This window comes from Rattus rattus, chromosome 7, assembly GCF_011064425.1.
Source record: "Rattus rattus isolate New Zealand chromosome 7, Rrattus_CSIRO_v1, whole genome shotgun sequence".
NCBI lineage: Eukaryota > Metazoa > Chordata > Mammalia > Rodentia > Muridae > Rattus > Rattus rattus.
The window spans coordinates 20,269,192-20,341,280 of NC_046160.1; the positions used below are offsets into that span (position 1 = coordinate 20,269,192).

Below are 72,089 nucleotides of genomic sequence, written 5' to 3' on the forward strand. Positions count from 1 at the left end.
CATAACTGTAATTTTGCTACTGTTAATGGCATAATGTAAATATCTGTTTTCCAATAGTCTTAGACAATCCCAGTGAAAGGGGGTTCACACCCCTCACCCCCCAAAGGAGCCACTGTGGCCGAGAACCACTTCTGTGGAGGTCGTCTCCTTCCTCGGTGAACCGCTGTGGAATGTTGGAGGCAATCCCAGACACTCACTGTGACCAGACAATGGGAAAGTAGAGAAGAAAGGACCTCCAGGCGAGACTCAGGTATTCTGCTCACATGGGGGCGAGAAATAGGACAAACTGTTAGGAAAATTCAGGCAGGGAGACCTATTGGTTGAATGACTGGGAAAGGGGCCAGATCATAGTGGTTCCCAAGCCAGAAGGGCATGGGAACAGAGTTCAGGGCAGGGCCGCCTTGAGGAACTAATGAGTTGGCATTGTTTCCTATTAATGAAACCTTATAAAAACGCCATAAGGTGCTGAATGTGAGCAATTTAGGGGGGGCTGCAGGTTTTGCTCAGTAGGTTCTAGACATAAGCTCAGGCCTAGAATATAAATCTACCTACTTCTCTATCTTTCTTCCAAAGTGTAGCCACATGGAGACTGCCAAAGTCTACCTCCCTGGAACTTCCTGCCGTGTTGCTAGAGATCACCCTGTTCTAACAGGGGCCATCTTGACTGTGAGGGAGTCCCACAGTTCTTCCTGATAGACACATGAATGGAGTACGAACCAAGGAGAAGCAGGAAAGCTGAACCATTGAGAGTTGATATCAGGAGGAGGAGAGAGGAGGACTGGACCAGGGAAAGGAGGGAAGAAAGGACCAGTGCCCAGCTAATAGGTGGTGCCATGAGACGATCCCCCTTTGACAATGATCACAAGAGCTACGTGCAACATTTTCAAAACCTGCAGACATCGTAGGCCATATTCCCCCCAGAAATGACTACCAGCTCCGTTAGAGAAGCTTCAAGGCTCTGCACTTGACAAAACAGAAATCTGTAGGCAAGTGAGTAATGGTGGGTCTCAAGGGGACCAGAAGAATGTCCCCAGGAAGAACAGAAGTGCAGGGGATGAGGTGTCACAGCTGAGGGAGAGAGAACTCTCCCTACCCACTATTTCAGAAAAGATCAGCTAAACCCTAAACCCAGTAGACTAGTCCCCCAAAGTTGCCCGAGCAGTCCCCGTTCTACCCAAACCAGTGCCTTGAGCCACCACCCAGACCCTCTGCTGTGACTCAAGACTTTCTGCCTTGAGCTTGTGTCTTCTCCTCTACCCTCTGCCCAGCCAGGAATGGGATCCTATCCCAGCTGCCCTGAGTCGCAGAACAAAATCCATACTCTTCAGCCTTAACGCAAATGGCATGTTCGTGTTCCACGAGGCACATGCTGCTAACATGCCACTTTTTTACTCAGGTTCGATCACGGGAAGCAAGATCAGAGGATGAAATGAGGGAGGCAGGAAGCCAGGAGAGTCAACCGGCATGGGAGGCCGAACAGGTACAACGTACATCGACTGTTCTGATAGCTTGATTCTCTAGAACCATCTTCCAAGATGCTGTATGGGCCGCTGACTCTCAGATCAGTTCAAGCCTCAGAGGCTGCAGGAGAGCCTGAAAGAGGAAGTGGGTTTGTGGGTGGGTCTAGACCGGTGGTTTTCAACCTTCCTAATGCTGTGACCCTTCGATACAGTTCCTCATGTAGTGGTGACCCCCAACTATAAGATTATTTTTGGCTACTTCATAATCATAATGTAAATATCTGTGCTTCCGGATGCTCTTAGACGACCCCTGTGAAAGGGTCATTTGGCACCCCCTAAAGAATTATCAAATACAGGTTGTGAACTGATGGTCTGGAGTGACAGCCTGTGTCCAATGCGATCAGAGAGGGTTTCTGTCTTTAAGTGTCTGGGACACAGCCAGTAGCCAATGGTCTCTAAAACATGGGACTGAAAGGAGGGTCTAGAAGGCACTAAGTGAGATCTCACCTATAAGCCAGCTCTACATTCTCTCCCAGCAGTGGGCATCTCAATGCCCATGATGCCACCTGGGCTATGTCTTTCTAAACTAGAAAATAGTTTTTGTCTGTCCCCTGGCCCTTCCCCTAACAGAATCTTTTTCAGTGGATGTTCCCAACCGTCCCCCTCTACCCCTCTTGAAGTACAGGTAATGGGGTTGGTCATGGCACGAGAAAGTGGACCTGACGGCAGAGTGAGGCTGTGCCTAGGGTACCCTTCACTCACACACACCCATGAAGGTTTCCCCTGCCCATCCTCACCCACCTGCCCACCCTGCTGCTCTCCACTTGGTCAGTAGAGATGAATGGACACAGTGGGTCTTCTCCTCCCCTGCATCAGGTGGGCCCTTCTGGTGCATTGCAGTAGTTCTGGGCTGAGCACCATAGGGCTGGCAGGCTTCGTGGCCAACCTGAATGAGGTATGGAAAATGCTGGGAGCTCCCACTTGAGGTCCTCTACAGTAAGCATCCCTTTCTCTATGCCTCACCTGCAATCCAGACCTCCTCACACGATCTCGGTAGCATTCTCTACCTATGACCCCAGGTCTGCAAGGGAGGCCTGGGGCTTGAGCAAGTACTTGCTTGCAATTGGGGCTTCAAAGTAGTCAGGCTGCTCCAGACAGAAGATACAACTGTGGTACCAGGGAATCAGCATGAATATAACTTCCTTCCTTTGAGAGCAGAGGATCCCATAGCTTCCCTACATAAATCCTTTTCTGGGACCTGCCTTGGACTGCTCCAGAACTGACTGGAAGGTTCTGAGGTAAAAAATTCAAATGTTGCAGCCAGAGGGAACTTGGGGGCTCTTTCACAGGGGTCACATATCCTGCATGCCATATATTTACATTCAATTCATAACACTAGCAAAAAACACAGTTTCAAAGTAGCAACAAAATAATGGTTTTACGGTTGGGAGTCACCAACCTGGGGAGCTGTATTAAAGGGCTGCAGCACGAGGAAAGTTGAGAACCACTGCTGTAGAGTGATCTCTGTGTGTGTTCCTCACTGCAGAGGCACGATTAAGCACTGCAGTCCTCATAAGCCAGTTCATGTGTTCATTCATCCAGCAAGTAAGTTACTAACTCAAGGAGATTATTGGTCATGAAGTCCAGCAGCAACAAAGGGTCCAAAAGCAAGCCACTAAAAGGCCAGAAGGAAACCGCTATCTGCTTACCAATGAGAAAGCTAGCACTGCCTTAAAGGAATTTATGGAGAGGAGCTTTTTAAACTGGGTCGTGAAGAATCAGTAAGACTTCGGGGGCAGGGCAGGTGGTGGTGAAGCAGTAAAGAGACTCTAGGCCGAGTTGATAGATTCCAGGTAGGGAAGGAAATGTGTGCCAAGCTATGGGGTACGAGGGCAAAGCAGATGATTTCTCTTCCTCTCTATTAGAAAAATAGCACCCAGGTGAACAAACGCCTATGACTTTCCACGACTATTCATTCTTAGTCCAGCAGTCTGGGGAGGAGAAGGGGGTATGAGCATGAGTGGAGGAGAGAGGAACACTAATATTGAGGCCAGGAAAAACCTGTGTGAGCTTACTCCCAAGGCTGTGAGACACTAAGGTGGTAAGGCATTCAGGAGACAGGAAAGCACATGTGAGGGTTCTGAGGCAGGAACGCAGCTTCCAGGTCATGAGGGAGGAATCTGAGATGGAGAGGACCCTGGGTCTGCAGGAGATGGGCAGAGTAAGGCAGGAGAGATGGGAAGCTGAGGGAGCTTTATGCTAGCAACCAGGAAGTGAGGTGTGTGTTAGGAAATGCCTCTTGCTGTTGTAGAGACAAAGGAGCAGCACATAGGCCGGGAGACCAGTTAGACCTAGGGTCCCAGCCGTGGATGCAGGTTGCAGTTGCCTGTGGAGATTTAGTAAGGCTGTCTGGAGCCCACTCCCAGAAGTCCTGTATGTCTGGGGCATGGCTTGCGGAGCGGGAATCACTTGAAGATCTATATAAGTGCACAGCACAAAGTACAAACCTTGAGTCAGAAGGGTATTGGTAAGAAGGAGGGGGAGATAGAAGAGGTTGGGGAGAGGAGGAAGGGGTGAGGAGGAAAATGATGATGAGGAAATAGAAAGGGGAGAAGAGGTCACAGAGAATGTCTGTACCCTGGACGATATCTCGACCTAGAGTAACGCACTAGAGGAGAGGAAAAGATGGGAGGTTTGAGGAGCTAGAATGGAACCAAGAAGAGCTCTGCTGGACACACACACACTCCACATACACACTCATTATATACACTAAAACACACACTCACACACATTCATACACACTCACACACACACTCACACATATACACTCACTCACACACATACACACACACTCATACACATTCATACACACACACTCACACACATTCATATACACTAACATACACTCTCACACACTCATACACACTTACACACTCCTACATACTCACACACATATACACTCATACATATATACTCACACACACTCATATACACTAACATATATACTCATACACACATGCTCACACATACTCATACATGTGCTCACACATACTCACACACATATACACTCATACATATATACTCACACACACTCATATACACTAACATATATACTCATACACACATGCTCACACATACTCATACATGTGCTCACACATACTCACACTCATACACACACTCACATACACTCATATACATTCTGACACACCTATACTCACATACACACACACACACACACACACACACACACTTAGTTTGGGTACAGACAAAACCCTGAAGAAATAGCACTTGTGGAGTCCATGACACGAATTTAAATTTGGTCATATTGAGTCTTTGGTACCTGTAACCCATGTAAGTGGTCAGCTGACACCTGGATACACAGATCTAAAAGCTCGGGGAGTCTGTGTTTGGGGCACCCAGGACCCTGGAGCAGGAGGGTCCCCCAGAAGTGATCAATCTTCCTCTACTTTACTTCTACTTCTAGCTATAGTTTTATATCTAGTTACTGTATGGTTCAATAACTCTGTTCTATAAGAGGCAGAGTCACCCATGGCACTTGACTATGGATACTTGTGCTGAGTTTGGAAATTAAAAGCAGGGATGGAATTAAAAGCAAGGTTTAACCTGATTCAACCAGTACACTAACATTCATGTCTATCAGTGTCTTTGAAGGAGAAAATAAAGTATTAAATATCCATACAATGGGATATTACTCAACAACAAAAATGAATGAGCCTGAGTTGGAACACAACACAAAAGAACCAAAACACATTATCCTAAGTGACAATAAATCATCAATAGAAAGACAGAAGGAATGTGACTTTACTTGTCCAGGCCCCAAGAATAGGCAAGTTCACAGAGACCCACAGTAACTGTGATTCTGTTTCTAATAATAAGAATGTTGTAGAAATAGGTGGGTGTGGAGTCTGCACAATATTATCAACGCACTTGAAGCCACTGAATCATACCCTAAAACAGTTAAGCTTTATGTATGTTTTCCACAATAAAAAGGTATCTGCGTAAGTATTTTATATGGGGTAAGAAGGCAGGCCAATCATCATTGATAATTACCATATTGCTATGGTAGACAAGTGTTCCAAAGTTCACAGGCAGATTGGCAGGAATAAAGGTGCTGTGTAAACACAGCCTGTACTGGCCCAGACCTGTTGCTCACCGCCCTGGGCTCCAGCCAACGACTCGATGACCAAGTTAAAGAATGAATGGATGATGGCATCACAGAGCCATGACCATGTTCACCCTGGAGGCCTGTTGCTCCTTGCTCTCTGAAAGAATTCCCTTTGGGGACCAGGGATTATGGCGTTGGCTGAGAGATCTAAGATAGTTGTGCCATTGATGAAAAAATCCACTCACAAGAGGCCATGTCCTGCCAAGCCCCATCCATGGGCACTTGTTCTTGGTTTGCCTGCTCAGTTTTCTGGACCAGTAAAGAGAGGCTCCAGGGAAGGTGCGTGATACCTCCAACCTGGGAAAGAACCCTGGCTTGGGTATGTGAACTGCTTCTTGTTTTCCAAGCAAACCAATTTTCAAAGATCAAATTTTAGAGACACTCAGAAAGTGTGAGGTGGGACCAAAGTGCCCAGGAACCAAAGGTCTTCTCAGACAGCAAGTGTGTCTAGTGTAACTGGAGTTCACTGTATGTTCCGCCCTCTCAGCCCATGATTCTCCTGAAATCTGTAATCAGCCTATTGGCATAGAGGTACCATTGGATTCTCTAGTGGCTGCGTGGCCAACCCTCAAATGCTTTAAAATGCTTTGTGCACTTCCAATGTGAACTTATCGATCAGATTTTAGCATCTGCCTAGCGTTCGGGTGCCTGGGGCCTTGTGGACTGCCTCAGATGATAGAGTGGCTACCCTGGGAGGGAGGGTACCCTGTATCTTCCCATATTATTCTTCTTGTTAAAACAGTGTGTGTGTGTGTGTGTGTGTGTGTGTGTGTGTGTGTGTGTGTGTGTGTTATGCGTGTGGAGGTGGAGAGATCAATATCTGGCATTGTTGTTTGTTTTGCCTCAGAGTTTCTCACTGAACCTGGAGTTCACTAGCAGCTCTACTAACCAACTCTTCCGGCAGGTTCTAGTTCGCTAGCTCCAGGGATCCTCTTGGCTCAACCTTTTCGGCCTGGGGTACCTAGTCTTTTGTGTATGGGCTCTGCAGGTATCAGGTAAAACTCTTCATGTTTACATAACAAGGACTCTTATCACCTCAGCCACATCTCTAGCCCAAGAGACTCGTTTTTCAACAGGCATACAACAGTGACGGTGCCATTCCATATGACAGCAGTGTTTCCTTGTTGACCTCTAGGCCCTCACATTCTGCAGGGCTTTCAGGTATGCATGAATGGTACACCCATGTCTCCAATTCATCCCTGAATATAGAGTAACTGGCTATAAAAGGGTGGTCCTCCAGGCCCCTCGGGTCCCTCCCACAGTTCTGTATGGGGTCTTTTAAGCTGCAAAATAAGTCTTGTGTGGTCTGCATTGGGTAGCCTGCCAGACTGGCCAGGCTGGTAAGCAGCAGACACATGACCCTGCCCTTCCCCCTGCAGGGCAAGGATACAGGAAGGAGAGGCCATGATGAATGTAATTTCAAGACTCCAAAGAGTGACTCAGACATTCCACTGGAGCTTTTCTTTTCCCTCTGTGTTGATGTGTGCAATGTAATTGTAGTCATTTTTTCCAGCATTGATAAACAATGATTATCCATGGCAGATTATGAACTGGGGATGGTGAGAACAGCCCGTGTTGCCAGCAATTCTCCCTCCCACCAGCAACACCTAAGACAACTGCCCAAGCCTGGGATTTCTCGTTTCTTGATTCTAGGGGTTTTAGGAAGGGTTCAGGCTGAGGGTATCGAGAGGGATCTGTTGAAAAGAATGGGAAAGAAAGCAGTTGGGAGCTTGAGAATTCTGGCCTGACCCTGGCCCTATCCCACACTCCTTTGTTGCCTGGATTGAGGATAAATACAGACATGGTTGGGTTGGCATAGCAAGGTAGCTATCAGGAAAGAGACAGAAGGCAGTACTTGGCGAGAACCTTGCACAGGCCAGCAGCCCTGCTAAAAACCTCCTCCAGTGGGCTCCATTTCCTATTCTCTCCACAATAACAGGGATGTACCTAACACCGCCTGCACACTCATACCTGATGAGATTCAGCAACGAACAGTTCACCCTTCACATTTATTTCTAAGTGCCACATCCTCAGATCCTCACACTCTGGATTGAAACCACTTTTAAAATTACTTCCGTACTAAACCTGCACACATGGTTGCTTCCTGTCATTATCCAGTAAATAATATAGTATAGCAATTCTCTACGTAGCATGTGCATCACGTGAAGTGTTGTAAGTAGTCTAGAGTTGACTTAAAGAGTACAGAAGGACTCGTATAGAGTCTGTGCAAATACTTCACCATGGTATGTGTGAGACCGGAGCATCTTCAGATGTTGCCGTGTGGCGGGAGAGGGTGTTAGAAACTGATTCACTGCCTTCTTCCAATTTAGAGATGAGGAGTTTGGAGCAGAGAGGATTGCATCACATGGCTGCTCAGTGATGAGGGAGGGAATCAGGTTTGGAACCAAGGTCACATAATTCCAAACTCTGTTTTCTCACCCCAGCAATGGGTGCTTCCCACCAGGAGCTGGCCTTGCTGTACCACTGTGAGGACAATCTTCTGTCTGTAGCTCTGGCAATGTGGGAGAACTCTGGGTAGTAACTCTACCAGCTACTAAAATGCTGGCTGCTAGCAAAAAGCCGCTCTACCCATGAACTGGTCACTGGGGAACAGATGTTCTAGAGTGACCAGAGGCAAAATTGGCTGGAAAGCCAGACCAGCTGTGTGTCACCAATATCTGTTTTCTCTGTTGTCCCAGAGGCAATGAGACACAAGGGCTTCTTAGAGGGGCAACATAATTGCTTTACTTGATGTTCTCCAGAGAAACAGAACACACACACAGACACACAGACACACAGACACACAGACACACACATACACACACAGGCACACACACACTCACACGTACATACACACATACATACACACACAGCACTCACACACACACACAGATACACACACACACACACACATACAGACACATACACACACACACAGACACAAACACACACACACACACACACACAGGCACACACACACACACACACACAGACACACACACACACATGCACACATACAGGCACACACACACAGGCACACACACACACAGGCACACACACAGATACACACACACACACACACACACACACACACACACACACACATATGGAGATTATTATAGGAATTCCATCACCTGGTTATGGGGGTTGAGACGTCCCACCAGCCACTATGTGCAGACTGGAGGACAAGGGAGATGTAATTCGGACCTTCTGTTTCTACTCAGGCCCTTAATGAAGAGCATGATGCCACCCGCATGCAGAAGGCTGTGTGTAACTTATCCATCCAAATGCTGATCGCTTCCAGAAACACCCGCCCGGATGCACCTAAGAATCATATGTCACCCACCATCCGAATGTCCCTCAGCCCAGTCAGGTTGGTATACAGCGTTAGCCATTACAATATTCCTGAGGTATAGCCTTTGCCTTTGTGGGGTAAATTCTCTAGAAACCGGAACACAGGGGACTCCTGGAGGACCCCTTAGGCTAGGCCCAAATGTCAGTGCTGGTGTTGGATAAAGGATGAAAAAGCCAACAGGCCTGGGGTCCTTGGGGATTAGTCTGGCTAGGTTTCTCTCCATGCTTCTTGGTCCTCGGTCTCAAAGGATTATAAGGTGCTGGCAGTGAGGGCTGGACGTGCCGTTGAGGATGAACATTTGGGTGGATATCAATCACACTGAGCCGAGTAATTATGGGAATCAGGAAACTAGTGGCTTGGATAGACGGAAACACCTTTTCTAGTCCAACTTAAACTACAGGCCGGCTGGGGCCTGGACTTCCAAGATTAAATCTCAAACTTTTAAAAGACTTGTTTTTATGTACGCACACGTATGTGCCTGTTTCTCTGTTTGTATACTGTGTGCGCATAGGTGCACCTCTGCTCCCCAAGTTCCCACACGAGCTTACGTTTTAATTAGACCCAAGAGCTTTTTCAAGGGGTTGAATAAGGAGGAGCAGGTAATTTAGTCAAATGAGCCTTGGGAGGCAGAGATAATGTGGAGGCTTGGAATTAGAACCACACTGACGCCCCAGGGTTCTGAGCTGCTGTTTCTCACCATGTAGATGGGGTCCCAAATTCCTCAGTCATCGGGGATGAGATTTGACACACAGAAAGTATGTGATTGGTCCTTGTGTCCTTTTAAGTATAAGTTGGTATACTAGTCAGGGGCCTCCAGAGGAGCAGCAGTAAGACCTGGATTCCTGGAGAGACACTGGTCTTCAGTCCACGTTGGAAAGTCACAGAATCTAGATTCTGACAGGAGTGAAGGACCCCGGCAACAATATATGCTCTCACCGGAAAGAAGCCGGTTCTATACACCCGACCTGTCTGTCACTGGAAGAGGCTGCCCATTCGGAACTCTCCCTTGATCCTTTCTGAGAATACGCTCACGAACCCAACCAGACATGTCTCTTTGTTGCTCTGAGGTCCAGCTTAAAAAGGGTCAGGGGAGTTTGCGCTGATCCAGACCACAAGGACTGGCCCCTTTAAAGATGGAGAGATGGGGCTGGCTGAAAGGAGATGGTCATATAAAACATTTAACCCAGAGTCCTCCAGGTTCTTCTGCTTCCGGGGCTCCTCCCATAATCCCAATGGAAGCTGCCCCACTGTTTAAATGAAGTGCATCATTTCTGTACTTTCTCCTCTCAGTGACTTCTGTGTGTCCTTTGTCTCTGCCTTCCTTCTTTCTGCCTGTCAGCCCACTGTCCTGTGGAGCCCACCCCTGCATCCTCTGCCTCAGTGACCAGCCTTTCCCCTCCTGTCACATTTGCTTTTTCTATGAGGAGCTTCATTCCCAGAGATGCAATTCTTTGTCCATCACGGGCCTAAACTTGGTGGCTCCCCTAGAGGGCCATCCTTCACCCAAGATACCCGAAGCACAATCAAGTTGACAATTAAAATGAGCCGTCAAGGGATAAAACAATAATTAATTATCTGGCTGGGCTGGGAGCCTTATACTCACCTCTAAATCTGCAAATTGTTGTAAAATATATTTCTGTGATGCCAGTGGGATGAAGGGAGGAGCGTGATGCTCTCCCGGGTCTTTTCTATTCAAAAGTCGGTTTGCAAACCACTCCAACCAGTGGTATTAGCATCACCTGGGAGCTTAAAACTGCAGCTCCTCCAGCCCCACCTGGCCCTACTGAACCAAATTTATATTGGAGCAAGAACTCCAGAAGGTTCATATGCACTTTGCCTTCCAGTCTTGGGTGGGAGTCATCTAAATCATTTTAAAGGCACCAGAGCATGGGCTCACCCAGAGAGGTAGCAGTTTTCTTGGTCTGCAATGAGGCCTGGACATCTGAGTAGTTTTTCAAGCTCCCCAGCAATTCTGACATGTGTCAGGGGTTGAGAAGTTTCTCCCCTTAACATATCCCAGGTATCATGGCACCTGGCAAAGGCAAGCTAGGGGAAGTGAGGTGTATTCCCAGGTTATCCCATGCAGGCCCTCCTGTCCAGCAAAAGCCAGTCTTGGCATTCCTGAGAGTAGCCCAGGACTGAAAAGGAAGAAGACTGTCCTAGAAATCTGAGCTCTAACCTGGGCTCTGCCTCACCAACTGCCTGTATGTCCCTCAAACCAGGCCATGCTGGCCAAACAGGGCTAAGCTCTCTGTCCTATCTAAATCTTTGCTTGCAAAGTAGCCTGGTGGTTTTCTCCAACCATGAGATCTTAATGCTTCCCCACCCACTCTGCCCTTTCCTGTCTCATGGTGCTGAAGAAGTGGCAGTTTATACCAGCTGTGCTCCTGAAGGTCATAGAGGGCCTGACTCCTTAGGGGTGTGGAGGCCATTCTCAGACAGAGTGACAAGAATCAGTCCAGCAGTGCCCCCCTTGGCGGTGCCATTGACTAGATGCCGAGGAACCTTGGGTATAGCATTCTTTATCTGTCCCTTGTGGTAGTTTCACGGTGAATGGATGCTGGCTGTGATAGTCAGTCAGGAACCAAGGGCTTTATGTAAATTATACTTCAATTATAAAGAGTGAGCGGAGCTCAACGGGCCCCCAGGGAAAGATGAGTCTTCTGTGCAGTTGCAGGGGACTTAGGCAAACTTGAGCATTAAAGCCAAGTTGAGAGGAGGGAATGTGAGAGCCCGAGAGAGACCCAGACAAGTGTGGACAGAGATGAAGAGACACCTGGAGAAGCAAAAATTTCTCTCCGGTTCTAGCCAACCAAATGAGTCCTAGGCAAAAGATGGGTTTGGCTTCCAAGTAGAGTGAGAGCCATACTGGCCTGCTCTGGGACTATCCACACTTCATCGGTGAAAGTTCTGTGTCTCAGGGAGCCTCTCAGACCAAGATAAATGGGTTACCAGTTCATCACCCTATTCCCAAGTCTGGGGCTGTGCAGCAGATAAACTGACTCACCCCAGAAAGGGAACTCACAACACACCAAAGGAGCCACCTCACCAGATACCAACTTGTCGAATCAATGGTGTTGTTGTTGTTGTTGTTGTTGTTGTTGTTGTTGCTGTTGTTGTTGGGATTACCAACAGAGTATGCATGCAGGGTTACTTCCAGGAGCAGAAATGACTCAAAAGCAGCAGCACCACCAAAACCCCCAGCCCATCACAGGAGACAACTCACAAAGGCTGCTATCGGAGCTCTCTCTACAACTCAGAAGCATCTCTACAGGTCTGGGAGTCTCCTCTCCACAGTGCCGCTGCCCAGCTGGTCAGCATCTCTTTTCCCAGCAGCCAATTGCTCCTTCTATAAAGCTGGGGAGGGGGCTCAAATCTTGCATGTTTTATTTGCCTCCTGGGATGGTTTGTATGTTTGGCTCAGGGAATGGTTATTATTAGGAGGTGTGGCCCTACTGATGTAGGTGTGGCCCTGTTGGAGTAGGTGTGTCACCATGGGTGTAGGATTTAAGACCCTCATCCTAGCTGCCTAGAAGCCAGTATTCTGATAGCAGCCTTCAAATGAAGATGTAGAACTCTCAGCTCCAGCTGCACCATGCCTGCCTGGATGCTGCCATGCTCCTGCCTGGATGACAATGGACTGACCTTCTGAACCTGTAAGCCAGCCCCAATTAAATGCTGTCCTTATAAGAGTTGCTTTGGTCGTGGTGTCTGTTCACAGCAGTAAAACCCTAAGACACCTCCCCTGGGTCTCTTCTTCTCTCTCTCTCTCTTCTCTCTCTCTCTCTCTCTCTCTCTCTCTCTCTCTCTCTCTCTCCTGACCTCAATTCTAAAGATCACCAGCTATATATCAGGTGCATGCCTACGAAGGCGCTGGTCCATTAGCAGTTTCCTTTGGTTTGGTAGATGGACTCTGTCATCTCAATTAGAAGTGGACTAGGCATTCAGAGAAAGAAACAAAGTGGTGCCCACGAGTTCCTCCCCACCCCAGGTCCAACATGCTCTCCCAGGCTTGCCCAGCCAAGCTTCTAGTGCAACCTCCACCCATGGATGACCTCCAGGTTCCTGCACGATTGCCTGTTTGCTTGTATTTCCTTGGATCTTAAGCCTCTTGGGATAGGAATACAACCTTCTTGCCTTCAGCTATGGCTCTGCTCAGGGCCACAGACCACCAGGGAGGGAGGGAGGGAGGGATTCTTTTTGCGCCGTGAATCGTTTCAGAAACTCGAGGGAGTTTTGATTCTCTTTTCAGAATAATGCTTTAAATATAAGATGCAGGAAGTTGCAAAGAGCATCAGTTCTGCTAAGACGCAGCTATTGAAAGAGATTTAGAAACACATAGACTCGTGGGAAAGTCTTCAATCTCCTTCTTTCTTAAAGCACCGCACAGTGTGATCCAGCAGCCGGTGTGTTTTGAGGTCGCCATGACGACAAGTGTTATTTCACGATACCTGCAACAAGGGTGGTATGAAAAACAGAAAACACTCGTGACTTCTGCTAGTGAAAAATGGGTCCCGCTGACATTGCTGTAGCTTGTCCCCTATACCTCTGATGGCAGGAAATGCTAAACTTCGCTTAGTTCTGTTTGACAGCACACATGCCATTTTCTTCTTTCACTCAAACTCCTGAATTGCGTAGACAACTATCCAAGAAATGCTACAGAAACTAATGAAAAGTAAGAAAATACACCTTGCAAACCATCAAACACAATGTCCTCCTGAGTCCTCTTAGTCTCTGAGGGATGCGGCAGTTTCTAAGATGGCCAAGAGGGGTTGGAAACAAGGCTCAAACCAGATCATTCATGAGCCCCGGTACTCTGAGACCAGATGGAAATGGAAACTCTAGCTCTTTGTTTTCTGAGCTGAGAGTAGAGTCTTCTAGGTAAGTTGTCTGCTAACGCAGTGAGTCTTGGGGTTAAAGTGTGAGCTGGCATTAGCTAAGGAGAGGGCTTCTCACTGTACCCTTTGGAGGGACGATTCTTTGAGCACAATCTGTGAGGCCTTGCTTGCCCCAACCACAACATCTTAAAATGAGTGATTTTTAAATGTTATTCTTATTTTTAGTGTGTGTGTGTGTGTGTGTGTGTGTGTGTGTGTGTGTGTGTGTGTGTGTGTGTGTAGAGTACTGGGTGATCTTTTCTTCACTATACCTTCTGGATCAGGGTCTCTCACTGAACCTGGAGTTCATCAGTACACCTAGACCAGCTGGCCAAGGAGTCTCAGGGACCCTCCTGTTTCCATCTCCCCAGCACTGGGATTACAATGTCATGCCTAGCTTTTTAGGTAAGTCCTGCTAATCCAAAATCAAGTCCTCCTTCTGAGACAAACACTTTACCATCCAAACCATTCACCCGGTCCACAGCATGAGTCATTTTTTTAAAAAAAAAAAAAATACCATCCTATGCAAAGGAACAGGGAAGCAGAGACTGTGAAGACTTGGGGGATCCCATTCATGGTTCTCGGTCTTGATGACCTTGGGCAGGAAAACTGACCTTCAATTGTAGAATAAGAAATTGTGGCCCCACATAATGTCAACTGCATGATCCTAACCCCAGCCCCTTGACATTAAAGCCCCCTGTATAGCATGCTCTTCCTCGCCCCGACCTAGCAGGGCTGAAGCTATTTTTATCTTGCGGTGCTGGTTGTCTGGTAAAGGTTGTGGTGGGCTCCAGAGACAGCTAGCTTGCAGCGAGCTTCCGGTGTAGCTTTCTCCTTCCTCATGCATGCTGTCTCTCTCCCGGTAGCACTTGCTTCCTGTAGCTCACCCTTGACCTTGGAGGTCTGCTGAGCCTTAAACCTGTACCCTGTCTGCCCACACCCTGCCTTGGATGCCCAGGTCCGTTTCCTCTGTAGAGAGGGTTCTCAAGGTACTTATCCCCATTTCCCCCTCCCACTCGTGATTCTGTTATGTAAAAAGTACAGCTTTCTAGAAAGTCAGATTCACCAGGTTGGTGCTTAAACATCTGACTGGGAGACACAGCAAGAAACATCTTTTGTCTGTGACCCAGCACAGATCTCTACCCATAACTATGGAGAAACACAAGCATTCCTCTAAAAAAAATGTGGTTGCCCTTCCTCCTTCTGTTGCCCTCTGACCCCCTTTTATTCTTTCTTGAAAAAAATGTTGGTTTCCACCCACAAACAAGCAAGTCGATTTTACAACTGTTTTGAATCATAATTCAGTTTGAAAAATATTTGTTTTGCAGTAGTTTTTCTTCCCTGACCTGGGGATGGCGCTAGCTTTCGAGATAGTCTCATTTCCTTAGAAAAGGAAGCTAGTTCCGTGTTCTCATGACTTAGACGGTGAGTATTTGGGATTCTGCATATTGCGCTCAGTGGAGTCAAATTTGGTCCCATGCCAGTCTTAATGAAATTGGCCACAGAGAAAGCATTTATGCCGTGGTGATGGGACATTAAGCTAGAGTGGCTGCTTTTCTTACCTGGTTTTTCTCTCAGCTAGCTGACTGCTAACTTATTTTCTAATACATATTTGATTCTAGTACTGCTCTTGTTCTGGTTGCAAACAGTGTATTGTGATGCTCTCTGGCATCAGCTTCCTCAATGATGAAATACGTTGAAAATGCCCTCTTCAACGGGGGGTGGGGGGGCAAAATGCAAATAATCAATTTGCTACCCAATGGGACTTGAAAGATGAAGTCCCTGAATTCCAGTGCTGTTTGTCGTCTCCACCCTTGCTAGTTACACAAAAGGATCGTTTCCTATATGAAAAGCCACAATTTGTAGAAGTGTGGTCAGGGACGGGAGAAATGGAAGGAGGCCAGAGCTCTGTAAACCGGAGACAGACAGAGAGAAGCGTAAGTCCGTTTTGTTAGCTTAGTTGGTTTTTCTCTGGCAGAAAATGGCAAGGAAGCATTACAAATCAATGGCCGTTCAATGCCAGCCTTCCATCCAGGTACTGAGAGAGAAGGGGATTCTACTGAACGAGTGTTGTGATTCACTGATTCTCAAGTGTCTAGTGCAAAGGCTTTATGGTCCGCCACAGCAATCCAATCCCAGATCCTGATGGCTCTTCCACAGGACAGAAGACACGGAGCCTGGCAAAGTTGGGGCCTCTGTCCATTTGTCGCTGTCTGAGATCAGGCGGACACGGTCCATAACACTGTCACTCCTCGCCAAGGATGAATCGGGATGTGTCCGTTTAGAGTTGTGGCTGTGACAGGATTACAACATCAGTACCTTAAACAAAACTTACTCTTCTCCTACAGTTAGTTCTAAAGGTCAGAGGATCTGCCTGCATCCACCTCCCACTCACTGGAATAACAAGTTCGCAAGGACACCCAACTTAAAATATAGATTTGTTTACTACTCTGAGAATGTCATGCACACATATAAAGCATTTTGATCGTATTCACTTCCAGTCATCCCCTAACTCTTCTAGATCTACTCATTTCTTTCTTTTTTTTTTTTCTTTTCTTTTTTTCGGAGCTGGGGACTGAACCCAGGGCCTTGCGCTTGCTAGGCAAGCGCTCTACCACTGAGCTAAATCCCCAACTCCAGATCTACTCATTTCTATACACAATCTTCACACTTCTTTTTCTTCTTCCTTTTCTTCTTCCTCCTCCTCTTCCTCCTCTTCCTCTTCCTCTCCTCCTGCTCTCCCCTCCTCCTCCTTCTTCTTCAGAAACCATCAACTGTCAATAGCTCCTAAGTTAGTTGTTGGGGCTCACGATCCACTCCCTGGCCAGTGCTAGAATACTGGCGAGCTTGAGCTAGTGTAGACAGCCACAGCCGCTGTGAGTTCACTATTACGGAAGTCATGTCTAGAAGACACGGGTTAGCTCAGATCCTCTCTACCTTTGTCTCTTACAGTCTTTCTGCCCTTTTCTGAAATGGTCCCTGAGCCTTGGGGGGAAGAGTATAATATAGTTGACCCATTTGTACACACCTTTTTTGTTATAGGTCCTGGAGATCAAAGTCAGGCCCTTGTGCATGCAAAGCAAGCACATCGCTGACTGAGCCATCTTCTCAGCCCCCCTTCCTTCTTTCAATGCAAGGACCCTTGCACTTAGAGTGGACTCAGTTAGATAACTCAAGATCATCCGATGTAGGTTAGCTAATTAGCAACCTTTCTTCCATTTATAACCTTAACCCATCCTCCCCTCTGCCATATAATATAGCATATTCACAAGCCTCTGAGATCTATGTAGGTATCTATGGGGTTTGGAATATTATTTGATTAACTAACATCTCATAAACATTTATTTAGGGTCTGTTGCAGTTATAAGTACTCTTAGTAACCCGCTTAAGCTCCTCACAGCCATCATCCATAATGGTTTATAAATGGGGACAGTGAGGCAAAGAGAAGCAACGGTAACTTGCTTAAGGTCACAGAGCTTGTAAGAGAATGGGTTGAACTAAAAATCCATCAGTCTTAGCATAGAGTTCTCATTCTTGCCATAATCAGTTACTTAGGGATGGGTGAACAATTGAATTCTCTCTGGCTTCATTCTGCTTTGAAGATCTAGAATCCCTTTTAAGATGGGGCAGTTTCTCAGGTCTACCTATATTACCAGTATATGCAACTTGTTTGGACATGGCAGACCTGGAGATGTCTACAGTTGCCTGTTGATGCTGTTCAGTTCTAAGAGCACTACTCACAGAGGGTCTACAATTCTAAATCAGCTGCTCCATACCCTAGGACCCACGGGTACTACAAGTAGTATCTGACCTGAGCTTCTGGGATTTGAACTCACGACCTCTGGAAGAGCAGTCAGTGTTCTTAACCGCTGAGCCATCTCCCCAGCCCCCAGGGCTTTTCTACTTATTATACCTATCCCCTGCAGTTTTCTCCTCTGTTCACACCAAGTCCAACCATCGGTGGTTGTGTATTCTAAGGAGGACCTTGAATGTCTGATCCTCTTGAGTTCTTTAACTGCAGGCATGCACCGTCTTGAGTTATTTATGCCATGTGATATCCACCAAGAATGGATAATGAAACTTGACATTTTCCTACTTCTCTTTGCTGTTGCAATCTCAGGACGACAAACGAAAGTTGCCAGAGTGGGAGTAGTACTTGAAGGGAGAGCAACATTGTGCTGTGAGGTGACTTTTAAACCCTTTGCACAAAGGAGCCAGAGTAATAAAGCAGGTCCCAGAAGACAGGAGGTATTCATTAGCCACAGAATCTTCAAAAAGAGGGTAGGGAGACTCCTGACTGGGAAGGCCAGCTAAGTATTTTAGTCTTCACACTCCCATGCAAGAGCTGCCTGTCTTATCTCCAGTCCCCAGACAAGAATACTGAGGAGTCTAGACAGTAAGAAATTGGCCTGAAGTACAAATGAAGGAGCCAAATTATATCAGCTCATGTAACATGGCTCACCCATCGCCACTCCGTGCACCTCCATTAGGAGGTTTGAAAAGTCGGACAGTGTTGATGGGCCAACTATGAGAAAGGACAAAGGAGCTATTTTCAAACAAAGAATCATTCTGTCTAAAAGGCTACCTGAGGCAGAAGTGAAGAGTCAGGGTTCTGTGACCAGAAGGTAGTGGCCTTTGGAAGGCCACTCATAGCACAGTTGTTGACGAAACTATGTTCCGCTGAGTCACCTTAGAACCTTTGTTAAAAAATAAATTAAAAAAAATCAATTGGCCCATGTGTGGTTATTTCTGGACTCCATTCTGTCTTATTAATCTTTGTTTATCTTCATGCAAATACTGTGCTGTCTTCATGGCTGTCGCTTTGTGGTAACTTTTGAAACTAAGAACTGCAAGTCTTCAAAGTTCTAGTTTCTCTTCCAATATCGCATTAGCCCTTCTGAGTCTTTTGCAATGTTACAGAAATTTTAGCATCGGATCATCAGTTTTGAAGGAAACAGTTTTGTTGAGATTTTGATCGCTTTGAATCTATAAATGAATCAAGAAAGTACCAACTTAATTACATTCATTGTCTTTGAGTCCATGAACATGGTATCTCTCTCATTTTTGTAAGCCATGTCTAGTTTCTCTGTTCTGTGGATTTTGTTGTCTATGTTTTATAGACCTAACATTTATCCCTAAGTGATATATTTTATATGCTAGTATAAGTGTTATGTTATTTAAATTTCAATTTACAGTTGTTTATTACTACATGGAAATCCAATACATTTTTATATGTTGGATTTAGGTGCTGCAACCTTGCAAAAATTACATCGATTCTCTCCTTATTTCTATATAAATGTCCTATGTAAGTAAAGAGAGATTTTTTCACAGTTTATGTTCAAGAAGTCTGCATTAGATGAGCTCTTCAGAATATAGGAGTGAAATAGAGGGACAGTCTAACATGGAGATGGATGAATTTCTCAAGTTACCCACAGGCTAATAGATGCATTGATCTGGTAGCTTTGTTATGGCTAACACTTGTATGGATTGGTATTCCATTGGATATTGGGTATCAGCACAGATCACGTGATTATTTTTACTCACTGTTGCTAGGAGTCTAAATGAGGGCTTAGTGGAGGCAAAAATGCATGGCCTTGGGGTAGAAAATGCTCAGATTTCTTCTCTTTTCCACCATCTTCTTTCCCTCTGACATTCACAAAGCCTTTTCTGGTCTCTGAGAATCTCATCTTGCCTCCTCTCTCTGAATCAGAGTATGTCAAAATGCGAATCCTCCATTTGGAATGAACATCCAAGCTTTCCCATTCCTGAGTACTCCTTGGCACATTATTTCTTTGCGCCTATCCTGATCAAGTTCATTCCAAGCCCCTCTGTGCAGATTTCTCCCACACATTAAGTGCCCTCTCTCTCTGCGTCTCATATTCCAACCAAATCCTTGTCAAGTCTCCCTTCCCAATGTTCCCACTGACCTGCTAATCACTCTCAGCGCACTCAGCCCCTTCCTGAGCTTGAATTTGGGCTTATCATTTGACACTAACATGGTGACAAGCCATGAGGGCCTGGGCCACCACTGGACTGTGTACTTCCCCTTCTGTCTGACAAGCAGTGAACACTCATGGATGGCTAGGACTGTGTTCCATTTCTCTGGACTCACACATCTAGGCCTAGATCTCCCCGCCCCATCACAGCCTTAAAGAACAATCTTATGATACACCCTGGGCTTCTCTTCCTTTAAAGACCTTTGGCTTCCTGTTTAAAAATCTAAGAGACTTTAGAAAATACAGATGCCTAGTCCTCTTCAAATCACTGAAATCCAAGTTTCTTGAGGCAAGGGCCTACCATTTGCCTGTGGGATCCTCCAGGGAGTTCTGGTATACATCAGGGATTGAGAACCACTAACACTGAAGAAAGGCTGTTACCATTCAACCATGCACTAGATGGACCCTTGTGGAATATGAAAGCCGAGTTGTGGGATGGTGTCTGCTGAGCGTAGCAGTCACCACCACCTTCACCAGAGAAGTTGAGGTCACACACGGAGACCCTCAAGGTCAGGCTTGATGATGCTCCTCACCGAGGGAGAAGCTGAGGAGGGCCATTATACCCTTACCTGGGATTCCAGCTACTCTCCTCCTCCCTGTGCGTCCTTCCCAGTTTTCTGTCATTCTACCCCAGCTGCACTAGGGTATGGAGTACACAGTATGCACGGAGGTATAGAGTACACACGGGTGGAAAGCAAAGCAAAGAGGGCAGTAGATTTATTCAACTATGGGAAGTTGTTATTCATGCTAGAGTGTGACTTTGCAGTGATGTCTACTCCAGGGTCACCATGTTTCTATTTAAAAAACAAACAAACAATAAACGCATCTGTTCGCCATGTTGGACTTGGATGAACAGGCTTTTCTCCATGTCAGCCCATGAACAGTTAGTGTAAGCAGCAGCATGGCAGACCCCTCCCGCCTGAGTCCCCTTACTCATGACCTGAATCCTTCCCTTCCATCCAATGCAATGGGAGGAAAAAAAGGAGCCCAAACCAAAATGGAAAGCATTTTCAAACTTTATTTACAACTGTCACAGTGACAAAAAGTAGTTTGGAAAAAAAAATGCTAGTTTCTCCCTGAGCCTCGATACAGAGCAGACAGAAGTCACAGGAGGTTCATCTCACAACAGGCAATGTCACTGAAATACTAGGATTTTTTTTTTCAATACGATCAGTTAGAAATACACACAAATTACTTAAAGAAAGAAGAGGAGGAGGAGAAGAAAGAGGAAGAGGGGGAGGAGGGGGAGGGGAAGAGAAAGAGAAAGAGAAGAAGAGGCCAGACAGGAGCTCAGCCACTTGTCCAAGAGCAGCTGGGTCCCCCCACCAGGCTCAACCGCTGAGGGGCCTGACGTTAGCTGTCAGCCCCTGACCTGCTCAGACAACACACGGTTGTACAACAGGGTCTAGTGACCGGCAAAAGGAAGAAGCCACCCCACAGACACACATATACACAAAGCTGATTTGATACTGGATTTACAAGCACATCCCGTCACACGGCAAGACCAAGACAGATAATCGGGGTAGGGGTGAGAAGACACCAAAACACAGGAATTTCAAAGGCCAAACACCTGTCCATAAAGGGAGGCGAGGGACGAGAAATGCCATGGGAGAAGGGGAGTAGGATGAACAGATCTCTGTAGCCAAAACAGAGCAGAGTGGAAGCAAGAGAGAGAAGCTCCCCCATGGTGGGATTGGCTGCAGCCCTCTCCCACTTCTGCAAGGAGCTGGAAAAAAGTTATTGCCATCGGTGTGTATCACAGGCAGACGACAGAGGGAAGAGGCGGGGGGCAGGGGAGGGTGACCATCGGCATCCCAGAACCAAACCTTGCTGAATGCCGTGTCAACAGCACACCCCCACGCTCTTGCCCCAACGTGCCCCAGAGCCACACTGACTTTGAGGTATTAAATAGAACCAGACACACTAGTCCAAAGATGGGGGTCAACCTGGATTGACAGAGACGTGAGGGGACATTGTGAGTGCCTCAGTTGGCCAAGTGAAGCCCAAGGAAGGCTTAAGTCCACCTCTTGACCAAACAGCCCTGCTCTGAAAATTCTGTCCTCTAACCCGCTATTCCAGAAGGTTCTGAGCTATGATCAGAGGCTAAGTCCAGATGTTAATTTCCCCATGCAATTGCTGCCCTTTCCAGAGACAGGTAAGGTGAGGAAGGAATAAAGGCTGCTATTCTACAAGGATACCCCAGTGCACCCCATGTCTTCTCCCAACCTGTGCTCAGGAGCAAGATGAGGAGAAGCAGTGATCTCATAACTGTCTCAAACTGGATCCCACAGCTGCTCCATCGGAGGCCTGGTACCCACCTGGGAACTTTAACATATCAATGCGGCACCATGGTTCCTGCATGGACACCCACTAGCCAACCTCCAACCGGGAAACACACTCTGCTTTGAGCGCCCATGGAAGCCAGACTGGGAACCCCACTGGAGTGGTCCTGCTGCAGGTCAGAAGGATGATGACGGCCACAGCAGAGCTGGGGGCCATCCACCTGACTGCTGTGGCCGAAGGAGAAGGAAGGGCAGGCCTGGGAGAGCTGACTCTTCTACCTTTTGCTCCATGGAGACTACGTAAGAATTCTTGGGAGACCCACAGTGGAAGGTGGCACTCTCTGTTCAGGTTGCAGCCTTGGAATGTCCCACAAGGGCAGGAAATGCTCTGGCTGTTCCCCCTATATACCGGGAGGCAAAGAGGGGCAAATAGGGAGAAAACTCAAGAGTACTATGCCTTAAAGCCTTCCAGCTCCTGGAGGCTCCGACAGCCTGAAGCAGCTGGGGCCAAGTCCATAAGAAGGACAGGTGGGATCTTCCTTTCTTATGTATCCCTCCATCTGGCTTCATAGGCAGCTTCTCCTGGCCCTATTTCTCTGCGGGCAACCAAACATACTTGAAAGGAAAGCAAAGGCTGGTGGCTTTGAGCAACAGAGCAGGAGATAAAGACACCCCAGTAGCCAGAGTAAATGCAGGGAGAGAAGCACTTCCTAGCTGTACTTCTCTTTAAAAGTGTGGGGTTTGTTTTGTTTTTTGTTGTTGTTGTTGTTGTTTCAATCCAAAATATTTCTCGCTCATTTCCTCATCCGCCTCAGCCAGAACCCACCCCCTCCCCAACACACACACACAGCCCTGCCTCTGGCCTCTGGCACTCGAGTTCAGATAGGGATCTTAGAAGCAGCACCCCCTCCCCCCCACCCCAACCCCTGTTCTCAGCAGCTTCCTTTCTCAGCCTTGCAAGTTGTCAGAGGGCTCCATTGCTCAACGAATCAAAAAAAAACAAAACAAAAACAAAAAAAAAAAAAAAAAAAAAAAAAGGAAAGAAAGAAAACCGACTCGGTGATTTTCAGGTGCAAAAAAACGGAAGCCTCATTTGACATTTTCAGAATGACTGTGTCTCACTCTTCTCCCATCGCCCGTGGGAAAAACAGTTCAGGTATGCTGGCTGGCACGACCCAGGCGAGCCTGCGAGGGACTCTACTGATCCTTCTTTTCTTTTGTTGTCTCTTCACAGTTGTCCTGCTCATCCTCCTGGACCAGGAATTCCTCAGGGGGCCACCGGAGCTCCCCACTCTCCACCTCCCCGTCTGTGGGTTCCACCACTATGGAGGGCAGGCGGTCCTTCAGTTTGCAACAGCGGTCAAAATCTGATGGGTCGGGAAAGATCTGGAAATTTAAAGAACAGACATCTGGTCATATACATATATATCTGAAGGAGAAGCTTGGTTCTTTCCTTACACACACGCACACGCACACACACACACACACAGAGAGAGAGAGAGAGAGAGAGAGAGAGAGAGAGAGAGAGAGAGAGAGAGCACTGGCTGCCTTCCAAGGATCATGTTCTGCCTTCTAGACACTGTGGGTGTAAGACAGAATCCAGGGGAGTATGTTCTAGGGAAAACTATCTCTCAGCCAGATTTTTTTTTTTTTCTAATCATGAAGCTAAAAATTTGTGGACCATACCGCCGAACAAAAGGGTGGGCGTAACTCTGCTTCTAGTGTTTTTCTTCTAGATAAAAGAATAATAAAAAAAAAAATTGCTCTCCGTACGTCAGGCTCTGCTTAGGAATAAGCAAGCACCTAGTGCCTACAATCCACATCCTGCAGCAGCCACTAAAACATTACGTTCCTGCTAGAGTAATTATTATTGGTGCCTAGAAGAAATAAACAGCCAAATCGTTCATCATCTTCGACTAACACAGTCAAAAACAAGTGTTGCTCGTGCTATGTTAAAAGTCCCCGGCTCGGGCAAACTAGTTATCTAGGCCCTCCTAGCCTGAACGGAGCTAAGGCTCACACTCAGGTGTGCCAGCTCCCATGCTCCTGTATCACCGGCCTTTTGGATTTCATTGCAACAGCCAAGTCTGAACCAAATCCAGATCAAGGCAAGGCCTCCAGTCACAAGGTAGCTGGGAAAAGCATCCACAGAGCCTTCCCTTTGCACCTGTGAGCAACTCCTGACTTCCTGCCACCGGTACACCTGAAAGACTCAGATCTCCTCCCAGAGTCCCACAGAAGAGGCTCCAGTCCACTGATGTGGGTTCTTCCCAGTGCTGACCGAAACACTGAGCCAGGCTATAAAACTAGGGGCCAAGTCTGGTTTCCCTTTGCACACACTGCCCTGTGACTACAGCTGACCCAATTCTTTGCCCAGTAGCTAAGCACTTAATCCACCGAGCTGCTGGTCCCTTGCCATTCATAGCCCTCAGTGACACACCCAAGAGGGGAGAGGAGCGTTGGTCTGGGAAATCTGGGGCTCACCAGATCACTGACAATTGGCACCTTCAAGGCCATCTCCTCCCACCTCTCTGTCTGACAGACCGGAAACCCAGACCCCAGAGGGGACAGGAGACTTCACTGAAGGTCACACGGTCTGTTCACATCAAATTCAACTGGATGGAACAGACATTAGGAGAAATCCTGGGAAGTTGCCTGTTTTGCTGTACTGAGAGGGTAGAAGAAATGCTTATCCCACCCAAGTTCTGTGGTACCGTGTCTGATCTCCTATGTATACTCAGAAGCCCACATAGGGCTTTTGAGAATCACAGGCTTCAGAAATCGTCCCAATCCCTACAGGCCAGTGATTATTAACCATTTATCCAATAAAGACCTATTGCTTGGGATTAAGCCTTAAGCCAGCTGCAGGAGTACGCATCATTAAAGACTTAAAAGGGCTCATAAAAAGTATCGTAATAGCTGCCAGACGGAAAACAAACCAGGGAGGGGCTGGACCCAGGCGGGTCAGGGAGGCCTGGAGAAACTGGCCACCATGTCCTGTCATGCCTCCCGCTCTGATGTTTGCCCTTGGACTTCATGGTGGGTTCACATTAACAAGTGTTAGCAGAAAGTGGATCAGCTACGTTCTGGGGAGCCTTTACTCACTTCTGTGGAGCTGAGCCCCTTCCCCAAGGTGAGGACACGAGGTGTCTTCTTCCAAGCATGGGCTCTGAGGTGTGATGCAGGTGCTCCCCAGTAAGTGGAAAGCACCCTTCAGTTGACAAAGCTCTATCAGATATGACTTCACTGGACATCACTACCGCCCCAGGGTTAGCAATCGTCTGGGGCTCTGAAGGTCAAAAGGCAGAGGTAGCATTCAAACCTCATTCTGAACCAGGTAGGTTACACATGATCTCTCAAGCCACAGAATAGCACAAAGGACTAGGGCAGCCCAGGCCAGTAGAATCAGAGCAGCCAACTCTACTACGAGCTAGAAAAGCGACGCTGGTGACGTATGAAAGACAGTGCTGATGATGTGGCCATGGCTGAGCAGAGCCTCTGTCTCCATGGTAACAGTATAGAGTAAGTAGGCAGTGGACACAGGGCAGAGGCACCGAATCTGGATTCTTATTATCCCCTTAACATCCACGGCATGACCCCTGTCCAGGCCTCTCAAGCGCCTCTCTCAGGTTCTCCTCCAGAGAAACCAAGCGGCCTTCTTATCACACAAGATGGGTCCAAGTTCTTGGCCAGCAGAGAAGTGACACAATGCTTTGAGGACAGAAGCAAAATTCAGATAACAACATCTTCTTTGCAGTGACCCCTCTCCCCTGCCCCCTCAGGTCTGGAGTTGGTTTCCACTCTCCAAGTGTGAGGCCACTCTTCTAACACAGTCATGAAAACAATATCCATCAATGGCTTTCACACCAAGAGATCCACGGTGGGGGTGGGGAGGAGGCGGCAATCAGAGCATCGGAAGTCTGATACTGTGGCAGTTGCCAAAGGTCTTTGCACTGTGACCTACTCAAAGCAGGAGCCATTAAAGGGAAAAAGTTAATTTTACTAGTTATTGTATTTGTAAAAAAAAAAATCACTATAATAATTGCTTTACCCCTTCCACCGGTGATTTTCTTTTATTATCAGATCACACAGAGTTGTGCCTCTGAAAACTGTAGCTCTCTCCAAAAATAAACAACAGCAACAACAACAACAGCAGCAGCAGCAGCAGCAACAGAGCACACCCTGCATCGAAACGGCCTCTTTTGTTTCTCCGGGAAAAGACAGAAAAAGCCTTGCAAAAGTGTTTCTGAGTCTTTTCCAGCACAATCTTATCTCCGGCAGCTGCTTAAGAGGCTGACCCGGAGGAGGTCAGCATTTTTCCACTAAGTCATGTTTTTTAATCACCTAGGCAGCAGAAAAATGAGAGGCTGCAACTACAATTTGATGGGGTGGGGAAGGCAATGGAAAAAAAAAAAAAAAACCTGAAGAAAAAGAACTCTCGGGTTCGACTTGCCAAGCACATGACAGGTACGGTTGGGGCGGCAGGCAAAGTACAGCACGCTGGGCTGCCCAGCTGAACCTGGCAGAGAACAAAGAACTGCCCTGTTCAGAAACACACTGCTTCTGGTTAAACCTTCAATCCAAAGAGCCCCATCCTCTCTCTCAGCTGCAAACAAACAAACCGGAAAATCCCTCAAGCCATAAAGACTCTTCCGGAAGAGTAAAGACTCTACAGGACCCAGCCTCAGGTCTCTCCTACCCTCATCCCCTGCAGGGCAAGTTCAGAAACATCCAGCAGCCTTCAGCCCTATGTCTTCCTATCTCTGCCATCGCTACCCTCCACAGCCAGCTGTCCCACAGGGAGAGGGGGAAATGCCAGGATGATGCCAGGGACAGAACTACTGAACACAGTTCCCACCTACACAGACCGTATAGAGTCCTGTCAACCACACGAGCTCCAAGAACATCTTGGATTCTACGTGAGCAGCACGGGTGCAGCCTTCGTGACATGCTGTTGGTGGCAATGCCCTTTGCCAGGTGCCCTCTCATCACCATGGATCCTGACATTTTGGGAACTTGAGGGCATTCCATGGAAAGGTGGAGGGAGCTTCAGCATGATCTAGGTCCGTGATTTGGACGCCAGCATGCTGGAGTTTCTGGCTGTGAGGGCAAGTGTAGTCCAAGGGAATGCTGTGCCGTGACGAAAAGGTTTTCTGCGCTGTCCAGTACAGTGGCCACTCGTCATGGGTAGCTAACTGAGCCCACCCTTGAGAGGGGGCCAAATTTTGCATGTGACTTAAATAAACATAAATTTAATAAAAATTTAAACAGCTACTGGACTCAAGCTATATCATTAATTATGAGGACAATGAAAACAGGGTTTTCAGGGAGACTGAGGCAATTGGACTGGCTGACCGATATGGGTGACCTCAGAACAGACAGCTGTGGGGCCGAGGCCAAGGTTTCTAGAGACCATAAACTCGTCAGTAGCCTTTTTGCTTCGGGCTGGAGTGTAACTAGTGAACCAGCTCCCACATCATGAACAGATAGGAACCAAAAGACAAAACTAGGCCTCCAAAGGCCCCAAATTTGGAGGCCCAGCTATCAGCTGTCTGCCCGTGAGCCAGGTGACCTAAACCTAGCTGCCTCTGGGGTGGGGATAAGAAAGAGTTGCCTGGCACCTACTGTGGAAAATGTGAGCGAGTCTAGTCTTTGGGGCCCTTCCCTGTCTGTGCACTGCCCGCCATCCTCTCTGACAAACAAGAAGATCTGGCCACCGAGAGGGTGGAGGGCTCAGCAAGGAGCTGGGAGATGCTAATGGGGAAAGCAGACACCAGCAGGTGGGGCAGATGAAAGGTGCTTAGCTGGACACAAAGGGCTAATTACCAGCTGTGCAAGCTGAGAAGCCGGCAGGCCTGGGTACACTGCTCCCCTTTGCTGGGGAGGAGCAGAGGGCAGAAGAAGCTGGGGTGGGAAGGAGGACAGGAGACCTGGGAGAGAGAGGCTAGCTCCCGAAGGCATTGAGCACACAAAACTCCACGGTAAGCCTTTACCCTCTCCAGTTGCAGAGAGCAACAGAGAACCAACCCCAAGCAGGCTACGGAAAAATAGCACACCATGCCTACAGGTGGAGCAGGAATTCAAAAGGTTTGGCTTTTACCTGGCCACTAACCCTTGCTGTCTCTGTGGCCTTGGTTGGATCACCTTAGCTTTTCTGGGTACCCTTGAATGGAAGGAGGAAGTGGTTTGGACTCTGCAGGGTTGCTGAGGAGGGGGTAGGGTTTTGATGCTGAGCCCGCTCTCCCCGCCCTCCCCCTCTATAAATTTGGATTTATACTAGTGCTGATCTTACAGGGTTAGAGAGAGAGAGAGAGTCAGATCCAGGTGTGTATGAATATCCTTTGGAAACTCTTAAATTGCTAATGGTGGTCCTTGTTAAGTAAAGCAGTCTCCCCACCCCCACCCCCACCCCAGGAGCATTTAGAGAGACCCTGGAAAGCCAGCAACTGTTACTTGAGACAGGAGCAAATGAACTGGGTTTGTACTCACAAACCCCAGTCCAGGTTCTTGGAGTAAAGCCTGTTCTTTGGTGTCCCTGCCCCCTTCCCAGAGCCGCTGGTTCCCCCTAGGACATGGATTAGGCCAACTGGAATGGAAATCACGCTCTTGACCAGACTCTTGTCTCACCACAGAGAACCTCTGCTCCTCCTCCCTGAGCCTACTCCAGGGGCCTCACCCAGAGAAGTCGATTCCCTCCTGAAGCCTAGCTTCCCAAAGCCTGGAATTCTTAGTTTTCCTTAAGCCAAGAATGGATTTGCCTGGTGTGTTTCTTCCTTCCTAGGAGGGGCTGGTCTGTAACAGGGAGCGGATCTCTCCCAGCATCCTGCTCTGAGGAGGGTGGAATGAATGAGCAAGCAGTCAATTCAGCTAATACCCTGCACTTTGGTCCTTAACCGTGATGGCAAGAACTACAGTCTTTGAAATCTGACCTCCTGCTATCTAATCTTATCATGTTGTTAGTACTATTAGCATCTTATTGAGTTTTCAGTTTGTTGAGTGGCTGGGGAAAACCCAAGGGTTCTTAGGGGCAGAGGGTTCTAGAGGGGATTCAGAGAAGCCTAATGCTGTCCAGTTTCGTGCTGTCTGTCTCAGCTCCCAATTTGTCTCTGAACCAAAGCTATGGGACATCCAGCTCACCCCGTCCTACCCTTCCCTGATGCTTCTGATCCTTCAGGGCACTTGAGCAGAGATTGGAGCTTCATATCAACTCTGAACCTCCTTCCTTTGGATCAAAGATACTTAAGTGCCTAAGCCTTGGAACCGGACGGAAAAGGAAATCCTCGGGATAAACATCGTCTTTCATAAACATCTCTCAAACACACACCCATCCTGCAAGCCAGGGGTTCCAAATTCCAATCAATTAGTACTAATGGCTCCTGATAATGCTGGACCCAGAAATAGATGAAGCTTCTGGACTATTAGGGGATTTCCCCAAACTTCTCTGGGGGACATAAATGATCTCAAATACCGCTATCTTATCAAACATGTGTGTCATCATTACTTCTTTACAGCCTCCTGCCCAGTCTTCCCAATTCCTCTCACCATGCTCCCTCCTCAGTACTACCCACATGTCCCATGACTACATATCCTCGGTCAGAGAACTCAGCCTGACCCAGCTGCCGCTTCAATCATCCCTTCCTTCTTCATTTTAGAGACAAAAAGTCGCGAGTCTTTAACCCCGGCATCCTGCCTAGACTTTGCTTCTAAAGTCTACCCTACAACTTCCAAACCTACCACTCAGTGGAAACTCTTTCAAGCTTCCCAGAACAACCCTGCAGTCCTGTCTCAAGGCCTTTGCCAGGTTTCACCTACCACCATTTTTGCCCCATATTACCAGATCAACTTGTCTTGCTCCCAAAGTTAAGTCATCTGCTAATGACCCATCTTTAAGGGTATCCCCCAACAAAACCTGCCAGACAGTAGCACACATCTCATTTCCTCACGGCCCCACTGCTCTCCTCAGCCACATTCTGTTCAGTCTAGAGAAGCCACTTTCAAGATCCTCTCAGGGAGAAAACACAGATGGAAATGAAAATATTTTCAGTAATACTCAGTTTCCACTTGCTTTTTATACTGTGTTGACACTTACAATGTGGTATAAAAAGCCACAGTCACTGAAACCACTGGCACCATCACAGTGGCCTGGAATGTGTACCTGTCATCACTTATCATTTCTCACCTCACATGATTAAATAAAGACAAACAACAACACAGTAACAACCCTCCAAGTACTTCATATTTGCCAAATTCTGACTCCTAAATAATGCTTTCAAATTTGGAGTGGTGAAATGTCAAGATAAAGTAAAGCATTCCTGCTGCTTACCAAGGTACCAGGTTATCCCCAATAAAAACAATGACATGGTTGAGTTGCCAGCTAAACTAGCCACTTTCTCAATGGAACATCACTGTATTTGAAAAATTTCTAAAAAAAACAAAAAAACAAAAAAACAAACTATGGTTATTCCAACATGGATAATTTCTCAAAAATGACAGAGTAGATTGCCATTTTCAGAAAAATAGCTGATGATATCTGTAACCAAAGAATGAAAATAGAGCTTTCAAGTGAAAATTAGAATTTTGGGAAATGTGTGTCAGTCATCATGAGTTTGATAACTTTCTATTTCTTGCTAACTTTCTGATAATACTAGCAGTGATATTAACAAGTATGCTTCTTTTATACAGCATAATGAAATGCATCACCATTTGAAAGATCTTATTTCCCAAATGATCAGTATAATACACTACAAAACTGAGCTTGAAGAAAAAAGTTCAAAAAAAGTCCAAGCCAGACCAATAAATCTTAATGTAAGAGTACAAAAAGTTTATATATAAGGTTTTGTGTGAAAACACATGACACTTGTTTATTACTTGTGTGTAATCCTAGTGCTCTGGAGTTAGAGGCAAGGAGAATTTGAAATTCAAGGTTATCTTCTGCGATTTAACAAATTGGAGGGCAGCCTAGGCCACACTGAGTTCTTGTCTCAAAAGAATGTCAGGGGAAGGGAGGAGGGAATGGGAAAGGAAAGGAAAAGGAAAAAAAAAAACTGCCTACTACATGTTACATTTTGGTGATGTACCAAAACAATCTGGAAAAGATGCGAAGCCATTTCTCCCACTCTTAACTGCATAACCTGTATAAGCCAAGTTTTATTCATTTAGTTCAACCAACGCATATTGCAACAAATTTACTCATGGGAAGCACACGTGAGAATCTCACCATTTTCCATTAGACCAGACATTAAGATTTTTTTTAATGTAAAAACAATGCTTTTCCTCTTAGGGTTTTCTGTTTTGGAAAATATAGTTATTTTATGAAAATCTATTATTTATGTCAATATAGAATTGTTTCATTGTTAGTCTAAATAAGCTAAAATTGAAAAAAAAATCTGTTTTAATTCCTAAAACAATAAATTTAAAGACATAGCACACATGAACAAAAGATCACAATTTTTTTTAAAGTGTAAACTGAAACCCAAAATTTAGAACCATTGGCCTGAGAGAAAAAGCATATTCTCAGAAAGACGGCCAGGGAAGTCAATGGTGAAGACAGCATAGGCTTTAATGCTGCAGAAGAGCGGAGTGGAACATCAAAGGTGCCTTCAGATACGTCAAAGGCTGACATGTGAAGACCTAGTGACAGGAGGATTTTATGTCATCACTAATCTGTCCAACAAAATTAATAGAGATTAATTCTTACTGTGGATGAGGAAATCAAGGCCCACAGCGATGACACAAGCTGCCTGCGTTGGCACAAATAACACAAAGATGAGGGTAGAAAATAGCTATCCAGATGCCCTTAATCCCTCTGAGTTGAGGGGTTCTGTGTTCCTGGTGGTGTCCAAAGGACTCCTGGGTTAAGCAACGCCATGTTACTCTAGAAGAGGACTCAGGTCAAGATGACTGGTCCATCTCAAACTTGCCTCCCATTCCGATGTTTGTTCTGGGGAGGTGGGGTGAGAGGGCCTGTGAGTATAGATGCATTTTTGCTGACATCATCACTAGAAGAATTTTGAACAACTATGCCTCCTTTTGTATGTCCAAACGCTCCTGCTATATCGCAACGTTAACACCTTAAACAAGGATGTATATACTGCTCTTTTAACGATACCCAGTGTTGAGCTCAGCACAGGAGTGCGTACTTACAAATCCAGCACTCAGGAAGCTGAGACAGGGAGGATCATTGAGAGGTCAATGCCAGCCCAAGCTACACACTGAGTTACAGACCAGCATGGGCTACACAGCAAGGCTTTGCCAAAAGGAAAAGGAAGGAAGGAAGGAAGGAAGGAAGGAAGGAGGGAGGGAGGGAGGGAGGAGGGAGGGAGGGAGGAGGAGGAAACAAAAAAAACAAAAAAGCCCCAATACACTAACAAAAAACTATGCCAAGTGTATAGTGAGAACTGTAGTAATTTTGAATCAATCATTTTCCACTAAAACAGTTGTAAATAATCTCCTAAGTCAACTAGTATTCCTTCCTCTATTTTAAACCATATTTCTACTCTATTTCTAAACGGTATTTATCCTTGTTTTGTTTTAAAATCTAGATAGTGTTCTACTATGTAACCCAGGCTAACCCAGAACTCACCAAGTACCCCAGGCCTGCCTCTCAAACTTACGATCTTTCTACCGTAACCTTTTGAGAGCTGAGATTCCAGGCGTGTACCACCACACCTGACTGGATGTTTTCTTAATATATTTTCAAGGTTTTAGCCATTGGTTTTGCATACTTTCCTCCAAACAAAAGATCTATTATGTATAGTAGATTGATATTTTTAAAAGTCCAGTGACCTTAAGGTTTTATAGATTCAAATTTCTATGTTGGCTCAATGTGGCTATTAGTACTAACTGATCAATAAAATTCACAAGTAATTAAGTACAGAGGTTAATTTTTATTGGATAAGTTTCTCACTGTGAAGGAAGGGGGCTGCCTGGACATGTGTTTTGAATGGTCCATTTCTCCGATGGCCCTAAAGTTTCTACCCCATGGCCAGCTGCTCTCCCTTGTAAGACAGAAAAGCAACCTGGACAGGGAGGAGAGAAAGAGAGCTAGTGAGATATTCTTCAGTGGTAACTTGTACAGAGACCCAGAAGGAAGCTGAGGGAGAGGGCATGCATTTCCTTAGAACCTTCTCCGCTTTCATGTGCCCTTGGTGAGTTTCTGGGACCCCTGGGGCAGCTGCCTTCCTGCCTTAACACTTTGCACCATGTGAAGAAGTGTCCACATAGCGAGAAGCGACTTGGCATGAGCATCTTTCATACTGAAGTGCTGAGGAAAACATCCAGGAAGCATCTGGAGGTGGTGAATCATATTCCGGTGGGTAAATAACAAGGAAATCATAATTGAATACTAACTGTCATAGTGTTTCTACCAAAGAGGAGACTCAACTTTTGAAGAAAACAAATTCCTTCCTGGCCAGTCCCAGTATTAGCCTGCCTAAAGAATCATGCTGCAAAATGTCCCACTCAGGGGCACAGGTGTCTGCCAGCTGCACAACGCCACCTTCATTTTCCTGTTACAATTGCTTTGGTGGTAAGCTCCTTCTTTATTGGCTTGGTTCAAGCATGCTTGCTTAAATATCAAACTCTATTGCCTCAGAAATAGAAAAGTAGTCTGTGCCATGGGAAACGCTTGCATTTTCATAAGCCAACAGGAGTACTGGTCCCTACTTGAACACCAGCCTACATTACTTACATACACCAGAAGCCTTGCCAACTTGTTGGGTAGATGGTAAGGCGGCCATTACATTTAGAGCTACTTCTAAGTATCCAGTCTATTCTAACATCCAGAGAAGCAAACCCAAGGACCTCAAAATGGTTCCTAACACTAAGCCCTCCGTTGGCCAAATTTCATGGGTCCATTCAACTGCACTGGTCTTTTTAAGGTTACGTGATGCTTCAATGTCATTAATAGAGTAAGAGACACAACTAGGACAATGGCTGGTTTATATACGAGTGTATCTTTATTAGCTATGGGTCAAGAATATGATCACTAGCTATTTTTTCAATGCTGGCTAAATGTCGCTTAAGCGCCGTTAATTTGTTATCATGATGTGCGTAATTAATAAACCACAGGAAGAGGTAGAACATCTGAACACACTAAAATAACAAAACGCCTTCCTGATCCCGTCCATAGCTTCTATTATTATCATATCTCTATAGATGCTGGCAGAGCACACTTTAATCAACTCATTTATGCATCCCGTTTTCAAGGTACTATATGATCGAGAGGCCTAACGTCGTTCGATCTCTTTGAATCGGTAGTTCTATTTCCAGGGATTTACTTCAAAGAAACAAGTCAGGGCTGTGCAGAGACTTACATAAAATGATGTTTGGAGCACTGTCTCAAGAACAAAAGATGCTCCAACCTAGACATCCAGCAATCAGAAATGGTCCATACAGAGTGAAATACTGCTTTACAAAGAAAACCAGATGACAAGAACACAGTCACAGTGTTAAATGATAAAAGAATATTTGCTACAATTGAAAAATATGCACGAAAGTAAACAAAAGTAAAAATTCCAGTGATAGGGATGTGAAAGATTGTTCCTCTTCCATCTAGTGCTTGGCTACATTTTATGAAGAATAAATGTTACCTTTATAATGATCACACATACATCCAGCCATACTTTTGACTCAAAAATCCGACTCGTAAAACTATTCTCAAGATATAATAGAGATTATCCCCTAAGACTTATATTAAAATTTCAGTGTAAACCATCACAGTATAAGGGGAAAAAATATGACCAACATTTTCAACAATAAGACAACGGTGAAACAAATTATCATCTGACCTCATGATACAAGGTGAGCTTTTCCAGAGTATAGTGGTGGATGCCTTTAGGGAGGCTGAGACAGGAAAACTGTTAAGAGTTTAAGACCAGCCTAGGCTACAAAGTAAAGTACAAAGCGGACCCTGGCAGCTTTGCAAAAGCCTATCTCAAAATCAAAAGTAAGAAAGCACATGCAGCTCTGTGGCAAAGCTGTTGACCAGTATGCACAAAACCTTAGATTCAACCCTAGGACCAGAAGGACAGAGGAATATAGATTCAGATTATTCCGAAAATAATACTGTAGCGACAGCATGCTGCTGGCGACCAGTGTTATTTAAAACTTCAGACCAGAACTCGGTATAAATTCTAACTGCATGTGAGGCACTAGAAGAGAAGGTTAAAAAATGATGAGTTATGCCCCCCAGAAGAGTATGACAATTAGAAAGGAGGAGAAAAGAAAACGAACATTTTCTAGAAGTCGCCCAGTTTTGAAAAGCTCAAAAATAACAAAACGCATACTTTCTCAATGAAAACAGGAAATGACTGACAAGAAGGGAAGGAAGAACTTTCCTACAACTACAACACTCTAACTGGAAAAATAAACCCCCGATGTACTGATATCCTGCTGCCTAGACTGTGATGCAGAGTGGGAGTGAGAGCATGGGTGGCTGTCGCATTTGCACCTGCTCTGTCCACAGGGATGGTCGTGGGGACGGATTTTATGGTCCCCAAAGTAAAGGCAGAAGATGAACCCAAGGCATAGGGACCAAGCACCCCTACAATGGAGTTGGTGATGTTCTTTCTCTTAGCTTGGTCCATGCTACAGCACACAAAAGATCTAGGACTGTTTTCCCTTCTGGCTCCCATAAAATTCCTGGCCAAGAAGCCAGCAGTCAACACAGCTTTAATTAAATGGTTGGATGCCTACTATAAGGCCTAACCTTAAAAGAAGAAAAGAAGAAGAGGAAGAAGGAAGGAAGGAAGGAAGGAAGGAAGGAAGGGAAGAAGGAAGGAAAAAAGTTGCCTCAATGCAAGACGATGAAGACCACTGGGAGGATGTGGAAACTGACCTGACCCATTCCCTGAGGTCACAATAGTACCCCAATAATGCCTTGGAAGAACAATGGGCAGAGACAAACACTGTCTCTTAGGTGGGTTCATGCAGTTCAGAGGTTAGCCTCAAGCCAAGGATAAACTGCAGAACACAGAATCTGACTGGGTGACACAGATCCTTGCTGGACAGGAAGGGCAGGTAGCAAGAGGCAGGCAGAGGCAGCACTGTCCCTCCCCGGGGCTGCAAAGGAAGGAAGCCCCAGCACACAGTGCAGCCCTGTGTGAGTGAATGAGGTCCTGTCTTCCTATCCTCTAAGGATTATTTCAGACTCAGGCCCGAAAAGATCATCTCAGGACATTCGCCAGACACCCAGGAATAGCTCTTGGCTTCAGTCACAAGATTCACCACCCAAATGCATTCCTTTTCCTCACCATACAGTACAATCCTCCTCTTCTATCCAACGTAAGAGAGACTGGCTTGACTGGGAGAAAATGCTGATCTTGTTAAAACATTCACCATGGGATTGCCAAGGTACAGAGACCGTCTCGGGCCAGGAAGGGGAAGGAGAAGGGCCCATCATTCAGTACTCATTAAGTATCTATTTGTAGGACAGTGGAAACAAAGAGCAGTGTTAAGACGTAGCCCCCGGCTCTGCAGCATGACGAACACATGGCTGTTGGAGGAGGGAGGGTGAGACCCAACACAGGCCTTTTGAGAGAAGCTGTATGAATCCAGTGTACAGCAGGCTGGCTGTGAAAAAAAAAAAAAAAAAAACCCTGCTCGCTCCATGGCCAGGCACAAACACACTGTTGTGCCCATTGGGGTAGGGGAGAAGGAGAAGTCTCCCATGGGAACAATTCCAGCCATCTGTAGGCCCTAATCCAGGGACTTTCCACAACAGTGAACATGACCTTTGTGTCTAGGCTTCTAACATAAAAGGGAAGGTGCAGGACTCTCCTACAAAGAAGACTTTCAATGCAAGGGTGCGTGGTGGCTTAGAAAGAGCCAGTGTCACTCAGAGGGGACAGCTCGTGCTCTCTAAACTCAATGGACCCCACTGCTGTCCATTCCATCACTATGAGAGAAACAGAAGAAGGGGTAAGAGAAAGAAAACCTGTCACAATACCAGCAATGTGTCACATCTATGGCTGACAGTCTCCTACCACCGTTTTTTGTTTGTTTGTTTGTCTGTTTGGTTGGTTGGTTGGTTGGTTTTTGTTTTTTTTTTTGTTTTGTTTTTTTTGGTTTTTTTTTTTTTTTGGTTTTTTTGTGGGGGGGGGGGGTATTAGTTTTTTGTTTTTCTGGGGGCAAATGAAGATTTTTAACCTCTGATGTCTGTGAGAAATGGTTTCCTGGTGACCGTGGAACCTGCAGGATACTATCTTGCACATGCTCTTTCAGTCCTGGCTCCGGTGCAGAGCTACCATAGGCTCTGGGCCTGCAAGAAGCAAACACTGTGTGGAGAATAGAAAGGTCAACCTACCACGGCCCCCCTCGTTACCCTGGGAGATGAAGGGTAGGTGCGGGATGCTCGTAGCTCTCTAAGGCGAAAGGAAGGCCCAGGGGCATGGGGGGCAGTCAGGTGTGTGAAGGAACTGCTCTTTCTGGTTTTCAGAATGGCCTTCTGGAAAACAGTCTGGGTGCCTCTCTGACTGAGATGTGATGTCTAAGGCAGGCATGCGTGACCGAAAGCGAGAGCAGGTAGAAGAGCGATGACAACGGAAGGAGAGCCTGGGGAGGGGCTGCGGCTGCCGCTCAGGGGGCAGCGCGCTTGTCTAGAATGTATAAGGCTCTGGCTTCACTCTCCAGCAACACAGCACGGTACTCCAGCGCTTGGGGTGAGAGGGTCAGAAGCTTAAGGTCACCCTCAGCTTCTCGGAGAGTTCCGGGTCAACATGAGCTAGAGAGTATACGATAATTGTGGGAGAGTACAGTAAACAAACTATGTGTAAACGTATAAACATGGTAATTAAAAATAGGACGGCTTATGTATGCTGTGCCAGGAGAAGTTAGGGAGCAAGGCCAAAACGCCAGGGCCCCCTTAGGGTTCATCAGTATAGGGTTCCTAGGGGAATAAGTAGAAACCTTCCTTATAAAGAGCTCTGGCCAATATGAGAGGAACCTTCAGAGAAAGACATATACATCACATCCTTATAGTAGTGGGTCGGTAGAAAGAGTAGGCTCCACCAGGCATCCAGTGACCGGCTTGCACTGGATGGCCCACGTTCCTGTCCCATAGGCTGGTGACTGACTGGGAAGCCCATAGACACAGCATAGGCATGGAGCCCTTAAGGACATAAATATCCTCACAGAGACCCTCCCACGCGCCTCTGAGAGCATGCCGCCGCCCACAGCCGGAGCTAAATGGACTCGGCTTTCTAGTAACCATTTACTCACCCACCCCGTGCGTGCAATAATTCCTGCCAAATAAATGTGCCACGTGGGTTTCACTTATTTGAATGACTCTCCAGATGGATATGGAGACAACACAAGACACTGGCTCCAGATTGTTATGCATGCTCACAGAATGGTGTGAACTCAGGTCTGGGGACGTAGCTCTCCATTGGCACCCTGCTTGCCTGGCGTGCATGAGGCCCTGGGTTTGATCCCCGGCACCACATAAACTGGGCATGGTGATCTGTGCCTATAAGCCCAGCACTGAAGAGGTGGAGGCAGGGGGATTAAGAGTCACCTTTTGCTATAGAATGCATGAGACCCCGTCTCAAAATGAAGTAAAATAAAACTAAACACGAACAATTATTGCTGTGAATTTCTGAAGAATAATAGAAGAGCTAACCCAAATCCTTTGGGGGATAAAATGGACATACATTCAGCAGGACCTTCAGAGGCTACCACACAGGTAAAGATGGCTAAGTTCCAAATCAGGATACCCTTCCCCTTACAGCTTCTCTGTAAACATATTGGTACATGAACGGGGAAAGGATGATGGCTAAAGGATGCAGTGTTGAGAGCAAGGCCCTGGATGGCATTGAAGAAAATGCAGGACCCATGTCCTAAAAATCCATCATAGCATCATTAGAAAGTATAAAGTTCCACAGGAAGGATGGCCGTATACACCATAGAGAACTCAGCAAAGCTTGATTCTGGGTGGGTCTGGAAGGTAGGGGAGTGACCTGAACGTCCAATGGGCCACTTATATGATGACCTTGTTTCAAGGTCAAATCACAAGCCTGAGATTGTATTTCATCTGCCAAGTCGGAGTTGCTGTTTCCAGGCCTCACTCGGTTCCTTGGAAAAGCAGGTCTCAGTAAAAGCCACATACTATTATTATCCTCAGGAGTAAAGCCAAGAAGAGAGCACTCAGTTCCCACCCTTAGCTCCAAGCAGAGCCCAAGCATGCAGGGCGATAGGCTTTAGCCAAGAGCCGGGCCCAGCCAATCCCCGGGGCATTGGTGGGAAAGCTTTTAATTTGATGGCACCAGCTTTGTGGGGGCCCGGGGTGTACCCATCATTTGACAGTTGCCAGACCAGCTCACGGCAGAGCCCCACACTTTGCATAAACATGTGCAGCCAAAGGGTATCTGGAGCTGCAGTAGAATTACATGTGAGAGATGGGGTTGCCCGCCCCTTCCCCTGAGGCTCCCACTTTCCTTCAAAGCCCACCACTCGATGATTCCCTGCCTCGTAACATCTCAGATTCTGTAGCATCACACATCATCAGTGCCCACACGTTTCGGGTAGACTGCTATGTTCCAGAAGTATATGTACATGCTGGTTCCCGTAAGCCCCAGGCTTTGAGCGCAACAACCCGTCAGGTTGAACATAGAAAGTGTCAAGTAAATACCATTTGGCTAAACACCGCAACTTTCCCTTTTCACTAGACAACCAAGAGCCTTGTCTGAAGCCATCTATGACCAGAGGGCTTAACAGTTCCTACAGTTCCGAGTAAAGTGTTTGCACATGGGGCAGTGGTCCCCACCCAGGGACAGAGATTGACTTCCTGGGGGTTGTGGGAACTGGGCCCTCAATACAGAGGAATGAAGTGGAAAAAAACACAAACTTTGGAAGTCTTTTTCTCAAGAGGTATCTACATATTGCAAGAACCCAGAGATGCTTTTCTTTTTCCCCAGCCCCCTTCCCACTCCCCCACGGTCAACGAGATGGGCTCTGAGGGTTACAGGGCTGAGAAGGTTGCCTAACTCTCTTGCCTGGGATATAGTTAAAGGAGAAATAGAAAACACACACAGAAACACACTGACAGGTACAGCTCGGAAAGGTTCTGTGGTGGAAATCTACAACCCGGAACTGAAAATACGCCCTCACCTGTAACCAGACATTCAGTCTGACTCAGAGGCTTGGAAATTAGTAGCCAAAACTACACGGGCAGGTGGGTCAGGAAATTTCTGTACCTCCCACCTGGCCACGGGGCAGGGGGGGTCTCTCAACTGCCTTTCTCAGTCCCTCTCCAGGAAAGGAAGGTTAGAAGAGCCTTGAAAGACCATTTTCCCTTAGGCCCCTCATCACCCCCTGCAGGCCAACAAGTGAGGTCTGAGGTGTTGACACAAAACAAAGGGATTCCTGAGTCCGCCAAGCATGTCTGGTATCTGAAGGCAATGCTTCCAATCTTAGCTTGCCTCTTGGCTTCTTCTTGACTACTCTCCTCCCATCAAATGGCTCCCGGCCCAGTTCTTCTATTCGTTTCATTCTTTACAAAATAATTGTCCCTGAAACGGCTCTGAGGAACAAGCAGCTGGAGTAAGTCTAGACTCAGGCCAGAACTAGCCCAGCGTGAAGGCACAGGATACGTCAGAAGATCAAAAACATGAGGAGTAGAGATCTAAGCCCCCATACACGGCAGGCCTGGGGTCTCAGTATAACTGGGCATTCCCTTGGGATACAGCAAAAAAATGAACAAGGCAATGTGTGCCAAGTGCTTTGCACTTCATGCTCCTTCCTTCTTGCCTGGGCTAGCTGCTTTACACAATGCCCTCAGCCTCAACACATTCCCTCACACATAGTCTCTCCTCCACATTTGCCATCTAGGGACTCTCTGATGCTTGCAAACCTGAGGTAACCAAAGTGCTCCTACTGGGATGCTATCCCTCCACCTCGCTGTCACAGTGAAGCTTCACCACACTGGCCAAGAGGGGGAGAAAGAAAGCCTTCTATTCTGTTCTCGATGTCCTCCATGTTTATCCCCACAAGACAGGATGATCCCTAGGCCGCAGTCTCTCCCAGCATCCCTAAGAGGCTGTCCTCTTCAGCTCTGTGCAATTTAGACTTGAACTCTGATCTCAGCAGGTCAATTATCACCCTGAGATGACAGATAGCCATTCTCCTAGCAGACCACCCTTCCCTATCAGCTGCCTCACCTCATGGCTGCATTTTTCCTGGGAAAAGCCTGGCTGGGGAGAGCAGTCTGCCGTTGTTGGGGAAGATCAGAAAGGCTAGCTAGTGATGTCAGTCACTGTTTGCTGAACCCCTAGGTGTCCCCGCACTGTAAATGCCATCAACCCACCCTCCCCCATCACCTTGACTCTTGGTCATACTCCTCTAGGATGCACACCATGGTTGCTTCCTCTGACAAATGGAGAGACTGAAGCTCGCTGTCAGTCAAGGACTTTCTCAAGGTGACCCAGCTGTTATAGGCAATACCTGGACCCTCAGACTCTTACAGGTGATCCTGGGATTCCCCACACCAAGCCTACTTCCAGTCTCGGCAGAAGTCACAAGGCTCCAAGAAGTTTGAGCTCACCTGATAGGAAAGGCCATCCTTCCGGGGGCTGAGGCCAATCTCTTCCATGGAGGGAGCATTCATCATCACCTCAGTCATCTCAGCCGATCTCAGATAGTCAGAGCTGGAAGGAGATCCACACTAGAAGTCAGTGCATGCTCACACGGGCCCTAAGATCCAGGGATTGGCTAAAGGCAAGATGAGAAATGCTCAAACAGTTCACAGCGAAGCAAGCTCACAGGAGCAAACAACCAGCAGGCCACTGTGGCTCACTGGCCTCAAGAGGCAAAGCCTGCCCTCTGCAACTTCACACACACGTGCACACACACACACACACACACACACACACACACACACACACACACCCCAACCCCTAAACAAAGCAAATTGAATTTTCTTTTAAACAAACTAGAAACACAACGGTGGCAGCGCGGGTGGGGGTGGGGTTGAGGGAGTGCTGTGTCTGTGTGTCTATATGAAAATAATGCAGCCAGGTTTCCCTTCACCCATTAAAAATGAGAGTAATCTTGCCCATGGATTTCCAGTGGGAACTGCACAGTAGGGTTACATAATAACAATAGCAGTCCAGCCTCCGGGAGACAAAGTCTAATCATCTAATCATGATACCTTCTTCACTGTCTCTGTCTGTCTGGTGCTCCTTTAGGCAAAATGTCCCACCCCAAGGGGTCAGCTTTTCTGCAAGCTTCACATCTGCCACCCCTTCTGGAGTTCTAGCAGCTGCTGCTGCTAACTCCCAGCATGAAAAACATCCCTGGATTAAAAGCCTTAAGGGTACAGATTCTGAGTGCAAGGAAATTTCCAGAAGGGCCAACTTGGCCCACCAATGGCTGACATGTGAAAGTACTTTGTACTCCCTAAGCAGTGTACAAACATCCCATTATCCTTGCACAGGCGGTGGGACATACACGGAGTTCAGTAAGCATGGTACCAAATATTCATACCCAATACCCATGGCACAACACCCGGTATTTTCCCCATCACATCTGTGTACAAAGTTTTAACAAGGTAAAAGGCAAGGCAGGGGTAGGCTTTAGAGAAACTACATCTAAGAAAACAGGAAGACAAGGATCTTTTTTCTTTTTCCTTTTTGTATACCTGAGTAGAAATGATATTTGGCACTGGGAATAAAAGCAGTCAATAGACGTTCCGGGAGGGAGAGGAGAGACGAAGAAAGGGTGGATTGGCTTGGGGGCAGGTTTAGTTAGGTTTAGAAGCTAGACTTTCCACAATCCCCTCCCCGGTCTGGAAAAAATGCCCTCCCTGCTTAAGAGCTGTGTGATCTCTAACAGAGAACCTCTCTGAGCTGCAGGAGCCCTGTTTATGACCAGGATGCTAATGATTGCTAATAATGCATATCTCATGGTCATGTCTGGAGGGGGAAATGTTGCAGACATTGTAGGAAGTGCTAATTAACAAAATAATCAGAAAGCTTAATGGGTGACTGGGGGGCTAATGTCCCTAAGGGCTTCTAACATCTATCTCTCTCTACCTTACTAGATTGTGAGCTGGGGTTGGGGGTTGGGGGGTGTGGAGCACAAGGCCTCCACTCTTCAAAGCCTCACCCATAGGGCAACTGACTTGTCTGCACATGAGGGGGTACACAAGCTTCAAGTGTAGGGGATTTTTACTTTCTTTTGAAAGCCTCTCTAATCATAGTTAAACTGGGAGGAAGAGGAGAAACTAAGAAAGGGTGACTGGCTTGGGGGCAAGTCTAGACTTTTACAGTTTCCTCCGGGGTCTGAAAAAAACCGTCTCCAACCCCGGAAAGAAGGGAGTCCGTAGCACTACAGCACTGTGACCAGGGTCTTCCCCTCCCGTAAGCGGCGTTCTGTTCCTTCTTGGAACTGTGGCGCCGGCCCAAAAAGTTAAACTGAGAAACACGAACTTTCAGAGTTCCTGGGCTACGCAGAACAGCGCCGCTTTTCCCGGGTTCAGAGCTTGCATTGGACCGGGGACTGGCTCTCCAAGGCTGGCACCTGCGAGCGCGCTCCAGGACCACGGGTGATCGCCTCCCTGTAGCGCCCCTCCTCTACACCACAGCAGGAAGGAAGAAGCAGCTGGCGCGCACGTCCCAGCAGCTAGGGGCCTGTCCCCGGATCCTTCCCAGCTCTGATCCTCCACAACCCAACCCTCCCGGGCTGAAGGCAAACCTCTGCAGCCCCCGACTCAGGGTTGAACGGCTTCTTCCAATCTGGCACTGGGAGAACCCGCTCCTTTCCAGCCCCGGCCCTCCACAAAGGCGTGTTGGGATTTTAGGGACTACGGAGAAGGCAGGGGTTGTGAGGGTGTAGTGTGCACCCTGATGCTTGTGGCTTGCTTGTGCGGAGAGCGTCTCCCCAGCACCCTCCCTCCCCCAGAAGCTCTGCAAACCCAGCGGCTGCACCAGCAGCTCAGCCCCGCTGCAGCCATCCTCGACGCCGAGACTTGCGTGCAAACAAAAAGGAAAAGGGGAGGGGCCCGGGGAGCCGGAGCCCCCTGCATCAAGCAGGACTCATCTCCTGCTGCCCTCGGCGGACAGGGTTTCCTTAGGGGGCCTCCAGTGGGTCCCCAGGTTCTCCCCACCCAACGCCACCATATCCACACCCTCTGGCCACCACTTAAGTGAAGGTTCCGAGTTCACTTCCTTTGTCTGGATGCTCTCAGCACCGCCTCCCCCAACCCCCAGCTTTGCAACCTTGACGTCGACTCCTGCAGGGGCTGAGGCGGGCGGGTTAACCCTCACTGGGTGTCCGTGCCACTCTCTGGCCTCGCACCCGGAGCCGGCACTAGGCGGCTGCCAGACTGCGCAGCCACCCGGGTTAAACTGGCGTCCGCCACAGGCGCAAGATACTCACCAGTGAATGGGGAAATATACAGACATGAAGTCCTAGGGGAGGCTGACCCACGCCCTTGTGATTAAGAAAAACAAAACAAAACAAAACAAAAAAACCGGTCACTGAGTCCTGAATGAGATTGGCAGGGGCGCAGAGGAGAGCAACGGGCAGCCGAGAGCGGGCACTGGGTTATCGCCGGTCTGCCTTCCGGAGACAGCCTCGCTGCCAGCGGCGTCGGCAGTGCAGATCAAGCTCTCCGCTCTCCACCGAGCTCCGGGTCCCACAAAGAGCCCGGGAAGCAGCATTTATAAGAGAGGGGCGGGGCTTGTCCGCGAGCGGCCCCGCCTCCCCTCGCCCACTCTTAGAATAACGTCACCAAAATCATGAATGGCTTCAGCGCTCGCAGCTCCCGCGGGCGGCGGCGGGGACCAGCCGGGCTCTGCACCCAGCCTGAGCTAGTTCGCAGCAGCTACGAGCCCGGCCCCCTCCCCACCGTTGACACACACGCGCGTTCCCGAGCTGGAGTTCAATGTCAACGCTGCTTCCTGCTCACAAATCTGCAGCGTCCGCAGCCCCCTTCCCGCGCACAGCCCGGGACTCTAAAGGCTACACGGACGGGTGGGCGTGAGGAAGGAGTGGGGACCCACGCGGGACGTGACAGCTCGCTGTGGGGAGGGCGCCGTTTCTCCAGCCGAGCGCATGCTGCCGTGTTCTCTGTGACTCCCACATCTCAGGACCCCTCACTGGTCAGCCATGCAAAGTAGGCCTCTCTTGGGCATCATCGCCCGCGGCACCCTGATCGTGGCGCCCAGGGCGAGACCAGGAAAAAGAAAAGATGGGAAAGACGGTTGCAGACGAGAAGCTGAAGGCACCCATGCCTGAGAAGACATATTGGCTTTCTAAACATCTGCAGTCCTGGAGTCCATGGAGGGTTCTGTTTGTTGGAGAAAGGATGTGGTGTCTTACTAGGGTTTTTCCATTGCGCGAACGCGCTTGCGTGTGTACACACACACACACACACACACACACACACACACACACACACACACACACACACACACACGCAGTCGCACACAGGGTTTGCGCTGGGAGTAGGGGGTGAGGAGGACGGGCAGAATGTAAGTACACCCCGATAGCCATAGTCCCCAGAGCTGATCTGCTAGAAAACACAAAGAGCTAAGGGAGACTGACTCTTTGATAGCCCAGGAATTGCGGTTCCGGTGCCTATCTAGGAGACTGAGCTGCCGCTGCCGTGCAGCCCGCAGAGCCAGGAAGACAGGAATCCGACTCAGTGCCCAGCGCTGCCCCTCTGTGGCCTCTGTTTCAATTACTCTTGTAAAACAGCTTCATAACCTTGACCTATGTGCATAAAGGGATTGGGAAAAGGGAGAGCCCACGGTCAAAAACTAAACACAATTAAATGTGATTTAAAATAAGTCTGCACCCTGAAAGAAAAGTGTACTGGCTATTTCCAGTCAAATGCTGCTGGGATCAAGAGAGGAGTTTTCAATGGTAGGGCCATGAGGATGTCAGGAAAGAGGACCTCATAATTTTCAGTTATCTACTTGTTCTTTCCAATTAACCCAAAAATAAAATAAACCTATAAGAGCAATTTTGCAATGACTGCTTTCCCAACTATGTGTACCTATATACAACCTGAGTAAAAACCGGAGCATCCTAAGAGAGCTGTATTTCATAAGTCCTGTAATCAGAAAAATAAAGGAGACTGTCCTTACCCCTTGAGACAAATCAAGAGCCGATTGTGCTGTTCAGGACTTCCCTTTTGCTCTGGCCAGGTGACAGGGGTCTGGTGTGGGGACGGGGGCTGGGTTTTATGAGCAGGAGCTTTTAATAGGATGGGGAAATATCTCAGTACTGTTCTCAGGCATGTGACATATTGCCACTTGGGGAGCCAAAGAGAAGCCAAAGTTTGGAGATCTAGATTCTAGACTGAGCTTTCCTGGAAAGCTTCTGAAGGTGGTCCCTGAGGCAGACCCTGGGATGAGCAGAAGGAAACCTTCTCCCATGTTTGCCCATACAATCCCTCAACAAGGCCTGAGCTGAAAGGTGGCTACCTCACCACACGGTGACCTATCACAGGCCCACGTTACATATTTGTGATTATTCCCTTGTGAGGCTATTAAACGTTAGAAAGCTATCTTAACCCTACCACCACCACCACCACACACCACAGATGTCAATCAGCCCTTTTGGGGAAGAGGATGTGAGGTAAAGTCTCCCTCTAGAGTAACAACCTGGCCTCGTGGGAAATGCCCTACATTGGAGGACACCGAGTTAGTGCCAGGTGACTACTCTCTGGGAAGTGTATGAATGAACATTTCAGCTCAATTTCACCTCTCGGTGAGTTAGAGCAAAAGGCAGCCTTGGATCGGGATTCCCAAATCTAGACTATACCAAGTCTCAGTGCTACTGCGTTTATGTAGTTCCTTGCAACCTTTCAAAACATTGTCACCATGCTGGCTTTCAGCCGAAGGGGCTGAGGTCAAATAGCACAGCTTAACAGTTTACGGCGTCCAGTTTACAGATGTACAAACCGTGGCTGAAGTAAATTAGGGAACTTGTCAAAGCTAGACCAGGCTGGGCTGGAGCTGGACTCCGGGTTTAGGCACACTCAGCTTCCTCTTCTGTCACATTGTTCCCTATCTCTGCCTTTCCTCGCTCCTTTGAGATACAGGAGACTGGGCAGGTAGTGACAGTGTAAGCCTTTAATCCCAGTACTGAGGAGGCAGAGAGAGGCAGGCAGATCTCTATGAGTTCAAGGCCAGCCTGGTCTACAGAGAGCGTTCCAGGACAGCAAGGGCTACACTGAGAAAGCCTGTCTCAGAAAAACCAAAACCAAACAAGCAAAAGGTGCAAGAGATTCTGAGGCACACACAACACCTCTTCTCTCTGCTCTATGAGTCAGGTCTCTACCCTTACTGCCTTTGAATACATGAAGAAACAGAAACACCAGCCGATGAAATGACTTCGAGCCCCAGAACCTTAGAACTGAGAGAGACCTTCCAAGTGGTGAATTCCAGGTTCCTCGTTTTACAGGAGAGAAGACACTCCGCAGATTAAATGGCACGGTCACGGTCGCCAGGCTGTTCGCGGTGGGGGATGGAAACCACAGTGTCCATCACACTGGGCAAGTGTTCTTTCCGTGATCACGCTGCAGTGTGCTCCCTGTTTGCCAAGAAGCCCACAGCAGAGATCAGATGAGAGACCTGGGCCATCAACCAACATCCACTGAGCATCCCCTAGTGTGTGCAGATCCACTGGGCCCTCGGCACCATCTCCACCATCCACCTTTGCCCTGAGGGACCAAAGGGTTGAATTGCAATTCAACTTGAATAAAAAAAAATCCAGATAGAATTATTTTGCTTTCTAATCTTGCATCAGTCTGGTCACTTAGCTCCTTTCTCCTTTGCATAACATCAGTTTAAAAAAAAAAAGCTTTTTTAAAGGGTAAAGAACTTAAGATATGCATATATGGTGATAAATGTATATACAATTATACACATAATATAGCCTGGAAATGTTTTGTTTTGTTTTTCAGAAAGGGTCTCACTCTGTTGCTCAGCCTAGCCTGAAACTTGCAGCAAGCCTGTTTTGGCCTCCCAAGTGCTGGGAATTACAGGTGTGAGGCACCATGGCCAGTTGGACTTAAAATCTTAGCGTTTACTATCTCAGCTGCAACCGTGTGGCTAGGAGGCACATGGCTAACTACTCATTTTATTAAGAAGTCCCGAACTAGATTCATCTAGAGATGCGTCTCACAGTAGGTCAAGGACAAGATTTTGTTTTGCCAAGGAGAATATTGCCCGGTAGTGGTGAAACAGGCACTCTGGTTAGTTCTATGGTACTTTGGCAAGTATATTTGATCTGTTTGAGGACAGCCTGGGGAGGCAAGGAGCAACATTTGCCGAGGTGTTCTCATGTTTATGCCCAAGAACACCTTAGTCACAGGCCCTGTGACTACCCTTTATGGATGAATGAAGACATCTAGTCTCCAGGGATTAAGTACCCTGGCCACGGCCACAAGGCCTTTTGGTGGCTAAGCCAAAATAGAACCCTGATGCTTGCAAGCTCCAAAGCCTGTGTCCCTTACAATATCACACCTACCATGGCCTCTGTGCCTTTGTTTGTTTTAGCAGCTGAACTGTAAGCTGAATGCAGCAATAGCAAGGACAGGACTCTTGGTGTCTATCCAGCAGGGCAGGACAAGCAGAACGAACATGTTACCCAACCTGAGAACCTGGGGACTTCTTAAAGACATCAGTCAAAGGCTTCGGTTTGTTTTTGTAATGTGAGCAGATGGGGAGTTTGGGGGCAATTTTTCAGCAAACTCATTTGGGTACATAAGAAGTCTAAATGGCAAGAGGCCGTGTGGCCTGACAGATGAAAAAGGGGTTGTGGAAACACTTGGTGCCTTGGAAAGCACTGAGAAGATTCAGGGCTTTGCTGGCATGGTGTTTGGGGAAGAAGACCAGTTTAGCAGAGTCCACTGCATCTGTTACAAAGTCTTCTACGTTTTACACAGAGCTCTGGATTCCCCGCCCCGTCCCCTGCCTGTTCCTCTGCTGCTATTTTCAGCAACAGTAGCCGTGATCTGTCCAGTGGCCACGACCGTCACTCCAGTGTCCACATCTCCCTACAGCATCAGTACCCCAAACTTGGTGCATGATGAGTACAGAGGCCTGGGAATGTGAATTTACCTTCTCCCGTTGGTCATTATGGAATGAGCAGTCAACAGTACAAAAGCCCCAAACCCACAAGACAAAAATCTTCAACCTTTGAATTCCTTTACTGTGTATCCTCCAGCAAGATGCCAATCCCAGCACACGGAGGAAGAGACAGCAGCCCTTCAGGCAGCCCTGACCACATAGTGAGTTCCAGGTACACACACCCACACACACACACACACACACACACACTAACTTAACCTCTCTGCCTCAGGCTCCTAAAGCAATCCAAGAGCCCACTAGATATCTTATCTGTCTTCTTTGTAGGTCTCAGAGAGATGATGATGTTGCAAAAAACTTAGTCCAGCAATTATTGGGAGCAAAGCACTTTTGCATCAGTGTTCGGTCTGTTGCTATAATTGCAACACTAAAGTCTATATCCCAAGGTCTAATTGCCTCAAGACAAGGAGATCCTTTCACATACGAGTTTCTGTTGTACAAACCTTTCTCCCTCACCCCCAAGAAGTAGGGGCTTTGGTTCCCTGGCTTGGGGGTCTGAGGCAGAGACCATGGTGAGAGGAAGATAAATTACACAGGGTGGGGGGTCGGGGGAGAAGGTGCCATGGAGTGGATCATGAGCTCAGAGCTACGAGGGTCGGCCAGTTGGAGCAGGAGCAGCGCAGGGGGAACATGGCAAGTGGGATATTGGATTATTGACAGAGAAGTAGACAAGCTAACATGGAGGTTGCATATCTGCCCTGTTCCAGTGCTGTGAGCTTATTATAAATATAAAGGCTTTGTGTCTCCTATTTGGGAACTAAATGATCTAAGGTGGGGTAGAAACCCCCAAATAATATTCGCCTCAAAACACCGGGACTCTGCAACCCCGTGGAAAGCCTGCAGACCTCTTGCCCTGTGCTATCTCAGAAAGGGCCTCCTCTTTCCACCCAGTATCCCCTCACTCTAAAAGAGGCCTGGGAACTGGCTGCTCATAAACTCTTGCCTTCCCAAATATCAAAGAGACTCGGGCCTGGCTTTCTCTTTATTTCTATCAAGGGGCCTTTGAATCTAAGGGATTTTTTTTTCCTTCTTTCTGAGAATGAAAACACTACAGAATCTTGAGGGACCAGGCCCTAAAAGAAAACAGTCCAACTGGAATTGGTTCAAGGCCCTCGTGTCCAATTAAGGAAACACTCACATTCCTGCGCCAGCTCTGGCTCTATCTTTCTTTCTCTCCCTCCGTATCCACACAGGAATGCACTTCTGCAGCCAGAAGGAGAGGCTACTATCACCGGGACACTGCTGGCACCGGGGAGCACTCCTCTGGTGGGCTGGGCCTGTCAAGGCTTTAGACAAAGAGCAGGGACTACAAAATAATGCAGACACCTTCATGCCAACCCAATCCTGCTTCTAACCAGCCCAGCGACCCCCGAGAGACTCCGCCATACCTGCGGCATTATGAAAAAAGGAAGGAAACACTCCAGCGTTTCCCTCGGTAGAAACACACTTCTCGTTTTCTTTTCAAATAGATGGGATGTCGGCTAGCTTCCTCCAGGGGCAACAGGTCACAGGAGATCTCATACCCACTGCTCTTCCTCGGAGGAGCAAGCAGCCTGTGATGCCTCCAGAGAATGGCTTCTGAGCACTTCACTGCCTCTGAGCGGGTAACCTGAGCCAGCTCTAGCCTGCTGGAGTCCCTGGTGTACTTCACACCCACAAGGCACGCCTTGGAATCAGATAGCTGGACCTATCTTACACCCTTCTGCCTTGTCAACAGTTCCAGCAGGCATTAGCACTTACGATGTACCAGGAGGGTTGGCCAGGTCTCCTAGGACTTCAAGTCTCTTCCATCTGGTCTCTCCCATCTTTGTCCTTGCCCTCACCCAGACAAAGCCATTCCTCATTGTGTTTATAGGCAGAGGCATTGTGCCCAGCGAGTGAACACAACTATAAGAATTCCCTAACCAGCATCAGTGACTTCCAATGAACCACAAAGCTACAATGCAATGGCTTTCAACCTTCCTAACTCTGCAACCCTTGACTACAGTTCCTCATGCTGTGGTGACCCCCAACCATCTGATTATTTCTCTGCTACTTCATAACTATAACTTTACTACTGTTATGAATAGTCACTTGAATATCTGAACGTACGGGATATCTGATACGCAACCCCCAAAGGGGTTGAGACTCATAAGTTGAGAACCACTGCCCTAGAGAAATGGCTCACACACAGTGATAAGCGCACAGAGTGTGCTGAGACCCATGACTCCTCCTCTTTCTATTCAAGTTCCTGTTACAAAGAAATGAGGTGCTGTCTCTGATGCTGGGCATCACGTCAGGCACTAAGGAGGCAAGACTAAGATACCAGCTCCCTCTAATCCTGTGCGATAAATGCCACAACAGAGACACATGATCATGACAGAGCAACGAAGGCACTGTCATGAGCTGCAGGCCCTGTGACAGGGTGTGGAAGCTAAGCTCTACTAGAACAACGATTGCGCCTGGCTGTGTACTAATGTCCCTTTGACATCTGGCACATAGTAAGTGTGCTACAAATATCTGTTAGATGTTGCTGGGAAACGGGGCTCATATTAATATAGTTGATCTCAAAGGATGAAGAGAAGCCAGAGAAAGTCAATCTTGGCAACAGGGACAGTGCTAGCAAAGACTCGGGGGTAGGAAAGTACCAAAAGAATGCTGGGAACTAGAAGTGACCTATTGTCATCTACAAAGTTCAAGCAGAAACAAAACAAACAAAAAACACCACCACCACCACCACCACCACCAACAACAACAACAACAACAAAAACATGTGACTGAGTTACAAGTAAAGGAAATCTCAATGCTTCAAGTGAGTTTACTATTTTGCATTGGGATACATGTATGACTAGCCTCCACTGCATGCAGCCCACAGGCTGTAGGTTGGGCATGGAGAGGGCGTTGATAGGTCTTGGGAGGAGGTGCTGAAACTTCTTATGATGACAACTCGGGGTGGCAAACAGAAGGAATAACTAAGGCTAGAAAGGGCTTTGTGCTCTACGGAGGGACTGCACAGAATTTCTTGCAGAAAAAGTGGGGGCTCTCTCTTCTATATTGCAGAAAAGGGGGGCTCTCTCTTCTATCAGCCAAACCAATTCTCTGCAGGCTCTGTGACATGGGCTAGTGACCAGCTGGGAGGAGCAAGTGGGTCAGATTGAGTTTCTGTGATCTAAGTCTTTGGAAACTTCCCCTTCGGCCCCCTATAGGTTTACACTTCTCTGCAGCTGTGTGCACCCCTCTGCCCTCATGACCTAAGACTCCCTGAAAGCTTCCCAAGTTCCCAATCCTTCCTTTTCTTTTTCCAACAAAGGTCTATCCCGTGACTCCCTACGTTTCAGAACTGCCCGGCCAAGAACTTAATCTGACACATAAATTCTCGCTGCTACGAGGATGACATGTGGCCCCAGTCCAGGCTGGTTCACTAAGGTAGCATTTCGGGCAGGTGAGGGCAGGAGGCACTGCAGGACCATGGTGATGCAGGAGGGAGAAAGTTGGCAGGAAGTCTGGGACGGACACCAGCAGCAGGCACCCATAGGGACAGTCCTCCCCATCCACACGTGCCACACCTTCCTAGAGGACATCTGACTGGAATCCCTGACCTTTGCTCTAATGTGATTAATGTGACCAGTTCCAGTGATTAATGAGAGGAGAACAACAAAAGGTCCAGGGAGATGATTTTCTTCCCCCTAAGAGGAGAAAGAGACTCGGACCTGAAGGAACTCTTCTAGTTGGACTGGGAACTTGATGGTCCCGCACAGGTGTGCACTAGCAGAGGTCCCCTTGGTCTCAGTGAGGATGACCTGGACTGCGGGTCTTGGTGGCATCGGATGCCAAGTGCCTTCTCAAATGCTCCAGGACGTGCCAGAGGGTCCATGCGGGATGTGGAACTCGGGAGCAGGTATTTGGGGGCTCATCTGGCTGTCCCAGCTGCTGAGGGTGACTGGGCAGCTGGCTATCCGTACCACTCACCCTCATGGCTCAGGGCCACTTTGGAAACCTGGCCTTGCACTCACAGCTTCACTTGGAGCTGCGGCTTCTCCTCTAGGAGAGGAGAAGCTTCCCCAGTGCTAACCCCAGAGGCTTTAGGGCAGCCATTCTCCACCGTCCTAATGCTGGGATGCTGTTCCTCATGTCGTGACCCCCCCCAACCATAAGGTTATTTTTGTTGCTACTTCACAGCTGTAATTTTGCTACTGTTATAAATCCTAATGTAAATAGATGATATGCAGGATACATGATGTGTGACCCCAGAGGGATCACCACGGCCCACGGGTTCAGAACCACTGCTTTAGGGCAAGAGGCAGAGAAAACAGCCATGGGCATCTCAGCTCACCACCATTCCATATGGAAAAACTTACATCAGTGTGTAGTAGTGCACGCCTGTTATCCCAACACACTGCAGTCTGAGGCAGGACTTTCTGAGTAGGACTAGCCTGGGCTACTCTGTGGTACCTGGTCTGGAAGGAGGATGAGGAAAAGATGGTGTTACCTGGCATACACACATACATACACACATACATACATACATACATACATACATACATTCATACATATATACATACATACATTTATATATACATTCATACATTCATACACACAGAGACACACACACACACACAGACACACAGACACACAGACACACACATAACACACACACACACACACACACACAGACACACAGACACACAGACACACACATAATGCCACCACCAGTTCTCTTTCCTTGTTGGGGAGTTTACTCATCTGTAAAATGGCCTGATACCTGCTGTCCTTGACTGTACTGCACAGCCAAGGAGTAATAGTGACAGGGGCTCAACCTCCTTAGCAGAAAGGTGTAGTGGTCTCTGAGGACGGACAGTGGGAAAGAAAAGGGAAAGGGTGGAAGGAAGGGAGGAGAGGAAGGGAAGGAGGAAGGGAGAGAGACAGCCTCATCAAGGATTCCACTGTTGCTTATCAGTAGATAAACAGCAAAAGCACCAAGTGCAAGACTTTCTGGGTTTCCCAGCACAGCCAGCTCTAGAAGAGAATGATGCCAACAACTGTGGTCCATGCCCCATCTCTCCTTCTTTTGACACACCTTTTGGGGTGCATTTATTCAGGACCTCACACTCACCGGCATCATGTCCACAAGCATACACAGGACTGACGGCTGAGGTGTCTGGGTGGCAGGATCTGAATGGTCCACTAGTCCTCAGTGGCGGGCTTACAGGCACTGCCCTCAAAACCCACTCCGATACACCCAGGGCCACAGACACTCCCGTCGACATCTTATAGCTGGCAGTCTGATGGGAAAACGTTAAGAAAAACCACGGTACTGAGTGCCAGCAAGTCGCTCTGCTCTTTTGTTCTGGGAACTTCTGCATGTCCACACAAGCACACACGCTCCAGGCCAAGGGCATCTCAGACTTGAACAAGTGCTCTGCGTTCTGGGTCAGCGCTGGGGAAAGAACACCCACTCCCAGTCAAAATAGAAGCTTGTCCAATTCCCATTGTTTCGCCATCTTTTGTTCTTGTGTTTGGGTATTTCTCACATGTAGCAACCAACGCTTGCCAGTGACTTCAGGGAAACAGGTGTGAGGGACAGGCTCGGTGCCAACAGAGTTCTGTCTTCTTTCTGGAGGGCAGTGATTCATACAGGAGGCGACAGGAACATCACAGCACAGAACCAGCCACCAGGCTTGAGTGCCTTCTAGGAGAAAGAGGGGCAGCCAACAGGCTGTTACAAAGGCAGTGAGGGAGTGGGTTTTGATGGGAGGAGGGGGAGATGGCCAAAGTTGATGTCTAGACAGACCGTCAGGACTTCATCACTGTGGGGATGGAGGATTGGAAGAGAGGGAAATGGAACAGGCTTGAGGATCTCATGGAGTTCCCCAACGGTCTCCCGGCATTTGTAGAGTAGCTGCAGTGTTCTTGTCTAGCTATCAACGCGTGTCGTTTCTCGAGCTCTGGGGTCTGTGGCACTGTGGCTTTTCCTGTATAAAGGTCATGAACTTGCAAGGGTGTGCCATGGGCATTTGTACAGATTGGGTCCTGCAGAAGCCTTGGGATCGGCATCTGTACAAAGGAAGAGATGCCCAATAGAAGAAAGAGTAGAGTCTGGTGGGAAAAAGGGAATGGGAAACCTTGAGAACTCTGCAAGGGAATCTGGGGCAAATATCATCCATCGAAATATCTTTTTATGACAAAATGTCTGACCCTTTATTGCCTCGCCCTGCTCAGTCCATAGCATGGGCTGCCTTGAAAGGGTCTGAGCACAGGGGAGGCACATTTGGAAGACGGTAACAGCCAGAGGCAGTCCTGCTGGCCCACACTCATAGCCAGGCCAGACTCTTCCACAGAAGGAGATCTGGGTGCCTCATTGAATGTCTTCCACAGAACTCAAGGCTTGCAGCCCCGTCTCATCGCTTCTCTTCAGCTAGCTGTGTGCTGCACAGCACTGTAGCTGATTGATGGACTCCTCAGGGAAGACCTGATACCTGTTCATCGGATTCTCCCACATTGCAGGGGACAGAATAAAAACCCCCCAAGAAACTACTTCTCAACAGTGAGGGCACGGTGAGCCTGCATCTGCCACCATGTGGTCCCGCCTCCCCTCAGCTTCTTCTCCCCTCCTAGGTGGAGGCAGTTGGATTCTCTGAGAAGGAAAACCACAGCTCCTGCTCGTGGAATGGCAGATGATGTGCCCCGTCTTCCTTGTGTACGGCCCTTCAGGAAGCCCCAGCAGCTTCCTACCCAAAGTGAGGTGAGCATAAGACCGGGAGACCGAACCCAGGTTTCCAGGGAGTCCCCAAACAGGTTCTTTCTTCTGGCTTTTATCCTGGGGTTAAGTCAGGCCAGTAGAAGTCATTCTGGAGTCTTCCATAATTGCTCTTGCTGGAGTAGGCATTAGCCTAGCCGTTTATCTTCATGGAAGGTTTTTATGAGAAGCATCCCAGGAAACTCCCTCTGGGCCTTCCTGTAGGGCTGTGGTTGAGGCCTCTCCAAGACAATCGGGTTGAATGTTCTTAGTCTCTCTTAGAGACCCCACAGGGAGCCCGGGCATAGGAAATGATCATACGCACCTGAGGCAGCTCTGCTTTGAGCTTAGATTGGGAGGCTCATAGGTTGCTTTATACTTCAGGAATTCTGGTCTACATTGAAAACACTCCAGTATCGGTGCCTGGGGATTCACAGCACGGATCAAGGTAGCAACTGCTCTAGGCGCCACCTGCTCCTGCCTTCTATGTTTCTCTCTCCAGAGTCTCTCACTTTCTAAAATCCCGTGCTCTACTCTCGAGGGCTCTCGTGAGCGAGAATGCTTTCTAGAATGATGTTAAATGTAAATGACAAAACCAAGTAATGCCTTTGGGGGGAAACTGTTTTGGGGCTTATCTCTCCTTTTCTGTGTGGAACCACTCTGTAGGGATGGTGCGCTAGACTTTTAGGGGGCTCAGAGTATAAGCCCTTGCCACTGCAGTGCAAATTATGGTAGCACTTAAGAGAGGTTAGTGTGCAAATGGAGTCACAGAGCATCCAGACACGCTGAATGCATCACAAAAATCAGGTCTCCCAAGGGCCTGGGAGACAGGTCTCACAGCTCTCAGTTATCTAGAAGGTACTGCATGGCCAGGATCTGGAAGCCTGGCTGCCTCCCCCATTGTGATCCAGACATGGTGAAGCTTCTCCCTGGGCACAGCTGGGTTTATTTTGCACACCACAGATCTTCTAAGTGTTTACGTCGCTCCAGAATGCTCCATCTGGTCACCATTGTGGTGTTTCCACAAGCTGGACGTTTCTATCCTCGCTTTTCTCCTGCAATCCTCAACGGGCTGCCTGAGGCGTTCTTTCCAAGCTGACACACCCACAGGACTCCTCCAACTCCAAGTCCTTAGGCGGAACCTATCAGCACTGGAGAGATTGGAAACCAGACGTGTCCACCTTTCTGCCTGTTTGGAAGCCAAAGCTTCCTAGGCCAAACGCTGATAGCAGGATCTCTAAAGTGCTGTGCTTTGCCCAGGATTCTGGACGAACGGACAGGATGATTTCATCCCCAGGTGTCGAGAGGTCCAATCACCAGCAACAGACAACGCCTGTCAGCCACAGGGTGTCTATTACCCTTTGTCTCTAGGTTATTTCAGACCACTGGGAAAGGAGCGATGGCAGGAATGGGATCTCTTAGACTTGCCATGTAGAAAACATGAGTTAACCTTCCCCAGCTTCAGGCTTTTGGCTTGCCAAGCGGGGGTGGGGATAAGGACACCCCCCTGGCAGAGGTGAAGAGTTAAAAGAAACAGTAGGAAATACCTGGCGTGGCACGGGTGCTCTGTCTCTTTCGATGGTGAACCAGTTTCTGCAAACACAGTCATTTGAAGCCTCAACTCTTACTATTCCAGAGAGGCCTGGCCGTCTCCACCCACCGAATCAGAACCCTCATTTTAATTCGATTCCCTTGTTGTAGGTGTGCACATCATGGTTTGAGAATTGTCACTTTAGAGGTCAGGAGCCTCACCTTTGACCCTCGTGTGTTTAATGGCACATCTCCTGGCAACAGATAGTCAGTCAAATAAGTCTGCCCATCAAATTAAGACAATATTGACCTAACACAGGTGATCCCAGGTCAGGCTGGCGGTGCAGCAGCTCTGACCAGACCAAAGCTCCCTCTGCTCACCTGCACCGTTTACCTGCCCTCTCCTATCACCTGAGCAGTAGCCAAGGCCCTGGGGAGACTGCGGCTCCTGTTTACTGAGTAGGCACAGATAAGGTTTCTCACAACTCCACCTGGGCCCCTCTGCCAAGGTAAACTTGCTCTCCTGAACTGCTCCCTGACTGGAAAATGTGTCCAACTATTTATTTCTCACTCCCACTGGAAAAAAAGGTGGGGGGAGACAGGTTGGTGATGATGTCATTCTTTCCACAGAACTTCTCACAGGCGTCACATGTCACAGCCACTTCCAGGCACTGCTTGGGTTTCTCTGCACAGGACCTATGGTACAGAACTAGCCAAGGGTGCAAGTTTCCCTTCCTTCTTCTCCTACTCTGCCTGACCATCACCCCCAGCTGGGGCCTTGTCCCTCTGGGGACCCGAGAGCAACCTTGAAAAGGAACCTTAGTCTAGGAGGTGAGGCACTGTTTCCTTGATATTTCTCTCAAAAGTGAACCACCACTCCACTAAACATTTGGTATTCAGTGGGGCAGGGGGCCTGCGGTTGGTCAGACACATTGGAGAACTGAAGACAAAGGGTAAAAGATACTTTCTGACAGAGTCCACGAGAATTGCATCCATTCCAATCCTTGCTTAAATTATTGACACACTAATCTACTCACTTCACATTCTTTTATTGTAAAGTAACTAGTAGAAGCTGTGCCTGCTAACACACACCTGGGACTGCCGCCCTCAGGAGACTGAAGCAGGGTGGTTTCTGCATGTTTGAGGCCAGCCTGAGCTCAACAGGCTGGAGCAGGGCTAAGCTTTCAAACCAGGCTTCTGGACCCCGCAATGGACTCAGTAGGGTTGCGGCAACAACAGCCCCCACCACCCCCAATCTCTGGCCAAACCTAACAAAGATTCCTTCTTATCCATCCTCATGTTCTAGATGTGCCGTGCATGTGTCTCAGAGACCAGGGTGTCTGGGCTGCCGTGTTCGCCAAAGCTTATGAGGTCACAAATGTGAACCACACTTCTATTTTACTGGGTAGGGGAAATCTGCAGGCCACTTCTAACTCAAAGTAGATAGGAAATACAATCATCTGCCTGGAAGGCAGAGAGCTAGAAAATACTTAGTGCACCGCATTTATGACGGTCACATGAGCGTTAGCAAATATTAACACATTAGCCCTTTTGCTTTGTGTCTTTTTATTTCAAAGAAGGTAAATAGTTAGAAGCCTTGCGTGGTAGTGCACACCTGTCATCCCAGCATTTAGAGATGGAGGCGGAAGACTGCTTGCTGCAAGTTCGAGGCCAGCCTGAGCTACAGGGTATGTGCCAGGCCAGCCAAGGGTACAATCTCCAACAAAGTATTCCGAAAAAACCCAGAGGAAGAAAGGAAGGCGATCCGAGAGAGATACGGCTACGTTCCTCTCTGAAGACTTTATCCCAGTCCCTGCTCAGTCGCCAGAACTTGTTTTGAGTTCCACCCCAACCGTTTTCTTTTTATTGCACCCTGTGCACGATTACAAACATTGTAAAGGATTATTTACTGATAACGTATTATAAGCCTTTATATTACTCAGGCCACAAGCATAGAGAGAATTATAATCTGCACCATGCTTCTGCCTTGGCACCGTGATCGTGGGATCGTAATCTCTGATGACACATGCCTTTGTATTCCATTGTACGACTACAATACGGATTGCTTATCCCTTCCCTTGTTGATGGATATTTCGGTTGTTTCCAGTGTGGCGGTGAACATCTTCATACGTGTCTTCCCTGACTGTCTGCTCAGAGCGGAATCTCTGGACACGAACACTTTCGCCTTCATGAGCTCTTGCCAGATCCCGAGTGCTGTCCTCCAGAGTGTGCCTGAAACAGCTGCCAGCCCCGCCAGCGGTGCGTGAGACTTGGAGCTTTAACTGCTCTTTCCTAATACTTGGCACGAGCTGCACATTTTTACGGATCCGGTGGGCGGAACGGTAACTCTCTTTTGTTTTGCATTGTATCTGTCTAACAGTGAGAGTGTGCACCTTTTCATATCTGTTGGCCTTCTGGGGATTTTCTACTATTTGTCTGTACTCTTTGTCCATTCCTCTTCCATATATTGACTAGTCATTAATTTGAGAAATTTATTTACATATTGCATCAATTACAAATACCTTCTCCCAGACAATATGGTTTGGTTTTCTACTTATTGTAGTGTTGAATAGATGTTCATGCAGCTAAATTTATCAACTTTTTTTTTTCGCCTTTAATTTTGTTTGTGTGTTTTGCTTACTTAGTGAAATTGTTCTTTATCTTTAGATCACGGCTTTCAAAAATATATTACGTCATCCTTTCGAGTTTTTCTCTTCTTTTCTTCATTCTCTAGTCTTCTTGAGATTAATCTAACACAATAATCGACTTTTTGGTTTCTCATATAGATGGAAGGTAATCACGTACTAATCAATCAACAGAACACCATTCCCGCCCTGCTCCACAGCGTCGCCTGTGCCCTGTGTTGTCTCTGAAATGGAGGAGCCGTGGCTGGTTTTTCCGCCCGCCTCCATGAGTCAATCCTGCGCCCAAACCGCATTGTCTTCTTATTAAATATTTTGAGACTAAATGTTGACATCTAGTATGGCAAGTTCTTCTCCCTTGTTCCTCTTCAAAATTGCCTTTTAGTTATTCTTGGCCATTTGCTTTTTGAGAGGAATTTTGCAATGATATTATCTGGTTCCAAACAAAACAAAAACAAAGCGAAACAGAACCCAACCCTCAACCTAAAACTATTAAACTCAACTGACATTCTATAGATTAATTTAGGAAAAAATGGCATTTGTTTTTGAATCTCCTTTTTAGTTATTTGTATGAGGTGTGTACTTACAGTTTCCCGGGCTTGTGTAAGACTCCTAATGGCCTTCTTTCCTCTTTCTAACCCTTCTTTGACTCAAGTGTTACGTTCCATTTCTTCTTATTGCTTTGTTATCCTTCCTCGAGGTACCATCCCATCTCTTTTAAGTTTCCACATTCATTGAACTCCTCTGGATGTGCAAGAGATAAAACCCGGACAACCTTGGTAATGATGGGGCTGAGGGAGAATGAACTCTCTGGCCATTGCCAATGAAGAGATAGGAAAGCATGATTACGTATGAGGGGTGCACGATCATGCTTTTTGAGTTTTAAAATATAGTTTGTGTTACATTTAACACACCCAGGATGTAGTCAGGGGGTTCTGAAGTCCAGCCCTATCGTTTATCAAGTCAGATCTTGGGAAAAATACATGTCCTCTTTGTGTCTCAGTTTCCTCTCTGTAATGCAGTATTGAAAATATTAATTATCCTGTGCTCATAACTGCAGGGAATGAGAGTTAACATGAGTCAGGCACTTCGACACTGACAGACACATTGCAGGTGCCTTTGATGTGTTGTCTGTCATTGCCATTACTGAGACAAGCATTTGAGCCTTGCTCAAAATTCTCGTTTGCTTGGTTTTGGTTTTGGTTTTTGGAGACAGGGTTTCTCTGCGTAGCCCTGGCTGTCCTGGTTCTCACTTTGTAAACCAAGCTGGTCTCAGACTCACAGAGATGGACCTGCCTCTGCCTTCCAACAGCAAGCAAAGAGTGCAGGTCAGCACTGTGTCTTCTTGGCGGGCAGAAGGCCTCCAGGTGATGCAGTCATTAGTGTCCCTGATGGTTTGGTTTGGATCACGCTTTTGAATCTCAGACTCGTTTTGCTCAGGATTGAGTGCCCATGAAGATAAGTTAACCCACTGTCTTGCCTCGTGTTTGCTAGTCCTTAGGATAAATATCTCAATAAGGCTGGTGGGGGTGAGGGGATCGGTTATGAGAGAAAACCGAAAAGGTTGGAACCTTGACAGATCATCGTGCGTACTTAAATAAACAAACCGAAGCGATTAAATACCAGGGACCAATAAGAGTTGCCAGGTTGCTGAAAGAAACCCTTAAGTAAAAGCTCATGTTTCTCATGAGCTGGAGTCTGGGCTTCTGGAGAAACAGACTTAGCAGGGTAAGGTCTGAGCTTTTATTACTCCTAAGTGGGATGTTGGAGGAATATATCTCTTTCCCCTGTTCCCTGCCAAGCAGAGGATCTGAAAATGTCTACCACTGTGAATATGTGACTACACACACACAAACACACACACAGAGAGAGAGAGAGAGAGAGAGAGAGAGAGAGAGAGAGAGAGAGAGAGAGAGAGAGAGAGAGGCCATATCACCCACAACAGCCTTAGTTTGAATTCCTCCATGTGGGCCTAGAGAATTATATTATGTTGATATCAAAGACGAAAAGTGTTGGGCCTTTTAGCATCAGGGAAGGCCAGTGGAGATCCAGTGAAATCCATGGAGGCTAATGGGGAAATGGATGGGCGAAAGAAAGAAGAGCCAAACAGTGGGTGGATTGTTGCCACAGTTACTTCTTCATTGGCCTTAAGCCCCTAGAAAGTCTCCGGCAATCCCAGTAGCTGCAGACTTGTGGGAAGTCTGTCCTCCCGATAAAGCAGGTTTAAAGCAAGGGATCCACATTACACTGGGACATTAGGACTCCAGGGTAGAGGTTGCAGTGTGCATGTGTGAATCCATGCTGTGGTGAGAGCAGTCTGTGTTCAGAGTACAGGAAGATCTCCTCTGCTTCCTCTTACCCCTGGGAGCTACATGGGGCAGTATGATTTTTTTTTTATCTCCAATTATAGAAAAGAAAACAAGGTTCAAGAAGAAGAAGAAGAAGCATCCAAGAAGTCAAGTCAGTCGGGATGGAACGCAAACCAAGTAGGGAGCCAGTAGAGGTCATTATCTCGGGGCTGGGCTGGGCTGGTTGACTCAGGAGTTCCCTCCCACAAGGACAGGTCTGCTGAAGGGGCTGCCAGGCTAACAGAAGTCATGACCTGGGTGTGGGCACACGCTGCAGTCATGACTCAGCGGCTCTCCCTGTGTGTTCACGGCACCTCCTGGCTCTACCCTCCATCCCTGTATTTTCTTGATTCATTCATTAATGCATTCACTCAGACAATAGACACGGCTGCACTGTGCACATAGAGATCGAGTAGGACTCCTTCCTGCCCTTCTCAGAGTGTTGGACGGCAGCAAATGCCAGACAGACAAATGAAGGACAAATTGCTCTTTTCAGAGAGTGCGTTGGTTAGGAGCACAGGCTTTGGAGCCGGAAAGGACAAACGTTGAACGAAGGGAGAATACCTTTGAGGGCACGGTGACTAAGCACTACTTAGAAATAGAATTCACAACATCAGATTGAATGGATCCCTAGTGTTAACAAGAGAGTCAGAAAAGGAACCCAGATCTCTGTAGTGAAATTTAAGAACATAAATGACAAAGAGAAGTTCAAAACACTGATAGACGCTAGAGAAACTTTGGATGGAAAACATCAGGACACCCGAAACTTGACGGTGAAACCGAATATGGCAATTAAGTAATATTTAAGATGTTCACGGAAAGGGATTTCATAACTATAACTTCATATTCAAACAGTCACTTAAATAAAAGTAAAATAAAAGTAGTATCAAGTGTTTATGATTTTAGATAACTTTATTCTCTTCTGGAAACCTTGCAGCTAAATGTTCAATAGCATAGTCTGACAAATGAAAACAGTAACGACAAAATCCCAGAATAAACCTAAAGAAAACATATTGCAGACACTGGGTATGGTGGCTCATACCTGTAATTCCAGCACTTAGGATGCTAAACAGGAGGATCACCAAGAGTTCAAAGGCTGTCTGAGCTACATAGGGAGTGCCAAAGTAATTGTTGCTATAGTGAAACCTGTTCCAACACACACACACACACACACACACACACACACACACACACACACACACTCAGAGAAGTCAAGTATTATGAAGCTGGCAAGGTGACTCCATTGGTAAAAGCAGTTGCCATTGGCAAGCCTGATGTCCCGGGTATAATTCCCAGGACACACACAAAGGTTTAAGGAGAGAACCAATTCCCAAAGGCGTCCTCTGACCTCCACACACAAGTGTATGAGCCAATACACACACATGGAAATTACACATGCATACACATACTAATAAACTCTAACGTACATATATATCCACACAGATGCCTGGTAAGGTTGCTGGAGGGATTCAGAAGAAAAGTTAAAGTCATATGCTAAGTACTGAAAGTGTCACAGAGCTAACAAAAATTTTAGGCTAATGATATTATAAACACTATACTTTGGAAGCTTATTAATATTGATAAAGGTTTCTTTTTGGTAAAACTATAAAATTCCAAAGTTGGATTAAATAACAAGCCAACTTTTTTCAAGCATTCAATAAAGAACTTCCCTCTAATCAAAGACCCTCCCTTTCCTGAAAAGCCCTAGACTCAGGCCACAGGTGAGTCCTGCTCTTATTACAGGAAGAGATAATCCCCAGACAAACACAAGCTGTTCCAGAAAAGAGAACTGAGTTACTCCATTGTGAGACTAACCTTTATTACAAAGTCAGATAAGGATGGTAACACTTCATGTTTCCGAATTCTAAATAAAATATTAGCTAGCCATATGTATGTAAGATAGAAGTCAGGTAGAAATAAAACATCAGGGGAACAGTGGGCAGGAGAGCAGGCTGTGAGGTTAGGTGGCTGAAGATGGTCAACATGTAATCATGTACATGTCATAGTGAAACCCATTATTTTCTACAGTTAATAAATGCTACCCAGCCAGGCCAAGCATCGGGATGGGCTCTTTGATCACAGCACTTGGGAGGCAGAGCCACGCAATCTGCGAGTTCTAGGGAGTCTGGTCTACATAGCAAGTTCCAGGCCTGCCTCAACATAAACAAAAAAACTAATAAATGCTAGTAAAAATGAAACAAAGTAAAAGAAATAACAAGTAAAACTGTCACAACTGGGGCTAGAGAGGTGGCTCGCTTGCTCGTTTAGAGCATTTGCTGCTCTTGCAGAGGACCCAAGTTGGCTGCTCCGCACCAGTACAGGCCCTAACAACATCCGGTAACTCCACTTCCAGGAGATCTGATGCCCTCTTCTGGCCTCTGAGGGCACCAAATGCACAGGGCACGCAGACATGTATGCAGGCAAAACACTCATACATGTAAAATAAAAACAAATAAACCACTTAAAAGCTTATTTTTAAAATAGGAAAGTCTAATTTGAGAAAAAGTATGATTTTGACTATTAATGGACTGGTGTTCGTGAATTAAAGTTCATAAGTATGTCAGTAAATTTTTTTTTTGCTCCAAACTTAATAAGTCTAAGAAATTTGGATTTTTAAGAAATAACAAACATCTCTTAGTTCGATTTTCTCAAGTGGATAAGGCTATTCATTGAATGTTTATGCCCAATAGAGGACCCAAAGAAACTTTAGGCTTATGCCTGCAGTCAAGGAGCCTGCTATCATTGCGACAGTTCAAGAGAGTGTTATAACCAAAACCATAAAGCCAAACGAACACATAAAAACTATAGGGAGGGAGTAAAGGCTGATGCAGAACATCAAGGAACTCCACCAACGAATTATTAGATCTAATGATGGTTTAGCAAGCTGGGCTGGAGAGATGGCTCAGTGGTTAAGAGCACTGACTGCTGTTCCAGAAGTCCTGAGTTCAAATCCTAGCAACCACATGGTGGCTCGCAACCATCTGTAATGGGATCTTCTGGTGTGTCTGAAGACAGTAAATCTTGACAAGTTCAGCAAGTTTCCTTGATGTCAGTTATTTTACAAAGATAAATGTCACTCCTCAATACCAGCAATAAAAGGTATGTTAAAATATAAATCATATGAGAATATACAAGATTTTCAGAATAGAAAATGCAAAATAAAAACCCTGGGACATTTGTAATTATTCTTACAATAAGTGTTAGCCCTTTTAAGGAGAAAAAAAAGTATTAAAATGGCCTGAAAGAAGAGTCAAAGAGAAATAAGACTCCGTTCATAGGATAATTTTTAACGTTTGTAATCTGTGTGTGTGTGTGTGTGCATGTGTGTGTGCCCTGTGTGTGTTTTACCTGTGTGTGTGTGTTTGTAATCTTTATTGTGTGTGTGTGTGTGTGTGTGTGTGTGTGTGTGTGTGTGTGTGTGTGTGTGTGTGTGTGTGTGTGTGTGTGTGTGTGTGTGTGTGTCCCATGTGTGTGTGTGCTGTGTGTGTGTGTGTGCTGTGTGTGTGTGTCCCGTGTGTGTGTGTGTGTGTGTGTGTGTGTGTGTGCGCCGTGTGTGGGTGCCCAAGGAGGTCAGAAAGGATGCTGGATCTCTTGGATGTGACCTTACAGGCAGTTCTGAGCCACCTGACATGGCCGCAGGGAAACCACTGTAGGTCCTCTGGAAGAGCAGTGACTTAACATTTTTGATGTAGCCATTTCCTTGAAGTTCATTTATAAAGTCAATCAAATTGCAAGTTAAAACTCCATCGGATTGTTTTAGGGACTAAAGAAGCATATTTTATAATGTACATGAAAAGGCCGTGGGAGTGTGAGGTGTATGTGATGTTGGGGCAGGGATGGGCAACAATTACAGAACAAAACAAAGACGTCAAAGCCAGCCTCTGTGTTACACAGAGGAACCTGTCTTGTATGGTAGAGGCCAAAACGGTCAGGAAAGGGTGAATGCAGAGATCAGCAGTGGGATAGCTAGCTCAGCCTATGTTAAAAAGCAAAGTGTACTCCGACCTTATGTGACATGTAAACTCAGTATGAGGAAACAGAATTTCCTTGTCACTTTGGAGTGGTAAAGTACAAACACGTGGTAGAGACCTGATAGAGTTGATTATTTATAAAGTGCACTTTTACTTTGGTGCGATGTATGTATCACTGAGTGATAGTCTGCAAGAGTGTTTGTATCCAGCAGGGGCTGCACACCTAGATTAATATATTCGCATCTCTTATAAACCGATAGAAAAGAGAGGAACTGTCAGGTGACTTTTGGTAAATTGAATGAATAGTCAGGAGGAGACTCGGATGTTTGTCAAATGTGTAAGATACCCAACGACATTAACGGTTAAAAAAATAATAAAAGGATAGGACACCTTCGTATACCCACTCAGCCAGCAAACCAGAAAGGTGGAGAAGCTAAAACACTAACCCTTCTGTGCAGAAATGGAAGCCTAAAGAGTCCACCGGTAGGGGTAAGGAATGGTGTTGCTGTGCTGGAGTTCACTCTGGCTGTATTTGAACTTATGAACCCCAGACCACGGTACCTAACATTCCTACTCCTAGATATAGGCCATAAAGAGACTTCGCAGTTAGCTATAAAGAGACACAGGCACAAATGTCCCTTGCTAAAAGACACACAGAGCTGCCTCACTAAGGGAATAGATCACTCGAAAGAGATGGAGATGAACAGAGACCCACAGTGATGTACAAGGAAGTGGCTAGAAGCATCAATATCAATATCAATGTGAAAAAAATCTCAAAGATGAGTTAGGGATTCCATTAAGAAAATACCAATAGTCAGAAAAGTATTTCTATACTAATAATGAGCAATCTGGAAAAGGAAATTGAATATCAATTCCATTCACCACAGTGTCAAAAAGAATTGGATATTCTTAAGATAATTGACTGTGATGGCGAAGCTTGCATTCACAAAAACTAACAAAAAAAAAATAAAAAGTTAAAAAAATAAAAAGAATGACACCAGGTGAGCATGTGTTCTTGTCAAACACATGTGTTCTTGCTCAAACGTTAAGTTGCCTGCACTGCCCACATTGTCAATGTAACCACTAAAAAATTCCAACAGCATTTTTTTGTAGAAATAGTTTTCTATTCATGGGAAAATTAATATGGAATCTCAAGGGGCCCAAATAACAATCTGCTAAGGAGAGCGAGCAGGGAGGACAAACGCTTCCTGAATTAGAAACATATGACAGACCCACAGCAATCAAAACACTGTAGCACTAGCACAGGACCTGCAAATGGGGAAGGGCTGGTCTTAAAAATTATTATTAATTATTTTATTTATTTACATCCCAAATGTTGCCCTTCCTCCTGGTCTCCCCTCGAACAGTTCTTCCCCCTCCCCACTACCCTTCACCTCTGAGAGGGTGCCCTCCCCACACACACCCTCCCTGCAGCATCCTCTCCCACCGAGGGCAGACAAGGCAATCCTCTGCTACATATGTACCATGGCCTCCGATCGAAGGGCTAGTCTTATACAAGCTATGTTGGGGCAGCTGGTGATGAGCCAGTACCTAATACCGCATGCAAAAAATAACGCATGAATGAAAGGCTGATGTAAAAACAAAACAGCCAAATTATAACATCCCTAAAACTCAGTATTAAATTTGGCAACTATTTCTTGGATGACGTGACACCAAAAGTACAGATAAGAAAAACAAAAACATACAGCTGAGAGATCACCAATGGGCTGGAGAGATGGCTCAGCGGTTAAGAGCACTGGTTGCTCTCCCAGAGGTCCTGAGTTCAATTCCCAGCAACCACGTGGTGGCTCGCAACCATCCATAATGGGATCTGATGCCCTCTTCTGGTGTGTCTGAGGACAGCAATAGTGTACCCACATACATAAGATAAATAAAATCTTAGAGAGAGAGAGAGAGAGAGAGAGAGAGAGAGAGAGAGAGATCACCAAACTAAAAATTGTTTGTGTATTAAAGCATACAGTCCAAGGGGTGGATGGGTGACATGAGACAGGAGGTGATGGGTACAAATTATATCTGTATCATTATGTCTGATGACTGCCTATCTAGAGAAAGTAAAAAACTGTAACTCGATAATAGAAGATCAAACAACCTGACACAGAAAAAGAATAAAATTATGCCAGTTGCTGCATATATTTTATGCATTTATACTTATATCTCTATGTCATTTTTTATTAGTGCATATTTATTGTGGAAATCAATGGTTGCTATTCTGACATATGGTTGCTATTTTTAACATATGTATATGATAACCTTTGACCATGCATCTACAGATGATTGTGTTAAGCAAAATAAGCCAGACCCGGAAAGACAAATACCATGTGATTTCTCATGTACGAGCCTAGATTTTTAATACTGAGACAGAGAAGTCAGTGGATTGCTTGAAATGAGGAAAGGGGTCCACAGGAGGAGGAAAGGGGACAAGAGAGGCAACGGGATAAATATGGTCAAAAAATATATATTATTTTATATATATATAATAAATATATTATAAAATAAATATATATATAAAATAAATATATATATTATATATATATATATTTATATATATATAAAATCAGAATAGAAGCCACTGCTTTCCACAATAAAAAGATGACATAGCGATATAGGTGTAAAGTGTTTGTTTTGGAAGCATGAGGACCTGAGTTAGATCCTCACAACCCTTGTGAATAACCAAGACATGGTGCCAAGCTTGTAAGATCAATACCGAAGCAGAGACCAGAAAAATCCCTGGGGCTTGCTGGCCAGCCAGCCTAGTAGAATCGGCAAGCTCCAGCCCTTGAAGAATCCTATCTCAAAAACCAAACTGGCACTTGAGGAACGGCATCCAAGGTTGGCCTCTGGCTTCCACACTCACACTCATACTTGAGCAAACACACACACACACACACACACACACACACACACACACACACAAGCACAAGCACATACGAGCATGACACATACAAAAATGATCCACAACTAATAAACCTATGAAAAGATGTTCAACATCAATAACTTTCAGAGAAGCGCAAATCACAACTACCGTGTCCTCTTCATGCACCTGTGTCTTTCCAGAAAGCAGCAAATATTGGCAAGGATATTAGGAGACTGGAACCGTTGTCTCCGTCGCTGGGATGGTAACATGTTCTGACCGCTATAGAGAACAGTATGGATGCTTCTCAAAATGAGTGTGACTAGATCCCTGATCCAGCAGTCCCACATCTGGGCACTCAGACCAGAACTGAAAGCAGAACCTTGAAGAGATATTTGTATACTGACACTCATGGCGGTTCTAGTCACCATAGCCGAGGGGTATAAGAAACCTCAGGAGTCACCAAGCAATGGATGGATTTAAAAAAAAAAGGTGCTGTACAAAATCCACTCACTGGAACAGTATTCACTTCCGGAAAGAAGCGCATTCTATCACTTGCTACAATACTGAAGAATACAAGGACAAGATGCTAAATCGGTGAGTCTCAACCTCTGGGTCATGACCCCTTTGGGAGTCAATTGACCCTTCACAGGGGTTGCACATCAGATATCCCGCATATTGTATATTTACCTTTATGATTCATAACAGTAACAAAATGACAATTATAAAGTAGCAACGAAGATAATTTTACAGTTGGGGGTTACCATAGCATGAGGAACTGAAGTAAAGGGTCGCAGCGTCAGGAAGGTTGAGAACCACTGTGCTGGATGATCTCTCTCTCAGTGGCTCTCCTGTAATCCCTCTGGGGGTTCTCTCAAAAATTAGCCCCTCCTCTCCTCTCCCTCCCTCTCCTCTCCAGCCTGGTCTTCCCAGATCAGCCAGGACTCTCCCTGCTTCCCAGGGGACTGGGGAGGAAGGAAGGGATAAAGGAGCCTTTGGATCGTAATGATGATTAGAGATTGGTGATAGAGTTTTATTTCTGGACAGAAAATTGTGTTGAAGGCCTGTGCCACAAGACTGCAGAGGTTGGGTGACTGAGGAAGATTTAAACTTTTGGTCTTACTAAACAGAACCCAGACCTCTCTCTTTCCCTCAGCTGTTGTCCTCTGGCCCCAAAGATTCAAGTTTTGGCTGGGGTGACAGTTCCAGGCTTGGCTCTCAGGCCAGGCTCCAGCAAGTTGTGGCACTCTGCAGAGGGCTGAGGGAAGATAAACAGACAAAGATTCAACATAGGACCCTGGGGATGGGCAGAGATGCTACACTAGGATCGGGGCGTCCACATGACCCAACCAGTTGGAAGCAGTGACATTTTTTTTTTTTTTTTCCGGAGCTGGGGGACCCAGAACCCAGGACCTTGCGGTTGCTAGGCAAGCGCTCTACCACTGAGCTAAATCCCCAACCCCTGACATTTTCTTCCCTTTCCCTATTCCCTGTACCTCTATGCCATCCCTGTGCCTGTAAGAGATGCCGCATGCTAAATGCCTGGGAACTCACCTCCACTGAGCTGTACGTACATAATGTCTAAAAGGGGCTTTTACTCTAAGTGTTCCCATACTCCCACAGGTAGAAGAGAGGATGCTCTCTTCCTGGATGCAGAAGCAGGTGTAGAGGGAAATGATTCCAGGTTAGAAAAGGGCGGGTGACGTTGTTTCTGTTAAAATTCTAGGAGTGTTCTAGTGTCTTGCACGGCCTCCACCTCCTCCCACCAAGGGATCTTGCAGTCCACTTTGGCTTTGAAGGGGAGGAAAGGAACAGTTCCCCACCCTCACCCCCACCCCACCCCCGCCTCCCGAGCGCGAGGGCTTTAAAGGATGTAAACCTCTTGAGTGGCAGGCTCCTGCCCCCTACTGGTATGCCTGGGCATTGCTCAAACAACATTTCAGCCCTTTGAAGATCACTTTGCTTAGATTAGTAATCTGAGCACCATTGCAGCAGCTCCCTTGTATCTGAACAGAATACAAATCACGCTATGAGCTCCAGACGAAACGTCAGGAAACCCCGTTTCCAACTTCACGTCTTTTGTGTTGTATTGGGCTAACCTCTCGGCTTCTACAGGTCTGTTTTCAAAAGTCTAAAATGGGTATAATAATATTTACCTTTTGGAGTGGACGGGAGGATTGAAGAGGAAGCTTATTTGGCATTTCACAGAGCAGAGACCAAGGAAGAGCCATTAACATTCATTGATATTCAGGGTTTTATGAGGTTGTAGCAGCTCCCTGCCCCACTTGCCTAAGGCCTGAATTCTGCGCAAATGTTTCAAACAACCTCAGAATTAGAAGGCAGTTAAAGGCAAGGGAGAAGAGTTAGGTATCAGTTCCTGCCCCACCTCACCACACACCCCCAACCCCATTCTCAGGAAGCCACAAGCAAGCTCTGTCTCTTGTAGCAGAGCACACCACACCTGCAGAGGTCCAAGGATGAGGTTGTGGTGCAGGCTTTCAAACCATGCACTGTTTTCTTTCCCAAGCCATTTACCTCAGTGAGTGAATTTAGGTTGGGGGACTGCCTGATTTTTGCACTTATAAGGATATTTTTTTCCAGAGGTGTCAGAAGATTGAGGATAGGAAAGAATATCATAAAATATACTGTGCGAAATTCTCAGACAATAATTTTAAAATAGTATCTATCTATATCTATCTATCGCTCTCTCTCTATATATATCTTCTTCATGAATCCCCCCCACCCTGATATCTCTTTGGA

General features: G+C 46.9%; 1 protein-coding gene across 1 annotated transcript; it reads right to left on the minus strand.

Annotated features, from left to right (window-relative positions):
- Positions 1-20,872: 20,872 nt before the first annotated feature.
- Positions 20,873-44,799, minus strand: Lbh (LBH regulator of WNT signaling pathway). The gene is made up of 3 exons (XM_032908945.1): positions 44,528-44,799; positions 41,694-41,796; positions 20,873-23,542 (listed from the first exon to the last, which is right to left on the minus strand). The coding sequence occupies exons 1-3, from the start codon at positions 44,551-44,553 to the stop codon at positions 23,354-23,356; spliced, it is 318 nt and encodes a 105-aa protein (XP_032764836.1). The 5' UTR covers positions 44,554-44,799; the 3' UTR covers positions 20,873-23,353.
- Positions 44,800-72,089: the final 27,290 nt, after the last annotated feature.

Bases quoted from the DNA above. Each gene is read 5' to 3' on its own strand.
- Lbh (XM_032908945.1), bottom strand. From the start codon at position 44,553: ATGTCTGTATATTTCCCCATTCACTG. The intron at 41,797-44,527 runs GTGAGTATCTTG...ATCTCCTTCCAG, and splicing joins GTATATTTCCCCATTCACTG to CTCTGACTATCTGAGATCGG. The intron at 23,543-41,693 runs GTGAGCTCAAAC...TTAAATTTCCAG, and splicing joins AGGATGGCCTTTCCTATCAG to ATCTTTCCCGACCCATCAGA.